The 61657-nt window shown below is 39.2% G+C and overlaps 1 protein-coding gene across 1 annotated transcript; it reads left to right on the top strand.

Annotated features, from left to right (window-relative positions):
• The first annotated feature begins 5141 nt into the window (after positions 1 to 5141).
• On the top strand, positions 5142 to 55826 carry col5a3a (collagen, type V, alpha 3a). Its single transcript, XM_026260955.1, has 67 exons — positions 5142 to 5472; positions 15801 to 15968; positions 16094 to 16307; positions 16781 to 16943; positions 23168 to 23290; positions 25998 to 26441; positions 27597 to 27716; positions 27805 to 27927; positions 28594 to 28644; positions 28771 to 28812; positions 28934 to 28996; positions 29895 to 29969; positions 30242 to 30325; positions 31336 to 31392; positions 31541 to 31594; positions 31686 to 31739; positions 31961 to 32014; positions 33939 to 33992; positions 34171 to 34224; positions 34602 to 34646; positions 35273 to 35326; positions 35441 to 35485; positions 36594 to 36647; positions 36756 to 36800; positions 37147 to 37200; positions 37527 to 37571; positions 37966 to 38019; positions 38570 to 38614; positions 38810 to 38863; positions 39165 to 39272; positions 39358 to 39411; positions 39713 to 39766; positions 39862 to 39906; positions 40065 to 40118; positions 40207 to 40251; positions 40378 to 40431; positions 40510 to 40563; positions 40973 to 41026; positions 41162 to 41269; positions 41492 to 41581; positions 41754 to 41807; positions 41898 to 42005; positions 42098 to 42205; positions 42290 to 42343; positions 42427 to 42480; positions 42571 to 42678; positions 43024 to 43077; positions 44973 to 45026; positions 45924 to 45977; positions 46160 to 46213; positions 46300 to 46407; positions 46479 to 46532; positions 46629 to 46682; positions 46764 to 46817; positions 46898 to 46951; positions 47044 to 47151; positions 47280 to 47333; positions 47482 to 47535; positions 47811 to 47918; positions 48374 to 48427; positions 49246 to 49281; positions 49546 to 49599; positions 49680 to 49995; positions 50666 to 50778; positions 50897 to 50965; positions 51618 to 51851; positions 53403 to 55826. Exons 1-67 carry the CDS (start codon positions 5394 to 5396, stop codon positions 53547 to 53549), a joined length of 5664 nt encoding a protein of 1887 aa, XP_026116740.1. The 5' UTR covers positions 5142 to 5393; the 3' UTR covers positions 53550 to 55826.
• The last annotated feature ends 5831 nt before the right edge of the window (positions 55827 to 61657 follow it).

Raw genomic sequence — 61657 nt, 5'->3', positions numbered from 1 at the left:
AGATTGAGAGTGCAAATTACAGTGTATGCAATGTGTGTTGAAAAAAGAAGCACACTTTCAAAGTGTGAAGAGAAATGTACATATGTGTGAAATTAATGTAATATTTTAAGATACCGAATTGCATGCTTAATGCAATTAAACTGAATTTTGGTTTAAATGTATATTGCATGTAAATACCTGAGTGTTTTTTGACCGACTTTAAGTAAGACTTAAATACATCTTTATATGTAATTTCATAGTTACTTTTATTGTTTTTGAAATATGGTTAAAGTGTACTGCTGAATGTACTGACAAGCATGATAAACTAAAATATACTTTGATACCACTTCTATTGAAACTTGTATTCAAATATATGTGCAATCACACATTTGCAATGATAAAGATTCAATTTATTGCATTTCAAATATATTGACTTTATTTGTAAGATAAGTTTATTGGGAATATACATGTATGAAATATGCATATACATTAAAGTATCCACACATTCCTAATTATCTATCATAACAATTAACAAAAATATACATAAATGACCCCCTCCCCCAAACACAGTATGTTTGTAACAGCAGAAAAATTGTTAAACAAAGGTAAAAATCTATTCACTTTTGCTTAAAATTTTATATTATATTAAAATTAGCTTTAGTATGATAGTCAACAAATAAGTGAACATCTTTAAAGTACATGAAAAACAATTAATAAAATGAAATATACTTTTAGGATTTGATGTACACTACAAGTGTAGTTATAGAATTAAACACTCTTTTTCACAAAAGTTTAAATGTCATCTTTATTTTGATGCATTGGTGTTTCAGGATGTTTTAGACTTTGTGAAGTTGACTATTTACTTCCTTCATTTATTAACCAAAATAAACAAGTGAATTATATAACATGATTTAGTTCTCAACTGGTGAAAAGATTAATTTCAAAGACATCTTTTCTCTTCGAAATCCCTCAAATTATGTTTTGGCAGCAGTGGAGACTCTCGCTTTATTAATTTGAAACATCAGATGCATATTTTCCTCTTTTGGACAGATTGCTGACCTGTCCCAGCACGTTCCACCTTTGTGAAGCATTAAAGAAAACAGTTGTTATTCCAATATGTTCGGATCACCTTCGCTTTCTCTTTCTGTGATTGATGATTATATTAGCCTCTATATTGTCATCCCCGGCTCACATAGCAGCAGTATGTCACCTGTGTCATTCCACAAGTTCTTCTCTTATCTGAGGTTCCCTGAAATGAAATGTCTCCAATCTTTAGCATCACTAACTCATGAAGACTCTGCAGGAAGAGACGGGTGTAGATGAAAGCAGCAGACACGCAAAAGCACCATACTCATGTGCCACACGTGACCTCAAGATGTAGAAAGTCGGAGCAGTGCAGTCAACATGGAGACCTCTGAGATTCTTTGTCACACTCTATGGGTGGCTGGTCTGTTGTTCCTCTTCAAGGAAATCTCGGATGGTTTCATTCCCTGCCAGCTCTTATAATGTATGTTTGTGAACTGCTACATGAGACTGATTTGTGTCAAATCACAGATGTGCTTTCATGTAACTGTGTGGTGTGCCATATGTTCCATGAACCCGGGTAGACAACAGAGGCGGTCACATTTCAATGATTTATGCAAACAGAGAAAGTGCCAAATGCAACATGAAGCCTATAAACACAATATAAATGCAAAGCTCTCTATTTTTGAAATGAGAGCACTTACAGGCCTTTAGTGTATGAATTATGTGTGGATCAACGCTCTTACGCTCGGCAAGGTCTTTTCACAACTTAATTCCTAACATATGACTTAAAGATACATTGCTTTTGATGACTTTCAGCTTCCAGACAATAACTCAGATTTGAGTCATGCATTCATATAAACAGCTTGTTCACTGAGTTGAAATTTGGAATAAAAGAAAACTGGTAGAAGAAGATCAAGTAAGCAGTAAGTAGCATTCAAAAATTCACTTGGTGCAAAATCTGAGGGGGCATGTGGATCAATTAGAAAATGCATGAAACTTTGTTATAGAAGGAGAATAAGGGAAGGAGTGGAGATGGATACTCTGAACGTCTGAATCAGTCTGTCTGAAACTCGCTGATAGAATTTGGAATTTCTCACTCTCTGCTAAAATGTCCAACTTCATTCTTAGTAACTATCTGCTAAAACCACCAGGAATGCAGGTCTAACTTAAATGAGAGTCTTGACTAAATTGAGGTGAAAGTGTGTGTGAGAGTGCAGCGATTATCTGAATATCTCAGAGGCTCTTATGTCTTTTGTTCCCTTTGTGCACTTCCCAAATCCGTCACATGTTTATCTTCACACCCACAGGGCGGATTATTCACTGCGACTAGATTGTTTTTATGAATCGGAGAAAGGCTCTTTTTCATTAAACATTAATCTCTTTGTACTGCATGAAGGTTGTAATTTTGTTAGGTTTAGAAGCCACGCACTGTTGATGGACGTTTATAATATTCAACACGAAAAACATGTATTAATGAAAATGATACACATACAAAGTGACCTGAGAGCAAAACGCATTTCCTGTGAAAAGACAAATATGTACAAGGTCATGCTGTTTGATACAACTGAGAGAGAAAATGAAGAAAAGAGAGATTGTTACGTTTCATAGTGTGTCCCACACTTCCCCAGCCTTGTTTTCTGTGTTTTCCCCCCAAGGAGGATCGAGAGCATCACTTTTCCTACTTTCTTCTATTTCTCTTCAAACTTTATGAGCGCTGGCTTGTCCACAGAGCTCTGTCATAGCCTGGGTTATGGTGATGTCAGCTCCATTAATTATTGTCAATTAGAGGAATCTATCTCGTAAAGGCTTGTCAGTCTGCGAGTCCAAACCGAAGCCGCAGCAGAATTTTTGGCCAAAGTGCTTCAGAGGCCATGCAAACTTTAATATAAAAAGGATATGTGTCGAAGAAATGTAAAGGGCCTGGTGGGTTTGCCCTTTTTTATATGCAAAGCATCTCCCTTCGCATGCAAAAAAGCACAATGTCATGCTAAGACATGATCTGCCATGTGGAATTTTTTTTATGTGTTAAATAACATAGTGAATATGTTGGTGCATTGTTAGTCTGAGAGGAGCGAGATCAGCAGATAACCCACTGTTTCCAATACACTTCATTAACTGACCAAAGTTGTTCAAGTACTCATTGTTTGATTAGTTAAAGGCTTGATCCCTGATGTGTTATTTATTCATTCATTCATTGTTTGTTTTTCTTTATTTCATTTTCTTCCTTCCTTCCTTCCTTCCTTCCTTCCATCCATCTGTCCATCCTTTCTTCCATCGATCCATCCTTCCTTCCTTTCTACCCTCCTTCTTTCATTCCTTCCTTCCTTCCTTCCTTCCATCCATCCATCCATCTGTCCATCCTTCCTTCCATCCATCATCCTTCCCTCATTCCATCCATCCATCCTTCTTTCCTACCTTCCTTCTTTCATTCCTTCCTTCCTTCCATCCATCCATCTGTCCATCCTTCCTTCCATCCATCATCCTTCCCTCATTCCATCCATCCATCCTTCTTTCATTCCTTCCTTCCTTTCATTCATCATCCATCCATCCATCCATCCTTCCTTCCTTCCTTGCATCTTTCAATCCATCCTTCCTTCTTTCATTCCTTCCTTCCTTCCATCCATCCATCTGTCCATCCTTCCTTCCATCCATCATCCTTCCCTCATTCCATCCATCCATCCTTCTTTCCTACCTTCCTTCTTTCATTCCTTCCTTCCTTCCTTCCTTTCATTCATCATCCATCCATCCATCCTTCCTTGCATCTTTCAATCCATCCTTCCTTTTTACCTTCCTTCCTTCCTTCCTTCCTTCCTTCCATCCATCCATCCATCTGTCCATCCTTCCTTCCATCCATCATCCTTCCCTCATCCCATCCATCCTTCTTTCCTTCCTTCCATCCATCATCCATCCATCCATCCATCCATCCATCCTTCCTTCCTTCCATCTTTCAATCCATCCTTCCTTCCATCCATCCATCAATCCATTCTTCCATCCTTCCATCCATCCTTTCATCCTTTCTTCCTTCCATCCACCCATCAGTCCATCCATTAATCATTCCTTCCTTCTATCCATCCTACCTTCCTTCCATCCATCCATCATTCCATCCATCCATCCTCCTTTCCTTCCTTCTATCCGTCATCCATCCAGCCATCTTTCCTTCCTTACTTGCTTCCATCCATCAATCCATCCATCCAACCATCTATCCTTGAATTTTGTTAGTTAATTTCGTTAAATCCTTGAATTTGTAAATTAGTTAAATAGATGTTTATGCCCTGCTGAGAAAAAAACTATGATTTTCAAGACTTGGACACCTGTGGGTGAGTAAGTGAGTAATGACAGAAATGTGTCATATACACATAGTTACAGTGGTGGCCAAAATGATTACAACACTAGTATTTTCAGCAGCTAAAAATTATATTGCTGTAGTGTGTCAATATGAAATATCTGTTTTGCCGTTAATGGTAATAATCCAGTAAGATTTTTGTTTCCACAAGGAGTCTGACAACAGCCAGTGCTCCACACAGAGATCTGATCTCACCATCATCAATCTGTCTGGAATGACATGAAGAAACAGAAAAAACTGAGACAGACTCAATCCAGAAAAACTCTGGCAACGTCTCCAAGATGCTTCAAGAAACCTACCTGCAGAGCTACAGTACTCTTAAAAGTGTAAAAATGCTGTAAAATGAGGATGCTTTGAAAAATTAACAAACAGTGGCACAAATCTGTATTAATGCTTGCAACAGAAACTCATATTTCCTACAGCAAAAAGATATAAATAGTTGACTTAAAACCATTTTTTAGCTACTAGAAATACTTGCGCTCTAATAATTTTGGCCACCACTCTATACATACATTTTGAGTAGTACAAATTGATTTTAGCTTGTTTAGGCTGGTTTTAAGAAGGTCTCTAATTCTGACTACCTGAAAAGTGCCCAAAACTAATCCTCAGGCCAGTCTTAGACCAGTAAATTAGCTTAAGCTAGTTCATAATGTGCTCTCTCTATGCATTTTAACGGCTACAATATATAGGCCTATACATTACAGCAACGTCACACTCACAACACATCCAATTTCTGACACGTGTCCTCTGGAGGCACCGTTTAGCACCGGGAGTCTGGAGATAAACGCAAAGGAGGGGACGGGGAGAAAGTTTGGAAAGGAGTGAGAAGAGGAGGCAGAAACTGAATGAGAGGGACAGAACTTAGCGGTCTTGGAGGAGAGGAGGATACTCAGAGAAAAAAAAGCCTCTGCATCTTGAGCAACTACAGACTGGGACCGCAGCAGCACTTGCCTCTCTCTCTTACGCTTATGGCTTCTGGGTTTCCTCAGTCGTAATCTGCTGGTTGTGTGATAAAGCGCTCGAGCGGAGGTAACGCGTGCTGAACATGACGCGGCTGAAGGAGACCGCGGTCTGCGCGATAGTGCCGCTTCTTCTCTCTCTGTGCACCACAACGACACATGCTGGTAAAGTAGCCTACATTTAAACGTGAAACAATTGTTTTTTTTAACACTGCTTTTTTGTTCTCAATCAAAAATCCTTTCATCCTTTGAAACCACGTATTTATTTCCTATGCACTTGTTACAGATGCGGTTTCTAGCTGCCCTAGTAAATAACCTTTGGTTTAGTTTAAGTTGCTCAGAATGTTTCGTGACGATCTGCGGGCATGTCGCATTTCACTTGCAGTTTTTACCTTAATCATTTTATAACGAGCTTTTATCGATGTGGGGAAGCTTGAGATAAATGTTAAAAAAGGCTAAGTTCAACCGGTTTGAACTTGTTCATTGTGTTTGAGGATGATTGACAGCCACTAAGTTTCCAAATCACTCTCCCTAAGTTTAGACTGTATGTTTATATTTCCCTGATTTATTCGGTACTTTGCATCTGTCTTTAGTATTTAATCATTAGGCTACAGCTTATTTGTAACTATTTCTATAGTTTTCGAATAGTATTTCAAGTTTCTTGCTTCAAATCAAAATTTCTTTTTTTAAACAGAGTTTGGTAGTTTTTGGTAATCGATTTTTTTTTTTGTGATTATCAAAAATATACGTTTAAAAATGTTTGCCATCCCCATCACGACCTGACTTAACCCCACCCTCTTTTCATATGAACAGTTTGTTTGTTGCTCAGTCTCTTCATTTAGCCTATCTGCTCAAACTTTCCAGTAGAAATACATTGCCCCCCCCCACCCCCCGCAACAACCCATTTTGGTTATATTGTAAAGTAAATAACACAAACTTGCTAATTCAAATGATATAGTTCTGTCATTTAACATCCAATTCCTTAAAGTAATTCATTAGTATTCACCTCAGGAGGGTGGTGGTTATGTGTGACAGTGATTTCACCCCCTCGAATAGCTTAAACTGAACACTTCCCATGGTCCTCTGTTTTTCTATTTTACCCATCTTAATGGCTTTCACAACTCTATTGTCTTTAGTATGCTCCATTAGGTTAAAATCATCGATCAGGTTTAGTTACCTGGCTCCCATAGTTGGAGCAGTCAAGGAAGGAAATTCTCCAGTAGACTGTCATGTCATGTTTGAGTGTGCGTGTGACTGCTGTCGGTTTGCTGTGAAACAGTTTAACGTTGGCTTGAGACATAGGTGAATGAGTGCTTACTGACCTACTCCAGTAGATTAAAATTCCTCATGGGCAGTTGGCCAAATCTGCTATTGTACAAATGTAGTATATATGTCAACACCATAAGATGACTGCAAATGTGGGCAGTTTCAATTGAAAACTTGTTTTGATGTCAGCAGTATTAGTGTACCCCACACAGTTCATTTATTATACAACTATAATGTTGGAATTTACTGAATATGAAAAGTATTAAACAAATGCATTACTCATGCTGCTGTTATGGTGTGAAAAGGTCAGTGGCATATTTATAGAGATTATATATAAAGTGCATATAATCACTGCCTTTTTTCTGAGCATTGGGGAAGTGCGAGGTTATTATATTAAACTGAAACTAAAATTAAAATGTATTTTTTTAAAAAAAGTTATAAAACGTGTTATTTGGCAATGCAGCATATCTTTTGTTAATGTATTTTAACGTATTGTACTAAAATAATAACAATTAATAAAAGCTAAAATAAAAATGTATAAAAACTGACATATACTGTAAAAAGAAAAACTAAAATGAACAAAAAACAACAAAATTAATAAAAAATAGCTAAAATGATGATAATTAAAAATATAAATGTAAATTCTGGTTCAAAATATCAATAAGAACTATAATATAATCACAATGATAAATGAAAGCGTGTCTACTGTAAGCAGCCTGTAAACCTCCAAATTATGTTTTAGAATTTTCAAAATGTAATCAAAGAAACATTATTATGTAAGATACATTTATTATTTTTATATCACTAAGCAAAGTGACATTTGATCTTATGACTCCTGGCTCAGACAGTCAGATGCTTTTGATTTCACTGAAGCTCAAGATGCTGGAAAACAAGATCATTAAGTTTCATAAAAGCTTATGCAGTTCATGTAACTTGAGTGCTGGTGCCATTAAGGACAGATAAATTAGTAGATTTTATAATTGCAATGAATTCCTTGTATGTGTTGATCAGGTCAGAGACGTCAGACTTCATTTCAGTATGAAGGGCATCTGCAGAGATGCAGTGGCAGTGCTATTACTCCTGTCTGATGCAGCAGTGGATTCTGATATGACAGAGCAGGATGTGGTTAGTTGAGTCAGCTGTCGGATATTTGCATGATTGCCCTAGAAAGTCTGGCATTAGTTTCATGTGTTTAAACTGCAGGACCTTGTAGCCACAGTGTGTTGTCATGTCTGACATGGAGAACAAAGGCATTTTTTCTTATTGGGATTCTTCTGTCCTGCTTGTTCTCCATATTTATATCCAGTCTATCTGGCCTGTCCACTTCAAAGGCCTTGAGCTCTAAGGCTGTGGGAGGACTATTTCTAATGTTGCATCTTCTCTTCGTGTTTATCATGTGTGTCTGGTCCATGCCTTCCGCTCTGCTGCCCCAGATCCTCACCTTTCACACGGCCTGTTTGGAAAGTCCTGCAGTGGAGCAGCCATGCTTGTTCTCTTTGATCCCACTGAACAAACAAATACATGAAACTGTATGGATGAGAATATTTAAACACAAGACGCCAACGAGGATGGGACATTCTACTCAAAAGAGCCTTTTCTTTCTCTAAACAGTCATGCCTCCCTGCTGCTGAGGAACTTGGGCCATCAGTGCTGCTGTACAAAATTTGTCCTCCATCCAGAAACAATACAAACATCTGGCTCACAGAAGCAGAGCTCCATCCTCATTTCTATGTGGCTATATACTTTTTTTTTTAAGAGGAGTGAAATCCTCATTTACAATATGTTACCCAAGTAAACAACTTTCCATAGTCCCAAAGTCAGTGGGGGTAAAATGGTAAAATTAGTATTTACAGGCTAGCCAACTTAATGCTCATTCTAGAGCAGGGATAGGCAACTCCGGTCCTGGAGGGCCACTATCCTGCAGAGTTTAGCTTCAGCCCTCATAAAAACTCACCTGCCTGTATCTATCTAGCAATCCAGAAAACACTGATTGCCTTGTTCAGGTGTGTTTAATTAGGGTGGGAGCTAAACTCTGCAGGACAGTGGCTCAGTGGTTCATGTAGGTTGTCTACAAACCGGAAGGTTGGTTGTTCAATCCCCGGCTCCACCTGACCAAGTGTCGAGGTGTCCTTGAGCAAGACACCTAACCCCAGCTGCTCCCGATGAGCTGGATGGTGCCTTGAATGGCAGACACTGCAGTCGGTGTGTGAATGTGTGTGTGAATGGGTGAATGTGAGGCAAATTGTAAAGCGCTTCGGATGGCCATGTGGTCTGTTGAAAGCGCTATATAAATGCAGTCCATTTAACATTTTAGTGGCCCTCCAGGACCGAAGTTGCCTATCCCTGTTCTTGAGCGAGGTTGTCCAAACCTGTTCCTGGAGGGCCACTGTCCTGCAAGGTTTAGATCCAATGCCATATAAACACATCTGAATCAGCTAATCAAGGTCTTCAGACTCACTAGAAACTTCCTGGAAAGTGTTGGTGCTAGTTGGAGCTTAACTTTGCAGGACACTGGTCCGACAAGAGCAAGATTGGACACACTTGTTCTAGAGTAAAGTAACCTGCAATTCTTTCTTTGGACAAAGAATAAAACATTTCCACTCATTTAAGTGTCAGTAGCTGTACCCTGTTTGATAAGATTCTGAAATTGTGAAATTTTTTCACCTTTCCATTAGATGAGCAAAGATTGCAATCAAAGCGATTGCCATTGGCCTATCATAGATCAAGTAGATAATCAAAGATTTCTGCACAATTAGTGACTCCAAGGGGAGCGGCAAAAACACTCCAGTCTCCTGTCTTACATGTTTGATGTCTGGTCAAAGATATTACCCCGACCTGAAATCACACCAAAAAGCAATACTGAAAACATCACACAACCAAAGTTTATTAATTTTTTTTACATATGAATTACTTAAAGGGATTGTTCACCCAAAAATGAAAATACTGTCATTAATTACTCACCCTCATGTCATTCCAAACCCAAAGACCTCCATTAATCTTAGGAACAGAAATTAAGCTATTTTTAATGAAATCCGAGAGCTTTCTGTCCCAGCATAGATTGCCCAGAAAGTTAGTAATGAGTGGTTCAACCCTGATTTAAAAAAAGCTACAAGAATACTTTTTGTGTGCAAACAAAAAATAATGACTTTATTCTACAATTTCTTCTCATTCAGTCATTTTCCAACATCATTCACAAGAGTACTACAACGTCACTTTCAAACCACTCCGAATTATGTGTTTGGAAACTTTTCACATTTACAAGGAATTTCAGTTTAGATTTTGCCTATGAAAAGTTGCAAAACAACAACAAATGTCACCTTTTTACAGTTGCTGTACATTATATTAAAGCTCATTGGATGCATAATGTAAAGTTCTGCTAATTTGTATATTGGGGTGGGGGACAGCAGTGTTCAGAGAGATGCAGGTGTTACCTTTGTGAACCCACTTACAGTGAGCCTTGCTGGATGTCTCACAGTGAGCAAATATCATAAAACAAATTTTACAGGGAGAGGAATGTTAGACTGATGTGTAATGATGCTCAGCTCCCTGGCACAATAATGCCGTCCACTCAGCTGTTCCCAGACTCTAAGTACACTGGATAAAGTATCCCACAGTGCTCCACAGGACCCACATACTGCTCCCACTGCCATCAAATTCTCACCACACTAGAGAAATGAACGATTCTGCAACTGAGAAGTAGTTTCTTTATTTTCAGCTGGGAATCTGGTTGCATGTTGAGCGAGATGGGAATGGTATTAAACAATCTTGTTCCGTCCAAACTGTGGGTTTAGTGGAGCATGACTCCTAGAGGGAAAGAGTTCGCTGCTGCGGTGGGGCAGATTCCAGGCTTTTCTAACGGCATCCAGCCACCATTCTGACCGGCTTCCAAACATTATTGATAACATGAAACAGATCCAGATTCAAATCTCAATCACGTTTGTGCTCCAAGCTCTCAACATTTTTGTAGAGCAGTTCGTCCATCTGTTTCATTTAGCGTTAGTCCATTGGGGAGATCTTAGTTGATTACTTCCACGCATATAACCAACATCCTACGCTTTCTTGGAAAAGAATGAACAAATGAAAGAGTTTGTTGAAAGACAAACGAGTTAAAATAGCATCCAACAACACACAAAAGGAACTTTGAGATTTGAACTGCATTTTTTGCTTGTCTAATGTGGAACAAGTTTTAAAGTGTGAGTAACTAGAGATTGGTCATTGCTGAGGGGGCGTAAGCTGGGATAGCGTTTCTGGAGTGTCTTTGGGCGTTTCTGAGCTGCATTGTCCCATCTTTCCTCGCTTCATTGCTTCGGCTGTATATAGGGGTTGGCTGCAGGCCCCTTGAGGTCAGGGGTCACGACCAGTAATTCAATTATATCCAGCCTCAGAAGGGCCTTAAATATTGTATTTTCACAGATTTAGTACTTATATCTATGTGACTCCAGTAGTATGTAAAATTACAGTAGTGTTTCATAGTAAGTTTCATAATAAGTAAATATATCTATTTGTGGTATTATGTTTTAAAAATCCGTGGAGAGAAACTCCAGACCGCTGGAGTCTTTCTCAATGGTGTGGTAAATATTCCTGTGGTCTTGAGTTAGTGTGGGAGGATATACACTGACTGATATACACTAAAGGGAGTTCCCTCAAATTATAGTAAGTTTACAGCTAATCATTTAGCCAAGACTCCTATCCCAAGTGCTCTGCTTTCAGTAAATAAAGAGGCGGGACAATGAGAACTGCAGAGATGGCAGGAACACAAGGTTAATGCTCAAAGGATGTTCATGGCGAGTGCAGACAGCCAGTAAAAACCACAATGAATCATGTTGCAGAATTTAGTACATATTGTGCAAACATGAGATCAGTAACATAATGTTTTAATAGACTTCACCAAAGCACTTCACTGGTTCATTCAGAGTTTAATTGAATGGATTGGAAAAGTAATCATATAATATACTAAAAACAGTATTTGTAGTGTTTGAGTTGGTTCGTGGATTTGTTTTTCTGACCTCTTATGGAAGCCCCCTGTAAAGGGGAAGACAAAGAGGGATGCAATGTAACAAACATGATACCCTTGTGAAAAAGAAGAACACTTTAGTATAAAATAATATTATTAAGTGTGAACTGAATGTAAAGTTTTAGACACATAACTGCATGTTAACTACAGTTTTAAATTTACATTTTGGACTAAATTAAGTGTGATAGTTCACAGAAAAAATACAAATTCTGTCATCATTTACTAACCCTAGTGTTGTTCCAATCCTCTATAAAACTCTTTCTTCTGCTGGACACAAAATAAGATTTTTGAAGGTCCCTATTGACTTAATAATTTCCCCCATTCAATGGAAGTCACTGGGACCAGAATCTGTTTGGTTACTGACATTCTTTAAAGTGCCAAATTATGGACTTTTGAAAATTAGCTTTCATGCAGTGTGTAATACAGCTCTAAGTGAATGAAAACATCCTGCAATGTTTTAAATCTGAAAGTGCAACAAGTATAAAGTTAATGCCTCTCAAAAGAAAGAGTCGACTCTGAATCATTGAGTCACTTTTTAAACGAATCCCAAACGGTCTAATGTTGACGTCAACATGAAACATTAGCATATTGCCCGAATGCCCGCCCATTTGTTGGTCTTTTCGCATTGGTCTGAATGAAAATGCTCATTCATTCTTTGCTGCTTTTGGAGTGGTAAAAATAGCTGTTTCCCGGTAACGCTGTTCACAAAACAGCACTTCGCTCACAAACGCTGCTTTATCAGGCGTTACAGGCATGATGCAATTAAAATTAGACCAATCAGACCAATCACTGCAGATTAACGTCGAGTAAAGGAGGGGTTTGGAAAAATTAATCATTAAACAAATTGTTTGGGAGTCATTGAGCAAGTAAGGTAAAAATAAATGCATATTATAAGACAATGAAAGTGTTTTTTGACCTTGCATGCATGTCAACCTGTTGTTGGGGATTCCCAAAACCAAAATATGAACCTTTTATTACCTATAATATAGGGCACTTTAAAATATCTAATTTTGTGTTCAGCAGAAGAAACTGTTCTTTTAGTCTAAAGTGCTAGATACACACACAGATGTGTTTATGGGGTGAGAAGGTTCACTCATCAAGCATTATAAGTACAGTAATTTGCAACTCACATAAATCTTGAGTTCATTTGAGAGGATGCTGGAAAGCCGCCTCCATTGGATAAGCCCCCCAGATGAAGCATAGGTGACATAGCTACAGGTAAATCTGTGAGTGCAGCACTTGGCGAAGCGTACAGGTGAATAAAACAGACAGGTAGCACAGCCTTGAGTTTCACCGCCTCTGATGAATGTGATTTGTAGACTTGGCTCAGGTTTGGCTCTTGGCGGATATACAGAGCATCAGCATATTGCATCTGGACTAGCTCCGGATATCCAACATGGCGTCCAGCCACCTGCCCCAGGCCCCTTCATGATACTGGGGGAGAAACATTCCAAGGATTTGTTAAAAAGGGTTTATTTTGGGCAGGTTTTTTTTCAGTTCCTAGCCTACTACCTATTCTCTTGTAAACACATTGACTTTGTGACCATTTAAGGTTACTTGTAGGCATAATAGCCTAATTTCCCTGGCAATATTTCAAACATTGGTATTCCTACGTACTGTACTTCACTGAATATTTCAGTTAGTTTGAAATATTATTGGTTTAATGTCATAAATGTTGATGCATCTTTAATTTGCGTTTCCTTAAGTAGAAAAATGACGGTCTGTGTCTGGGATGCTTTGTTTTGAGAGCATTCAAGAACATGTTCACTATGAGCTGGGTATCTTGGGAATGTGCTGAAAGAATTCTCACTCAGAGGAGGCATTTCTCCTCCTGTCCTCAGATCATTAGGCCTCTGTTATAACTGTCCTGTGAATTTCTTTGAGGTCAGAGGGCAGATATTTAACAGCGCACTGATTTACCCATTCCATCTAATCCAATTTCATTCTAAGTATTTGGTAAACAAGTTTCACAGTCACTTTGAGCACAAGGTATTATCTTAACAATTAGTGTGTTGATATGATGTTTCAAATGTGATACTATACATCATCTAAAAGTATTGTAAGCAACATTTTTATAATTGTATTATTTTTATGTGTTCAGTTCTTACTGTATTAAATGAGAAACTACACAGAATCTTAAATTTTGAAGTCCATATGGCACATTGCAGGATTTTAAAATAATACACAAGTACAAAAAGCTAAAATGTGATTATTTTCTTAAACTGATAAAGAAGAAAACGGTGTAGACTTTGTAATGCTTTAAAAAAAGAGTCTATTTTGCTCACCAAGTTTGCATTTGTTTGATAATAAATACAGTAAAAACTGTAATATTGTGAAATATTATTAAAATTTAAAATAACTGTTTTCTATTTTAATATATTTTAAAATGTAATTTATTCCTTTGATGCAAGGCCCAATTTTCAGTATCATTACTCCAGTCTTCAGTGTCACATGATCCTTCAGAAATCAGTCTAATAGGCTGCTTTTCTGCTCAAGAAACATTATTATTATTATCAGTGTTGAAAAAAATGCCTAATATGTTTTTTTGTTGTTGTTGCATTGGTTTCTTTGAGAAAAGAAATCTTACTGACCTCAACCTTTTGAACAGTTGTTTACAGATAGTATTTCAAAGGCATTTTCAGGGGCAGTTCCTTGTTTTGTGGGACTTCACAATCGGCTGGTTTTGGATTAGACAGCAGTCAAAATTATGGTTTTGGTTGAGATGTCGAGTCGAGATGTCTGACATTTGCAAAGCTGAACCCTACTAGAATCCTGTGATAAATGGGCCTTTTCTGAAGCAGATAACATGGCTGCTCAGACATATAAACATCGCTGACTTACTGACCTGGTTCTTCATACACTTATATGTATGTGTACATGTATATTTAAATGAGAGCATAACAATAGTGTACAGGCACCAGCTTTCTCAAGTCGCTGCATTTTTCCAATCATCCATATCCCACTTAGTTACAGCGACATATTTACAGAACTGTCAAATACATTTCACCTTAGACTGATGGACTTAAACCAGTGAACATTAACAGATGTGGAGAGTTGAGTGGTGTGAGACAATGGGCAGTGAGCCGAAAACTTCATTTATTTACAAGGTCTGTGTGATTAAATATATGGCAAAACATATTAACACAACCCTGTCTGAAGTACCGTTAAATGAGTACCCGATGTTTCCATTGTGTTTGAGTCTCGCCCGGATTTTAGCACCCCCCTTTTTACTAGTCTGTCACCATGCTTTGAGTCAGCTCAATATAAAGGCATCTGCTAAACAAATAAATAGACCATAAAATGGAATACTTTTTTTTCAGGCAGGCAGTTGGTTGGCATGGACAATCCTTCCCACATGTTTAAATAACAGAGGAGAGAAAGGAGGGCCATTGAAACAGGAGGGCAATTTAAATTTAGGACCCTTGTTTCAGCTGACACACATGCCAAAGCTTGTAGTTAGTCAAAAAACAACAACATTAGATTAACCTGTGCAGTTATAGATTCATTAAAACATCCACAGCAGTTATTTCTAAATGCTATAAAGTGTTTTCTTACAACTTTCCTGTAAATACGTCTCAAGTGATTGTAAACATTAGATAGTGGAAGTCTTGGAGATGTATATATATATATATATTTAAGAGGCGCTGCCAGTGTCACCTGTCAGGTGTGCGTTTAACTATCTCAGGCTAGACTGTCTGTCATAGCTCTATCCCATAATGACACCCCCCCACCCTCCATAACCAGCTGTGGCCTTGATTTGAACGTGACTGCATCTCGAAGCTTCCAAGTAGATCGACACACTTTGAGTTGACTGCAAATCAGCAAACTAACGGCAGCCAAACTCTCAGCTTGTTGTTCGATCATGCCGTGACCCAAAGGGGATTGGCTTAGTGAATAATACAGCTGCAGGGCCATCAGGCTCTAGCCCTGTGCTTTACATTCCTTGTAGTGTTCCTAACTCCTATCATTTTGATACATGCAACATCGAATAGAATTTCTTTTTGCCAGGCACTATAGTTCTTTAGCCCAATCATACTCTTTTCAATACTTAGTCGTATTGAATGTGCACTTGTATTGTACTTCGGAAAGAAAAAATATACTTGCAGAGAATCGAATATAAATGAAATAAAAGACATTTGAGTGTACTTACAGAGAATATACTTCCATGACTGTGTATGTAAGACAACTGCACTTTGCAATACTGTTATTACAGCTAATCTGGTCGATGTATTACGGGTACTGGAGCTGTCTGAAGACATGGAGGGAGTGTCAGTGGAGGCCGGCCTGTGCACCGAAAGAAAGGACTCATCAGTAACAGACATGGCTTACAGGATAGACAAAAAGATTCAACTCAGTGCTCCAACTAAACAGTTCTTTCCAGGTATGTACTCTTTGAGGTGTACTTTCACAGCCCTGCAAGCATTTGAGGCAACTGGATTTTTCTGAAGCGCATATTCTACAGGTATCATGTTGAATGTGAACAACACTTTTCTGTTTTCTTTATAGATTCTGCTTTCCCTGAGAACTTCTCTCTGATGACCACGGTCAAGGCTAAGAAGAACTCTCAGCTCTTCCTGGTGTCGTTGTATGATGAGCAGGGAGTCCAGCAGCTGGGGCTGGAGCTTGGCCGATCGCCTGTATTCCTCTATGAAGACCACCAAGGCCAGCCAGCTCCAGATCTCTACCCCATTTTTAAGAAAATCAATCTGGCCGATGGGAAGTGAGTTTGTGTCCGAGTTTTGTTATAGATAATATTTGACATTGAAAACCCATTTCACTTCTATAATCTGATGTATTTCATAGCGAAACAGGATTTTTATATTTAGATCAAATGCGATATTGTCTGATAAAGGCCTGAATAGCTTATATAGCGAACAATATATTGGTTATCGGTAAACATTAAGACAATGTGGCCTTGGTGATGTCAGCAGAAGAGGAAAATCGTTCTAAAAAAAGAGAACGCCATAACATTTCAACGCCATTGAATTTTTCACAGTAAGACCAGGAACACACATACTGTATGGTACCACAGCATCACAGTGTCCGTTTATAGAATGCTCTTTCACATTTAAGCCACCCATAATCCACTTCTAATAGCCATGCTCCTAAATCTCACTTTTACCCCTGGGTTAGTGCTGTGATAAAGCTCTGCTGTTGTTGACACTGATAAGCCTTGCTGTGATCCCTTCTTAGATGGCATCGGATAGCCTACAGCGTGGAGGGCAAGTCTGTTACGCTGTACCTGGACTGTAAGAAGGAGCAGACGCTGGAATTGATGCGTGGAGACAGCCCTGTGGTCAGCACGGACGGGGTCGTTGTTTTTGGGACCCGGTTGCTAGATGAGGAGGTATTTGAGGTATGATATGGAATACAAGGAAATGTATCACATGAATAGTTCCAATATATATATATACGTTTACTATAGTTGTGAGGATAGCAAAATTAAGTAAACTGTGACATATTGTACCCAAACATTCTTCATACAGTGTACTACCAGTAAAATTGGTACAAATTTGAGAGGACCAACTTTGACCTGACCATGTTTTGCTTAAGAGTTTTTTCTTTCATTCCTAATGCAAACTTTTTACACCACGGACTGAACAAAATTAAGCATTGCTTGGTAATACATAATATAATGATGTAAACTATTTTGCAAGGTAAGTCATTTGTATTTATACTACGGTGCCATTTAATTCTTGAATCTGATTGGTTGACGAACGTTCTGAGGTGTGCAATTATTTTCTGGGAAACGCATGGTGAACATAGTTCCAGGCAGCTCTTCTGACTGCTTTACAGTTCCATATCACTTTGCATAGTTAAACACTTGCATAGGTCACGAAGTTTGCACAAAAAGGTGTTGTCAGTGCTGCCCTGACGATTTTATCAGTTAGCCTATATAATGTAGCAACTTAAAGGCTACACATGACATATCTATAGGAGACAGCGCTGTTTAGAGAAGCACAGAGGTACGTTAGCCCTTATTCACACAAGCTCTCTCTCTCTCTCTCTCTCTCTTTCTCTGTGTGTCACTCTCTTTCTAATAACTTCATTAATAACTGCATTAGAATGCTTTCATGGCTCAAGTCTCCATTACCAGCTTTAAAATGACGTTTTGGAACCCGCTTCACGTCGTGGGCATATCACCACCTTGGGTGTGCATTATTTTTCTAATAATACAACGGCCCGTCGTCTATTATTCTTTACTTAATTATTTGCATTTTTTTTTTTTTTGGTATTATGAATATCGTTGTGTTGTGGTGATGTGACCCAGACATGTTCTGTAAAGGATTTTTGAGCCCAATAGGCTTTCTTGTGCTTATTAATGCACTCTCTGTGCTGTAGTTTCATATTCCCCAAACCCTTTTCTCTTCAACTTCTTTATATATGCTACAGTATTTGCTCATCGTACTCCCCTGTGACTCGCAAACAAGATATTTCTCTAGAGAGGTGACAGGGAATCTCTGATCAGCTTAATTTGCGTTCATACAGAATTCATATATATTTATGCCTCTGCTTTGCTTTAATGGAATAAGCAGTGGCAGTCTGTTTATTTGATGTTTAATTGAATAGTTTGAAAGAGTGGATCAGAGGCAGTTATCTGGGCTGCTAAAGTTGGGGTCTTGTCTCCACAAAGAGGGAAAAACAGGTGCTGTTCAGGCTTGTTTCCACTTCTAGAGAATGCCACCCTGCTCACCTGGAAATTAGTGCTGTCCGAATGAGCACCCCCCCACACACTTTTTAAGATGACCCTTCACTCTTTATACTTTGTGTCTGTTTTTCTCAGGTATTTAATTAAAAAAAAGAAAAGCTGGTGTTGAAGAGTGTGTATTTCCAAAGCCTTTTAATGAGAATGTTCATTGTGTTTTGATTTGATGTTTTACTCACCCTCATTTCAAACTTGTATGACTTTATTTTTTTTCATACACCATTGTTTTTCATTTTAATGAAAGTGACAAAAGGACTAAAAATGTCTTAAGTCTTGAAGTCGTGCTACAATAGATAAATTGGAGTTGTCATTTAATGAGAAAGAGCTAACAATGTCAGATTTCTTCCAAAACGAAATTTGGTCAATCCTGTTCCCAAATCTTGAATGATTAATTCATGAATCAGATCTCATTCAATCATTGATTCAATCCAGTTGAAGTGGTTAAAAGCTAGTGGTTAACAGTGGAAAAACAGGGTGCATGGATTTAAATTTTACACCAAAAGCTGTCGATTTGGAACTGCTTTTACACAATTTTTATTTGTATATTTTTATGGTGCTTTCGTGTCATAATTCAATGAAAGAATGTCTAGCATGTTATTCAAGTTGAATCTTTCTGCGTACAAGGTTTGGTAAGGCATAAGGGTAAGAAATTGATGACAAAATTGTCATTTTTGGAAGAACTATTCCACTACACTGGCTTCTTGTAAGATCTCTATTATCAGCACTGAAAAGAGCCAAAGGGCATCTTTCCAAAATTGCGGAGTTTTCTGGAGCTCCAATGCTTGATACATTTTGAGTTATTTGGTTTCATTGTGCAGTGTGTTTGGGTTCATATCTGCCTATATGACTATTTTGGGGTTTATACTGTATATCATTCAGATGAAAAAGCTGATAAGTTTGAAAATGCTCTGAAACACCATGACTAATCTCTTGTTTCTTGTTTCTGATGGTTCTGGCTAGATGTAGATTAGAGTGGAAGTCCCATCACTGCTCTTGGCTGTGTCCTCATGCTGAAGTGTGCTGGACTTCTGGCACGAGGAGGGGTCACACTGCAAAGCACCCTCAGGACGTCAACTAACATTCTGGCCAGTGTGGTTTATATATTTTAAACCACTTAAAATACTCAGGGGGAATGCTATTGTCTAATGTGCTTCCACCACAACCCCCCCCCACTGCCGCCCACTGCAATAACTTTACCTCCCCAACTCCACCCATCCAATACCACTGTTTTCCTTTAGCTCTTGTGGCCAAAATCCCACCCAGAGACACACAGTTCCATCCCATTCCATATGTCCCAAAATCCAGCCCAAAACAATGTACCTGTTAACAAATCCTGTTAAGAGCAAGAAACTATCTCGGGTGCTTCCTTCAATATGATTGTGTGGAAAACCTTCAAGATTCTGTCTTTTAAGGCAAAGAGTCATTAGGGTGCTTCCAAATCCCAACGTTTACGTGACATCCTATTCTATAATTTTTTTTATGGCAGCATAGATGTTTTATTCACTGTTTGTAATATCTCTATTTTATCTCTATTCTCTGTTTATGTCTATGAAGAATCACAAAGGTACTGGGTTACTCCGCCGCGGTACCGGTTTGTGTTGAACACAAACAAAGTTACGGACCACAGCTCTGATTGGTTGTTTTCTTACCAGGAGCGGTCTGTAACTGCAAATGGCAATAGGACCACTGGGAGGAGCCAGAGGAACTTGATTTTTTCACAGATTATGTGTCTCCTATTCTACTGTCAGGACATAATGACAGGTTTAACAAATATGTAAAAAAATATATTTTTACAAAAGTTACCTACTGCAGCTTTAATATGTTAACAGATTTGGACTATACTTAGTAAGAAATACATTTATTTTAAATATGTTACCCTGGAGCACAAAAACAGTTATAAGTAGCTCAGTATATACCATATTTTTCGGACTATAAGTCGCACCTAAGTATAAGTCGAATCAGTCCAAAAATACGTCATGACAAGGAAAAAAACATAATATAAGTCGCACTGGACTATAAGTCGCATTGATTTGAACCAAGAACCAAGAGAAAACATTACCGTCTACAGCCGCGAGAGGGCGCTATATGTTTTCAGTGTATACTACAGGAGCACTGAGCAACATAGAGCGCCATCTCGTGGCTGTATGGTAATGTTTTAACCTGGTTCATTTTCTGGACTATAAGTCGCACTTTTTTTCATAGTTTGTCTGGTCCTGCGACTTATAGTCAGGTGCGACTTATTTTTCAAAATTTATTTGACATGAACAGAGAGAAATGAACCAAGAGAAATGAACCAATAGAAAACATTACCATCTACAGCCACGAGAGGGCGCTCTATGCTGCTCAGTGCTCCTGTAGTCTACACCTGAAAACATATAGCGCCCTCTCGCGGCTGTAGACGGTAATGTTTTCTCTTGGTTCTTGGTTCAAATCAATGCGACTTATAGTCCAGTGTGACTTATATATGTTTTTTTTTCCTCATCATGATGTATTTTTGGACTGGTGCGACTTAGACTGGTATAGTCCAAAAAATACGGTAATATGCATTGCTAAAAACTTTGGAAAATTTAAAGACATTTTCTTTTTCAATATCTTGATTTTTTGCACCCTTTTGCACCCTTTTTACCACGTCTTATGTTTCAAAAGAAAAGAAAATAATCCCATCCTTCTTCGTTCTGCTTTTCAGAACAACCGTGATGATGAATGATGACTAATTTCCCTCATTTTTCTTTCTCTCGGGGTCCACTCCTCTGCATCTGTGTCATGGGGTCAGTGTGATCTGGGTGAGGCTGGTACTGGGGGATGTGTAAATGGACCCTAATCTGAGGCCAGTTCCCAGGCCCTGGATTGAGGGGGAATCCAGAGGGTTTATATTCCGGTCCAAATCTCTCAGCGTGGGAGAGCTGCTCGGGAGCCTGGGGACCATGGTCAGGGCTAATGTGCCGTCTATTGCTTCCAGATTCTTACAAATTACTAAAGAGCTGAGGAGTCTTTCTGAACTGGAGAACTGAACTAGAGCACACACACAAAACAAACAGCAGATTATCCACATCTTTAGTTATTTCTAGTGTTTGTTTTTTTTTGTCTGTTGTTTCTTTCTGCTTAGAAGATGCAGATACGATCCATAATATCCAGTTCACGTCTGGTCCCCTGATGCCAAATGGTTGGTCAAAAGCATGCAGAAACAAAACTGTGTTAACGGCTTGTTGAGTCCTTGAGTTGTCGAGCATGAGGCTCTAATTTCATCCAACAGAAAGAGAGAAGAGAACACTTGTGGGATCAGTGCAGTGTAATTAGTTGGCTAGGTATATACTGATATTTATTTTCTTTTTAATATCCAGCATATGTCAGAGTAGTGTGAGAAATGTTGTGGTTTGACTGTAGTCTCCTGCCGAATGTGTTTGTGTGGTATCTTGGGTATTGCCAGTTTTTGACCTCATGTTCTTCATCCCACTCATGTACTGGCAAGACCCCAGCTATGAGTCAAAGATTCTCCATTGGCCTTATGATGAAAGATCTCTTTATTGTGAATATATATAAATGTGCGCTGTGTTAACATCTGAAAATTAGGTTTTTCAAAAAGTCTAAGTAATTTAATGGAATTATGGCTGCCTTTCAGTAGGGGGCGGTCTCTCCTATGGTATTGAATCTTGATTTCAAATAAAGATTCAGTATGGGTTTGAGTGTTTCTTAACACTTATAATGTATTTGTCACATTGCAACAACATGCTTACGGATGTTTGTGTGCTCGTGTGTACAGTAAATCAGCTATTTTACATACATTTTGTTATTTACATATATCTGTTCAGATTTTAGAGATCCATTTTATACCAAGCATCCTATAATATACAATCTTTAATATAATAATTATAAAAATTTTTTTAATCTATCAGAATAAATTTTTGAAGCTACTTTTGCAGCCAGATTGTTATTTTTATTTAAAGGAATTTGTGGATTAAGATTTCATATTTTTATTTGCTTTATAGAGAACAAAGAGAATAAAGAAAAAATAAATAGAGATAGAACTTGATTTTTTTTATATATATTGCATTTACTTCTACTTGCAAAAAATATTTTTATTTTAAAACATGCACGTAATCACTTACTTAATCATGTATTTAATATGTTTAAAAATGACTCCATAGTCACATTCAATTATGAATTACATGAATCACATGAATTATGTAGGCTATTTTCCATTCAAAAAAGCAAAATTTGACAAAAACATTACTGGATATATTCTGTCTTACCTTGCACTCTTTCACCATTCAAACATAAGCATTGTGAATTGAGGAATTGAGGTGAATAGTGAATTGTTGTGGTACTAAACCCTTGTTTAGGGCCTGATTTCAATCTTGGGTGCAACGTACTCAGAGATGTGTAGTTATTTTAAAAACATGCATCCTATGTGCTAGGACTAGCACTACGTAAATTGCTGCCCATTACAATTCCTTAATTTCTTAAGGGGACTGTGGTCATTTACATCTTTTGACTGAAATGGCAGCTCTTTAATAGCAAGAGGATAGCACAGTTAATTTATAAACAACTTATTGAAAATTGTTTAGATGTCTAACAAGTTTGAAAATATTTTTTAAAAATGAAGATTGTTTTTCCTGTAGCATAAACTCTTATTTGCAGTGCGCTTCCAAAATGCTTAATGCGAAATGCAAATAAAATACATTCCACAAGTTTTCCCCCCATTTCATCAGTGTTACACAAGTTGTTTTTCGTCTTAAATGACTTTTCTGCTTCATATCAGCATGTTCTCCTGTTATACGGTGCTAAACCGGGGTTTTATTTCTCTTTGATCACAGGGATTTCACCAGTACAGTGAATATTACCCAATCAATGCGAGAGTTATATGTGTGTTACAGGGCGAGATCCAGCAGCTCTTGCTCGTGGATGATCCTCAGGCTGCCGCTGACTACTGCCAAGATTACATTCCTGATTGTGACAGTCCTTTGCCCTACAGTACCCAGAGTCTGGCTCCTGAAAAGGTTAGTGATTTCTCTGTGAGTTTGGATCCCCATGTACTCAAAAAAGCTTGTTATTTCTGTCTGATTTATTTTACGTCTACAGTATATGACATCTTATTTTTCCACCCAGATTCATTTGTCCATTCAGTTCATCTTGTATTATCCTCATGTTTTAGCTTTTAAGTGTCATGTGCGAACAGAGAAAGAAACGCTTGTTTTCCAAATGAACTTTGAGCAACCAGCCTCGCCATTTTCCAGAAAATTGCAGAACTTTATAAAGACATAGTTTGTTCCAGCTCGGCCAAAAATGTCTTCCATTATTTGGAAGAGCCCTGTCAAAACTTTCTTTGAGTAGCTGAGCTGCCTTGGCTTCTCAATTCCACATTTACATTTATCTGTTTGCACTTTTTACTGTTCTGGCTTCTGGGCTCGGCTCCCAGAGCACTCATCTGAGCCAGCCAATAAACAACACAGGCATGCATAGGAATAAAACTGTTTTTTGCTTAGTTCAGAAGCACCAACACAATGTTAGTTATAGGATTTGAACTATATGTGTGTGTATATATATATATATATATATATATATATATATATATATATATATATATATATATATATATATATATATATATATATATATATATATATATATATATATATATATATATGACAAACATTTTAGTTGTTTAAACTGCAGATGTGCATAAACTATTTCAGTCGTTTTCTTTTTTCTGCTTTTTGACACAATAATAGCTAAATCATTAGACTGCAACAATACAATAAAATATGAATATTTAAATAATAATAAATAATAATAATAATAATATAGGGCTGTTTAGCTCAGTGATAACATAAAAATGTCATTTTCCACTGATGGACTTGTACGAATTAAAGAAAATACACTGGATTTTTTCTGATTAAATAATACAGGATAATATATGTTATATTACATCAAATAAATTATCAAAATTTTGGGGCCAGTAAGATTTTATTTTATAAAGAAATGAATACATTTATTCTGCATGGACACAATAAATAACAGTAAATATATTTATAATGCTGCAAAAGATTTCTATTTCAAATAAGTGTTGTTCTTTTGAATTCTCTGTTCATTTAGGCATCCTGAAAAAAAGCACGCACCATGATTTCCATAGAAAATATTAAGTTTTTTGGACCCACTTTATATTAAGTGGCCTTAACTACTATGTACTTACATTTTAGTTAATAATTTAGTACAATGTACTTATTGTGTACATACATGTTTTTACATTGTACTTATATTTAAAAAAAACTACATGTAATTACATATGTATTTAATTTCTGTAATTACATTTATAATCACACTGTTGACCCATACTTTACACCTTAACCCACCATTAAACTTACCCATACCTCCAACCCTCTCCCTAACCTTACCCCTATCCCACCTCAATAGCAGCAAAGGTGTTTTACAATACAATATGAACACAATAAGTACATTGCACTTATTTTATTATGTAAGTAAATAGTAGTTAAGGCCACCTAATATAAAGTGGGACCAGTTTTTCAACACTGATAACAATAAGAAATATTTCTTGAGCAGTGTATCAGCATATTAGAATGATTTCTAAAGGATCATGAGACACTGAAGATATATTTTGGTAATTGGTAATAATATTTCACATTATTACTGTTTTCATTTTATTTTTAAATAAAAAATTGCAGCCTTGGTTAGTGTAAGAGACTTCTTTAAAAATTATACGTTCCCCAAACCTTTGATTAATAGTGCAACTATACATATTATGAAATGTACGCCTCAGATGATTGGCACAAAAGCACTATGTATTCATTTTAACAAAGATAGCATTTTTCTAATCACATAATTAATTTTCTAATCACACCCCCAAGGAACAAGAACACTTCTTTGCCTTTCAAATAAACAGTTTGGCCCACATTTGTCTTCATACTCTGCAATTTTTTATGTGAGCATGTTTTTTCGATTGTGATGATTTGTGTTTGTTGTGAACATGCACGTGCGGGTGAGTCAGCCCAGTGAGTAATCATGTCAGTGGGTTAGCATTTCTCTGCGGCCTTCTGGGAGGAACGCTTAAGGTCATCGCACATTCATTTCTCCTCACGGCTCCCACGCCCAGCTCTGTGCAAGTGTGCTGAATGTAAATGTCTGCGTATGTCTCTCTCCAAGCTGGCTCAGGGAAAAGTGTCTATCGGCAGCCATTCAGAGGTAGAGCCAGCTGGCTTTCAGTTCTCTCAACAGCTGAGAGAAGAGGGACTAATGGCGAGATTCATCAGCATTGCTCACATTACTGACCTATTACCAGAGCTCACACTGATCCCATTCTATCCTGCCCGACTTGGCATCTCAACACCTCACTTTGGTTCTCACATTATTCATATAATCTCCCCCCGACAGGCCTCATCAAGCCTATTCAGTCAGGGCCTCTCATAATAGCCTGTAAGCAGCTCAACTCCAACCCCTGGAATTGTGGGCTGATAATGTAGTGCATATCTGAATTGAGAACAAGTTAAACTATGACCTAATTTGCAAAGAGAATAATACATTGTCTAGCAGAATCAGTCAGCCACCTTCAATTTCAGATTTAGTTATGGAGAGATGTAGACATGTCGGTATGATTTACAAGTTGTGTTCTCCTACTGTTTTTACCACTGTAACAATTTTAATTCTGTTCATCTGTGCCCGACCTCTGACCCCTTGCCCCATCAATAAAAGGCCAAAGCCATCCATAACCTCAATGACATCATGCAGGGAGACGAGCCTGTGGAACCAAAGAAACGCTCCAAGAAAGACCGCAAAGGCAAAAAGAACAAGAAAAAGAGAGATAAGAAAGGCAAAAAAGATTCTCGGAAGAAGAAAAAGGAGGCCGAAGCTCTTGAAGAAGGTTTCCTTGAGGTGTCCTCTAAGCTGCCGGAGTATTTGGCTCAGGAGTCTCATCGAGGAACTTCACCAGCTGCGACGGAGCAGCCCAAGTCACCAGTACAATCATCTCCGACAACAACGGTCGATCTGATGGACTCCGTACCCGACATGCCCACTCATGAACCTGACACCTATCAGGACGAGCTCGCCAAAGCCACTACAAACCCTGTGGCAGATCTAGAAGACCGGACTGTATTGACAACGGCTGTTTCTGAAACCTCAAAGATGGAGGTGGAGGTAGAGCTTAAAGTTCCCGTGTGGTTGCCCATACTTCCTCATTCCTGACCAATCACTGACTCCCCTCACACTTTTTAACCACCAGTCGTCCATTGTACTAACCAGCCTCTGCCATTCTAATCTCCCCAATAACCGCACCAAAACTCTTCTTCCCAGGCTTTAAAAAAACTCCAATGTCGTCATAGCTTGTAGCTTCAGTGAGATGTGTTGACTCAAAATGCATATGGATTATGGCTCATTGTGACACTTTGATGTGTGACGCAAGTTGAACATGAGACATGATGCATATTTCATTCAGGCTTTGGCATAGAGTTACACTTTTATTCGTTGACTTTGCACGCTTTACAGATTGAAACTGAAAGATGTGCACCAAGACAGAATGAAAAACAGGACACAAATCCATGTTCATGCATCTTTTTGATACATTTACCTCTGACAGCTCTGATAGATGTAGTTTTTGCTGAACGAATCAAGCTTCTGCTGAGGTACAACTCAGATGCCAGTATCACTGTGCCAACCTTCCTTTCATGCTGTTATGGCTGCCACCAGAACATACGGCTTTTTGTGCTGACATCTCCTGTTGTTAATAAAACCACCTACCACACACTCACCAGCTCAGCAGTATTTATGCCTCCAAGCCGGCTTTGTAACCAGAACGTTTCTAACCTGCACCTGTTAATTACGCTAACATTTTAATTCGTCACTGGTGACCTGGAGATCTGAAGCACAGTGAGGCCAGAAACATATTCTATGCAGGTACACAGATGCTGTCGCAAATGCTTTGGCCAGCATACTGCAAGCGCAAGAGTCATGTTTTACATTCGCAAAGAAATTAAGTTTTTGAGGAAAACATTACAGGATTTTTCTCCATGTAGTTGACTTCAATGGCGGCCAACAAGACAAGAAGGGAAGAACAAGACTGGTTTATGCTAATACTCACTATATAGCACCCCCTTGTGGCGACGCTGAGAAGCAGCATATTCTGATACATTTCGCAATTTGCAATCCTGTACTTGTGTAGACTATATTTCAGGCCTTAATGTGTCTAATACTTAGATGGCCAGTGAACCCAAACCAATGTGACTGTGCTCAGTATCTCCATGGTTGCGATTGTCATAGCTGTGCTGCTTCTGACTCTGCTGTGTTGGTGTGCAGGAAGAGAGGCCGATTAAAACACCGGAGGTTGAGGAGTTTAGTGATGAGCTTTTTGGCTCTGAACACAATGAGGTCTTGGTCTCCACAGTGACGGTTGGCCCTAATATCACAGACTATGAGGTATGTGGTTTCTGATTCCAGGCTTTTCCGAACATTGCGAGCATGTTTGAGGTGATCATTTCTGTTGGGTTGTTTTCTGCATTCATAGATCTTGGAGTACGAGTTGAAAAACGACTCAAACAGCTTTGAACAGGAATATGAGGAATATGAGGTTTATGAGGACCGATTTGACCCCGCGCAGAGGGAGAAGCCAGGCACATGGGATGGAGAAGTACAGTTTGTATCTCTTTAATAAATTAACTAAAAAAACAGAGGCAAATATGGATTTTCTCTTTATCCCAGTTAGGGATGCCCAAAGTACTGGTTCTTTGGGACCGAGTTGATACTAAAATAAGACAGAAATGCAGCAATAGGAGTTTTTATACAGTGTCAGATTTATGTCAAAATATGCATACATATGCAAAAGCAGTGTTTACTTAACTGAGAAATAATGGAAGCTAAATGTCATTATTTTAATTAAGTTAGTTAATATTTCTATAAATATTCACCTGTGTGAATACATTTCCACTTTCCACTAGGTGGGTAGGTTGATTATTTAATTATTTGCATTTACTCAAATAATTACTTGAAGATTTGCAAAAAGTAATATATTAAACTGAATAATACTTAAAGATAATAATAAAATAATAATAATTTTGAGAATACCTGTATTCATATTTAACTTTTATTCATTTATTGTTTCTTTTTTCTTTAAATGTTTCACTTTTTAAATAAATGTTCACGTTCCATTAGCGCATCTGTTTTTGGTTTTGATATGGAAATTGGTATCAATAATCACGGAATTACACAGAAATGTTTGAAACTACTTACTGTAACAACTCCAATCTCGACTAGTTGTGACCAAGATCTCATCTGTCAGCTGTTCTTTCTCTTACAGGGCAGGCGATTTGAGAAAGGACAGAAGGGAGAGCCAGCTGTTGTTGAACCAGTGAGTGCTGGAGTGTGAAGTTATACACACACACACACACACACATACACACACACTGTATACACACTGCTTTATGTAGGCTAATGCAATTTAATTCTAATCTTTTTTGTGTTTTATACTAACTAGGGCACATATTTTCAAGGACCTCCTGGCCCACCAGGACCACAAGTAAGTCATAATTATAAGATTGAATGTTTCTGAGAATAAAATTGTATTTCAGATGGTCTTGAAGTGGTGTCTTGCATTTTGTCATTTAAAAACTATTTGTGTGTCTGTTTATTTTGTCCAGGGTCTTCCAGGAATTCCTGGCATCACAGGCCCCCCGGGACCCGGCGGAGATCCAGGTGACATGGTGAGTGTCCTCTTAATCACCTGACCCACATTACCCGACATGATCCTCGAGTCTAGGACACACAGGACACATCCCAGGGATCAGGGGGATGATTAGACTCGTGTGCAGATGGAACAAACGTCACCAATGACTCAGAGCCCCTCGAAGGGACCACTAACCTCAACAGAGACCATAGACATCAGGGGAGCCATGACTCATCTGATAGTTTGACCTAATTTGCGCTGGACAGTGTGTCTGTTCTTGAAGCATGACTCACTCTTTAAACACGATCCCTTAGCAGCATAAGATAGGCTGCAGACTCCCAACTGCAGTAAAGAGCCTGAATTCATCATGTACCTCTGACAGTAGGGATGGAGATAGATTATTCTTTTGTCTGCGCTCAGTTTAGGGCCTCTGGCCGGTTGTGAATCAACTTCGCTGGGGTGTCAGCTTCACAAAAGAGTTGAGTTTTAGTAAAAACATCAGACTAGGCTGAGAAAGCACGTTCACTTGAGATGTAAGCTCTTTTTGGCCTCATATATCTAGAGGTCTTATAACATTGAGTGGAAGGCAAAGGAAAATGTTCTAGCCGCAGGTTTTATCTTTTCTTTTGAAGGTTGAAGTTCTGTGTTGTTGGGAGAGGACTGTTGACTGACAGCTTTGATTGGATGAGCTCTTAAATGTTTTACACTAGGCAAATGAGCACACCAGGCTTTGATACAGGCAACACACACACACACAAAATCATTAGGTGTTAGACTGCATTCAGGAAACAAGCAAATGGATAGGGAATAAATGAAGAACGCTGTTGCTCATGCAATTGTTTTATCAAGTAAGTACTGCTGACACAATTGTGCACACATGCATGTACAGAAATGCTCCATCAGTGAATTGATCTGATTGTCTCTCCTCCCACAAGGGTCCTGAGGGACGTCCAGGGCTGCCTGGCGCTGATGGGATACCGGGTCCTCCAGGCACTTTGCTTATGTTACCCGTAAGATCAAGTCCTTCCTTCAGTAACACATTTAAACCACTTGCATCTCAATAGCTGGAGTTATTTGCTAGAGAATAAAGGATAAAAATGTAACCTCACGCAACACTCAGTAGCATGTGTTGGCCACATGGTGGAGCTGTGATATAATCAGACTTCATAGCATCCAGTATATTTCCATTTATTTTTGTACTTAACATGTTTAAAGTATATATTTAATAGTGAGTACTTAACGTACATAAATGATTTAGTTTGTAATTATGTTTTGCACTCAGTTCCAGTATGGAGGAGACTCTCAGAAGGGACCTGCGATATCGGCTCAAGAGGCGCAGGCTCAAGCCATCTTACAGCAGGCCAAAGTAAGACACCGAAGGATGTGAACGAACCACTAACATCAAAAACATTACAGTTTGGGACGCACTGTAATGCATCCTGTATTGTATGTCTGCTACAGACATGAATGATACCTGCAAATTTGTGAGGAGAGGTGTCAGATTAGTGATATTTGGCTATGCAGAAGATAAAATAAGGGGAAGAATCCAATACATTTGCACTGAAGGACCCAAGCCTTATCATTTTGTTTAACTTAAAAATGTGCTTCATATAGTTTCATGTTGTTCATGTTTCTTAATTCACCAGAACTGCAATAATTTAAACAAATAGACAGTAAAATAAAGTTAAAAGTACATATTTTTAATAATATTATATTATTGTAAAATATTAATAGAATGTAAAATAATTATTTTCTATTATATATTTTATAACTATTCATGTAATTTATTCCTGTGATGAAGCAGCCATGACTTCAGTCTAATATGCCGATTACATATTTTTTAATGAAAACTGTGACAGCTTTTGCTAAATAGAAAATTAAAAATATAAGTGTCTTTACTGTCACGTTTGATAAATCAATGTCTTTGTCGAATAAAAGTTTTTATTTCACCAAAAACTGGTGAAATTGTAGCGTAGTTGTTCTATATTGAAGTAAAATTTAGTATGACTGAATTTACCTTACTTCATTCAATTGAATTTGTTTTTTAAGAAATAGCTTACTAAGGAAAACAACTCTTTGGTTTTATTAATATTATTTGTATTATAAAAACTGCTCAGATCTCTTGGCAGCAACCTACAACACCCTAGCATTTCACATGGTGTCTTCAGAAATTGTAGAAACCTAGATGTTGTGTAATGTGTTGCAGTTATATTATACAAATAAGCAGCTGTTTATAATCTATGCTCATCTTAAAGCCCAATTTGAGAATAGGAGATTTCGGACAACATACTAATGTTGCAAAAGTACAAATGCAGGTTAAGGATGAGGAGAAATGTGAAACTTGTTCTGTCTGTTTTTATATTTCTTTGCTTCTAGCTATCATTGAATGGCCCTCCAGGTCCATTAGGTCTCACCGGGAGGCCGGGCCCAATGGTGAGAAATCAGTCATTTCTTTTCCAGTTTATTTCAGACTTTTTATTTTTAATTTTTTTTTAGCACAGCCCATGCAATCTACTTCAAATTCAGATTGTTTTTGGTTGAATGGATACTTTCGGGTTTTGAAAATGTGTGTTTGTTCCAGGGTCTACCAGGTTCCAGTGGACTAAAAGGGGACAGTGGAGAGCCTGGGCCTGCGGTGAGGACATTTCCTTTCGATATTCCCTCTTTACATTCAATAGCTTTTAAAATCACCTCTCTCTCTCTGTTTCTTATTCCTCTCTTTTAAGGGCCCACGTGGGTTGCCAGGTCCTGCCGGTCTTAATGGGAAACCAGGGAAAAGGGTAAGACTGAACATCTCACATGCGGTGTAAGAAAATCAATGGATGAGTGATCAGAGTTCAAGTCTGATCCATTTAATTAACCTCATCATGAATATGAATTGGGCGATAACAGTTTCTGTATTGATGTGCTGTGTTTTTTGCCTCATGAATATTGCATTATGCAGTGCACAGTGGTGCACAGAATATGATGACGAAGTGGTCTTCTGTGTTTCACCTTGCAGGGTCGATCAGGGACAGATGGAGGTCGAGGGGCTCCCGGAGAGACAGGAGCAAAGGTGATTAACCCGTATAGTCCCAATAGGACAGGCCATGCACTATAATAAGGGCTGTGGCTGTATTCCACCATTTATATCCGCCGTCTCTGTGATTAGAGTTTCTTCCCTATGTTTACACATCTGGCTTCAACCTATGAGAATCAGGCAGTCATTACTGCTATTGCTCATACTTAGGTTAGGGGTTTGAACAACCACCCTAAATATTAATTCTCAGTACATATCTCATTTTAAATTGGAAGCGGCAAGAAACTAGCAACCAACCACAAAATGGTTCTGCAGGGATGACATGTTTTTGTAGGCCAATCCAAAAGTTAGCATCACACTGTTCCATCAACAAAAAGCCAGAAAGATTGTTCCATTGGCTTTTGGATTATTGCAAAACAAACTCTGTGATCAACAAAAGTTAATGATTCCTACACGTTTTGTTCATCGAGATAATCTTTCATAAACCTATATAAACCTAACATATGGAAAGTTTGAGTTCATGGTTATAAACGCAGTGAAAATGGACTAGTAGATGAGTAGGTAAGTCTTGCTTAATGTTTTCGAAACTTCTGTACTAGTGTTCATTTTGTCAGCCATTTTTAATTTAGATTTAATCTTAGTCTTTTCAATTAGTCTTAGTCCTGTGCCAAATGTGCTTTTTTAGTTATTATCCTATTTAGCCAACCTTGTCCTTTTTTTATTTAGTCAAGTTTTAGTCGACTAAATGTCTGGGAATCTTAGTCTAGTTTTAGTCAATAAAAATTTGTATTTTCTAATAATAATAATAAAAAAAAATAATAATAATAATAATAAAAAATACAAAATGCACATACATATACATACATCAATACTGCAATATTGTTGATGAATTTGTTTCTACATTTCAGGCATTGCACAGGTGGAACCATGTGGAATGGTTTATTTTACCTCATCTAGTGTACAGATTTATTGTAGACTATTTAATATATAAAGTAATATCTGTCTACATTATTAAAACTGATAAAAACAAACAAAAAAGAACAAGTGCGTGCACATGGTTGCCCAATTACAAAATTAAGCCAAACAAGTAAAACAAGTAACATTTTTCGTCACAGTGAAAAATACTACAAAATTTTGTACTCCCATTTAGCCACCTATTAGCGACCGCCATGTTCAAGATCATGATCAAAAATCACGAGTGAGGTATTATTGAAGTATTTTATGTTGGAGAATAAACATGAACATTTTTTAGGCTTGCATGAACCACAGATCATATTTTAGGCATTTAACCAAAAACCCACTGACTTCGGCCAATATTACCAGAAATGCAAAAATAATCTCTGTGTTTTAGGACCCATTCCCCCAGCTCTCTATATGTTGGCGAGTTTTGCATGGGCAATCACCACAAATATCCAGCTTTTGTGTGTGATTAGCTTGTGTGTGTATATGCACTCAGATTGTAGATTCAGCTGCCAGAGCTAAATGGGAACACCGGAAACTTTTTAATTTGGCCCTAATAGTTCTGGTCATTGACGGAAGCGTTTGCTATTGAGAGCTGTGTTTTATTGTGTGCGCTGACAATAGCAAGCATTCAGCCCTGCCCAGCTGCAGGACCCGTCAGTAAATAAATCACGCAGAGCTATTTAGCACAACAGCAGCGTGTTTGATTGGGGAAGTGTGAGGTACTCCCGCAGCTCTCCGAGTCCCAGCACCGGATGCCGGCTGAGAATCGCAGCAGATGGGAAGGTTCCTCTGAGGCGGCCTGTCAAACCCTGCCACATGCCACACACACCTCTGCCCCGTAGTCACTGCTCGCGTCTGCCCGTTTGTGTGTTTGAGGCAAAGCATACGACATTGTGAAAGAACACGGGTTCTGTTTAGCTAATGAAGTGTGCTGTTGGAGTGTGTTTGAAAAGACAGCTTTGTCGATCTTGCTCATGGATCTTTGTCTTTTTTGCAGGGTGACAGAGGCTTTGATGGACTACCTGGTCTTCCAGGGAACAAAGGACATAGAGTGCGTAGAGAACACCAAATTGCTTAATCAAATCACACAGTCTGTTTACTGCTCGCTCCAGAGTGGCCCTTAGACGTGTGTCTAAAAGCTCCGCTTCACTTTTAATAGATCTACAGTCATTTAGAATTCATATTGTGTGCCGTATCTTAAATGTGACTCTCATGTGAACACTCTGCAGGGAGACAGAGGAAAACCTGGACCCCATGGTCCACCTGGAGAGCCCGGTCATAAGGTAACACAGATTTGCCTTTCCTTCTATCCTGTGTTTCGGAGCTTTGTGCAACCCCCTAAATGAGTCTTTTATCAGATTAGTAATAATCCGTTTAAAGATCCCCTGCACTGCCTCAGGTGTGTACTCACAAATCGCATGAAAGAGACAAGCCGTGCACTGTGTGGGATGTGCTCATTATGCAAAGTTGCAAAATGTATGCAGCAGCGATTCCCATTGATCACAGCTTTCAAGAATGGGAATAATTTTGCATACATAACCCTTCTGACATCTCTCCTCAAAGACAAGGCCGGATCTCAACTTACTTTTTTTCTTATGCAGTTGAGATGATTATATTGGCAAACGAACAACGAATTGTTGATTGACATTTCCTATTACAGGGTTCGGATGGACCTGTTGGACCAAGAGGGCAACCGGGAGAACCTGTGAGTGACACAACCCAACCCACAGACAGATACACATGCACAAGGGCGCATAAACACATACACGTCTCTGACATCCCATGGGCAGGCTCGTGTTCCTGCTCGGCACAGCCTGATTAACGGTGGCTCAAGCGCCATTTAAGTCTCGGCAGGTGAGCTGTGATCCAGTGGGGCTCTGGCTGTTTAAATGGATCGCCTAGAGTAGTAAGGGACTTGAGCACCATTACGGCGCCGTGCCTGCCGAGAGAGAGAGATGCTGTGGAGATAAATGCGGGGATGGAGATAGATGAGCTGGGAGATTGGTGAAGGGAAGAGATGAAATCCTGGCCTGCAAGATTATATTTCCATATCAATCACCTCCCTGGAGATCACAGATGTGGCTCTGGAACAGGTGGCTTGGCCGGTGTACAAAGACCAAGACTGACAAAAACAAAACACACATGTCAGCCATAGACACACAGACACATACACTAGAGAAAAGAGAAGGTTACACACGTTTGCATACACATTAACACAGATGTGCAAAAACTGCTGTAGTCTGTAGTGATATACTGTCGTTCATTAACACACTTGACCTTCATAACGTTAATGGGAGTTTCTGATGAGTTTTTGATTGTTTTTCTTTACAGGGGCTAAGAGGACTTGTGGGGGCAAGAGGGCCACCTGGTCCACCTGGGCAGCAGGTAGGACAATCGCCCATCCATCATATTTACATAATGGCTAGTTGGTGCTGTGGTGTCATTAGGATGTTTAACTGCTGCATTACTGTGAAACAAAACCTTTGTGCTTGCTTTTAGGGAATTCAAGGCGTCGATGGTGTTCAAGGGGCAAAGGGCAACTTGGTGGGTCTATTATGAAGTTTCCCATGCATGTATTACACAATGTGTGCAGACCAATAAATCCAATAGAGGATTGAGAGGTCAAGTATGGTTGTTCAAAACAACATGCCAGATATAACCATTGAGAAATAACCGGTAGAGGGTCTGTTTCACTGGCAGACAGGGTAACAGATCCCTTGAGAACTACAGAGCAAAGTTACTTCAAGCCTGCATCCTTTCAACTGACATATGCTGCAGTTAAGTCATGTTGTAATGATAGTATTTACAAGATGACTGCAAATGAACGACACCACAATGGTTTAATTACTAGTGGGAACTAGATTTTCTTTGAGCCCCAATTTTCAGAGTTGGGGGTGTGTCAATTAAAGAATCACAAGCAAATTGATATTGGTTATAATTAAAGGAGTGATCCTTTGTTAAAAAAAAAAAACCTTAAGCTTCATCGACAACATCTGTGGCCTACCACAGAAAATCTGTACTCATTCCACAGTTTTTAAAAAAGAAATGTGTTGACAGAAATGCACTTCCAATGAAGGTATATGGATATGTTGGCCATTACCCATATGGGCAAGTCTCTCACTCTCAGTATGTAACTCTCAGCACATTATTTGTTGTTTTTACAAACTATTGGTTGATTTTTTTTTCTTCTGTGGGTTGAATTTGACTGTACATTTGAGTTTGTATGCACTTTGTGTACTGTTGATTAAAATCAGCTATAAAGCTTGACAGAAAATACTACTCATTTAGCCAGTTTATGAGGCAACAGACTTGCGCAACCAAAATATATTTCCCATCGTTCTCAGTGACAGCTGCAGAGAGCTAAAACACATACTTAAAACACCAGTAATGCAGATCATTTGCCCTTGATTTTGTGGTACTACAGCAACAAATCTTTTTGTTAAAAAAAAGTGAAATAAAGAAATAAAAATGAAATAGCCTACCATGTCCATTAATTTTTATTTATTTATTTTTATTATTATTTTTATAATTAGACTTGCAAACCAAGTAGAAACTTCTCAGGATGACTTGAGGAAATCTTAAATGAATGCCTTTACAAAATGATGATTATTATCACAAAAAAAAATATTATTTTTTTTTTTCCATTTTACAGGGACCACCTGGTGAGCCTGGACCTCCAGGTCAACAGGGGAACCCAGGCGTACAGGTATACACCTATCTACACTCCAGCACCACTTATTAAAGCCATGCCAGCAAGGCAAATGTGCGAAAAAAACACTTTTGCTTTTGAATGAAGAATTATGTTGTTTTTCAGGGCTTCCCTGGTTCACAGGGGCCTATAGGCCTTCCAGGAGACAAGGTAAACTCTACAAGTCTTGCTTTATTTGGGTTTTAAAGCACTGACCTTTGACCCCTTATTAGATGAGCATTTGAAAAGAAGCAGTGAGTGTGGGCGAGTGAGCATCTTAGTGTGTGTGCTTTTATTCAGATTTCCATATGAATCTAGACATATAATCAATAGTGAAACCTCACATACACAGGCACACACATCTTCTCTCAAATGTGCCTAAGCACATTATGGATATTGATTGCAGTTAACAAGCTGGGCATGCTGGGTATAAAGAAGGTTTTGGTTTGTGGTTTGGATCAGAGGATTTAATATTGAGTGTGTGTGTGTTTATCTGCGCTTTTTATTTTTCAAAAAGGGCCCTGAGGGCAAACCTGGAATGCAGGGCCTTCCTGGGATTGATGGTCCTCCAGTAAGTACTGTTCTCCAAAACTATCACAGGACTGAATTTGAATTTGTTTTTATTTATCAAGTTTCTCTACCAGCCAGCAGGGGACACTATGGCGCATACGGACACATGCGCATTGGCGAATTTCATCTGCTATCACAAACGTTCCCAATAAATCTTCGAAGCATAATTCTCATGCACAGAATGCTATATAAAAAAAAGCGATGATGCAGAGTCCTTAGTCCAGGCCTGGCCTTTTGTGTTGGCTCATTAGCTCTCTCACAGAAACAGGATGTCGCCTAATCAGCCTGCTGTCATGCTAACACCTGGTTATCCTGTTCAAATCACAGGGTCATCCTGGAAGAGAGGGACCCCCTGGGGAGAAAGGACACCAGGTGGGTTACAATCACACACACTGCTGCTCCACTGACCTGAATAAGCGGTGAAAATTTGAGGAGGAAACGGGGAGAGCCAAGAGTAAATGCGGCACCATGCAGAAAAGCGCTGCCCTGTTCACGGTCCCCTCTGTCTGAAGCCTTTTGTTACAGGCGCTCCAGCTGCAGTTGCTAAATTATCACCATTCACAAAGCATAACGGCGTGCTTTTATGTGTGCGCTATCGCAGTAATTGCACACTTGAATCAAGCCATCGCCATTGTGCGGCCATTGTTTCGTTTTCACCAATGTACACCAATTGGCCGCAATAGTTTAATCGTAGATAAATGACAGGGTATTGTTAGTGCAGTGCTTTCCCCTTCACTAACCTAACATTGTCTCTTTTTCTATTCAGGGTTTATCAGGAGCACAAGGGCCGGTTGGATATCCTGGGCCCCGTGGAGTCAAGGTGAGCAGCTTGTACGGTTAGCTTCAAAGACACTCAAAGACATCCAGTCTAGGATGGCGGACTTTTGATTGACAGTCCGACTGTGGGTGAATGGCAGACAATTGGCTCAGGTAGACCAGTTTAATTCTCCCTGGAAAAACCTTGACAGTGCGCAGCACTCGTGATGGACAGTCGAAAACTCAACAAGGAGGAAAACGAAACCTGTCTGGGCTTGTTTGTGTGGAAGTGTGTGATGCCTTCAGCATGTGGTCAAGGAATAAAAAACGGATTTATCCTGATAGCACATAAATCTACTCTGAAGGTGTCATCCAGATTATTATCGTCTGTGTCTATATTCTGTCACAATGGTGTTTTTATTTGTTGGTGAATGTCTTACCTCCAGCATTCTGTAAGCCGTGACTTTTATTACTTTAAACAGTCAGTGCTGGTATTCATGTCAAGACATCCTATCTGAGATTCTGCCTTTCAGGTGAACGTTTCCTATCCGGGGTTTGGAGATGTGCATAGGTCCCTGCGGCACAAACTGATATATTTTGTTCTTTTCTTACAGGGCGCAGATGGGGTGAGGGGACTGAAGGGTAGCAAGGGGGAGAAGGTAAGAGAAAAAACTTAATCCACTGGTTTTCTCGTAACAAAGCCAAGGAAACAGAAGACACAGTTATCAGTGTAGTGGTAAAGCACAGTGATTTATCACAGGATGTATCATTTTCTAGGCTTCTATGTTTTTTCATGCTGCACATGTGTATTTCAAGGTATTTCTGGCTAATTGAATAATTTTGGTCTGTTACAGGGTGAGGATGGTTTCCCGGGGGCCAAGGGTGACATGGGCATCAAAGGAGACAGAGTGAGTCTTTCCATTCAGCCCAAATATTGTGCTTGTTAAAACTAAAATCCTTATTATTGCTCAAAAGTGTACTTAATTGCATTAAGTGTTCAACTACAATGTTTGAATGGTCCCATACTGTTTGTGCTATTGATGCAAATTACACTTCATATCATGCAGCTTTTTGGAAAAGGTATTTTTCCCATAACATACTGTACAAAAAAAAAAAGAAAAAAAGCGGTGGTAACCACTCTCAGTTTCTTTAGAAAGTGTAAAAATTGATATTTTTTTGATGGCATAACTTGTTTGTGTGCATGTTCAGGGTGATAATGGGGCTCCAGGAAGTCGTGGTGAAGATGGACCGGAAGGGCCGAAGGGTCAGTCAGGACCCCTGGGAGAGTCTGGACCTGCGGGCATTGCTGGAGAAAAGGTAATTGCTGCTTCTATTGGGCATTGTTTATATCCCAATTATTTTTGTTTACCTTCATTATCCTGTCTTCTCATTCCATGCGTAGGGCAAACTTGGTGTTCCAGGATTGCCTGGATATCCCGGCAGGCAAGGCTCCAAGGTAAAGCATTATCATTGAAATAACAATAACCTTATATTTATTTTTTTACGGAAATCTGAAAGCAGCATGTCTCAGTCATGGTATATTAAATTTATAAATTTATAAAAATTTATAAATTTTTACTGAAGATGATTAATGGCCATTTAGAGGTGGGTTTATTAATAGCTTATCTGAAACTACAATTATTATTTAGCTTATTTATGGTAATGGGACTTCAGAGGTTAATTTGTGGTTAATTAAATGTAGAGGTTGATTAATGAATGGAATGTGGTAATTGATTAACCTTCGCGTCGGTCCACAGGGATCAGTGGGCTTCCCTGGAACAGCTGGGGTGGAAGGAGAGAAAGGAAAGAGGGTAAGAGGCCGGTGCAATTCTACACTGTCCGAGGGACTACTCATACCCTGCTGCCTCAAAGTGTGTCTGCTCATTTTTTTTTTTTTTCTTTACAGGGTTCTGCTGGACAGTCTGGTCCCGATGGTGAAAGAGGTCCAAATGTGAGTCTTAAGCATGCTCAGGAAATGTAAAACCTCTGTGGTTTTACTAATACATACATAACACATACAGGCATTAATAAAGGGGGCAGTCGATAATAATTGATTGAACTATTGTTTTAATCATGCATATTTATGTGCTTGCTTCCTGTTGTTTGTAGGGTGCACGTGGGGGAAGAGGAGCAAGAGGACCGACAGGAAAGCCTGGAGCCAAGGTATGAAATCCATCCTATAGATGGATTAAAAGGTGGTCCTGAATGTGTTTAAATTCATGTGACGTTTCTTTCTTTATCTTATGCACAGGGCTCTGCTGGTCATGACGGCTCACAAGGTGCCGCAGGAGAGAGAGTATGTGTTATCTATTACAATTCTCCTTATATTACACGGTCAATCTACCAGACTAATGTGAGATTTCACATTTCTTTTCATTGCTGGAGATAAATGAATAACAGTGTTTCTTCCGCTCTGCTTCAGGGCCCTCAAGGTCCACAAGGACGCGATGGAGAAGCCGGGCCAAAAGGACCAAACGTAAGTGACCAACAAAGAAAGAAAACTCTTTGAGAGAATGAAAGGATATCTCTAACGTTTTTCGGCCTTTCTTTCAAGGGCCCTCCAGGAAAGGACGGGTTGCCAGGTCATACAGGCCAACGGGGAGAGCCGGTGAGTCAGTTCATATTTTAAAAATAATCATTTAAGAGAAAGGTCATCAAGGTCATGTCCCAAATGGTGCAATTGATGTGGACTGGTGACATATTTGATGTGACTTGTGAGCAGCCTTCGGAATCGTTAAATGACAAATAAGACAACTGTATATCCCACTTGTCATTTAATGACTTGCAAGTGCTTTTATGAGGCACTATTTGCCCTTAGTGCTGAGCTAGTGCAGACTTCACAGCAAACTACTACCTGACATTTTATACAGCATCACATCATGAGGACAGCATTTGGGACAGGGCCCATCTTGGGCTTTAAATTAATTTCCATAACTAGATGCACTGAATAGTAATTAGTTGTTTTTTAAGCAGTGGGGAAAAAAAAAACATTTTCACATTCAAGTTTTTTCATACAGGGATTTCAAGGAAAGACTGGACCCCCCGGGCCTGCTGGAGTGGTTGGCCCACAGGTAAGTCGATCACACAGGCTTGGATGAACAGTGCCTTCCTGCTTCATGGTCTTTGCTCAGTTCCAGGAAGCTATGCAACATTTATGAATGTTTGATATGATATAATAAAGCTGACTCACTTATCTTCTATTCCAGGGAAAGAATGGGGAGACTGGCCCAACCGGTGACAGGGGACATCCGGGTGCCCCGGGACCCCCTGGAGATCAAGGTCTGCCAGGAGTCACAGGCAAAGAAGGAGCCAAGGTTAGATATCAGTGTTAAAATGATCATCATCATGTAACACACCAAACAAATCCATCTAGTTATAACTTACATTGCTCATTACGCTCCATATGTTTCTGCTCATTCAATATGAATAGAGCTCCCAGCATGGCTTAGTGCCTATAAAGAGTGATGGATGACTCCAATTGAGTGAGAGAGTGGTGGGAACAGACATCCATCTTTTTGTGTTCTCTTGTCCCCCAGGGAGACCCAGGGCCTGCAGGGCTGCCCGGGAAGAGTGGTCCTGGTGGGCGTCGTGGATTCAGAGGAGAAAGAGGCTTACCTGGCACTCCGGTAACATACCTCAGAACATCTGAGAGAATATCTTCTCATAATTGCCTATTTTGATAGCTGTTGTCTTAATATATGTGACAATCGTTCCAATATGAAAGCAGGCTTTTTACAAATGTAGGAGTTTTTGACATATATATCTCATCTTTACTCTCTTGCATTTATGGTTTATTAGGGTACTGCAGGTCTGAAGGGTGGGGAGGGCCCCCCTGGTGTTGCAGGACTAATAGTAAGTGTTTTTTTCCATTGTCCTTTTTTCCTCCTTTGTGTTTTGCTTTATATACTTCTCCTGACTAAAATGTTGCATTCCTTTGTCCAGGGTGCCACTGGTGAAAGAGGACCTGCTGGACCTGCAGGTGCCATTGGTCAGCCTGGTCGCACGGGAGGTGTCGGTCCCCCTGGGCCAATGGGAGAGAAGGGCGAGCCGGTGAGTGTCGACAGGATATTTTACTCGGTGAAATGAGATGATTTACTGCTGTGCTGGAGTAGTAATGACCAATTACCTCTGTACCTCTTCAGGGTGAGAAAGGTTCAATTGGTCCTGCTGGGCGAGATGGAGAACAAGGGCCTGTGGGATTACCAGGTCCTGCAGGGTCGCCCGGTCCACCTGGAGAGGACGGAGATAAGGTACAGCTTTGAATCATTTTTCAGCAGTTGCTCATGCTTGTGTGTTCATACTGCTCACTGCTTATTTATGGGCATTTTTTTCAGGGGGAGACAGGTGGACCAGGACAGAAAGGCAGCAAAGGAGACAAGGGAGAGTGGGTTAGTATCTCTATCTTGTCAGAAGTGCTGAATATTGCATGAACTTTTTTTGTATCACCATATCTCTGTAATTTATCTCACAGGGTCCCCCAGGGCCACCTGGGAGCCAAGGACCTCCTGGACAGCCAGGATCAACGGTATGAATGAGTGTGGTGTGTGTGTGACCCAATGTGAGGGTGACTGGAATTCTTTGTGTGTACACAGTTCAGCACTGATGTTTGTTTCAGGGTCTGGATGGAGAGCCAGGGCCCCGGGGACAGCAAGGAATGTACGGACCTAAAGGAGATGAAGGTCCTCGTGGTTTTAAAGGGGCAACTGGACCACCAGGGTTGCAGGTACAGCATATGGCACATACATATGACTTTTAAGACCGTCTTTCCGCAGTGTGACTCTAGAGTTAAACCAAACAAATCCTATGAAATCAAAGTTTTGGCTATAAAAATGCAACCAAAAACAGAAGTTTGTGGGTTTTGTGGGCAAATTTAAGCCTGCATCCCTGAGTTGTTCTAAATTGAGCATTCTGTCACTTCCAGATGTCCTCATTTATTGACTGCATGCATGAATGCACTGTTTGCAAAATCTAAATTCATCTAAATCCAGATTAGACATAGTTCATTGAGGGGGTTAATCCACCTTAATTTAGAAACTGTATGACTCTAAAATTAAATGTGTTTATTTAGGGAATGCCAGGACCCCCTGGAGAGAAGGGAGAGAGTGGCCATGTTGGAGCTATGGTAAGATGTGCATTTCATAAACTCCTTGAATGAATATTTTGGCTCTCGTATAAGTTTTTAGCCTATGTAATACCCCTGAATGCTACACATATGCATGCAGCAAGTTTGGGAAAAAATCTGTATATATATATATATATATATATATATATATATATATATATATATATATATATAAATCTTGAGTTGGATTTGATTTGGATTTGAACTTGAGTTGAGTTGAAGTTTTCTTCCACCCTGTTCTGTTAAATGGTCAGATATGTATATGAAAAGTTCAGATGCAAAAGCCTCAAAGTGCGATTTTAAAATTTTCTTCTAAAATTAGCATTTTTATTAGGCTCCTTTTAGAAGGCTGAGTAATTTCACTTTAATGGCAATGAATAGGTTCTCTTCATTGCCATTACAATGAAATGACTGAACATAAACATATTAGCCTGAGAAAAATGCTCAAGTGGCACTTTTTGCTTCTGAACTCTTATATAAATTTAAAAAAGTACACATTTCTATATATTCAAACAGCCAGCTCTACAATTGTGGCATTTGAGGAAGTTCAACCATGCTTACTGATATAGAGATTTCTTTTCTATTTTAATATTAAATTAAAGCATCTTCTGCATCTAATGTGCTGCCTCAGTTCAAATTCAAAGACTGCAAATATAGAAATGGAAATGTTTAATTCTCCAAAAGAAAGGAAAATTCAGAAGTACTTCTACACGCAAGTGGTCCAAAACCTGAATGATTAGTGAATTTATGTCACCTGTCAAAGAGCTGTTAGTTTGCTAGGCCAGTGGTTCCCCAACTTGTACCTTGAGCCTCAAGCACAACTCACATTTACACATTTATTACATGAACATAAAATAGTAGTTTGTGCTAAAAACTTGTTCATGAAAAACAATCATTCACTCGAGTATCACAATAAGTCAGTCCAACATTTCAACCTGCACAGAATTTCTCTTAACAGCACTGTGTGTATAGGATGAGAGTCAGTAGAGAACTATAACACAGTGAAAGATGAGGAGAGAAGCCGTGTGGACTAGGGCATCATTCATGTGTGTGAGTGTATAAGTGTCAAACCCGTGTGAGTCGAGAGTGACAGAAGAGAGAGAGTGATGCTGGTTCTGAAGTGGAAGGCAGCGTGACAGCTGTTAATCAGATTACCGTGAGCCTGGGCTGTCTAATGAGCGCACTCCTTTGTGACAGTCTTCTCCCGGCTCCGTCAGCCATGAAGGAATGCAAAACAAGATTCTCAACGGTTCCACACACTTGCACGATTAGATGAAGTGCATCAAACCCGGTCAAAAACAAAGCCACAAGACCTCACTGGGAACATCTCATCCATGAGTGAATGGGATTTCCAGGCCCTAATGCATAGCCACTGAATTTCCCATTTTCACTGTACCGGTTTGTGTTAAGCCTCTGTGATGGATTCTGGAGAGTGAGGTATTGTATATTTTTGAGAATACACACTCAGCCGTGGTGTTGATCCTCGCTGTTGTATATCCAGCTGGATGCTTCTTGCTGCACTAATATCTCTCGGTGGAGACCGCGTGCGGCGTGCTCGCAACAGTTTTGGTCAGTTTGATTAATGGCTCATGTTCCGCCCTACGCAGCAATAAGAGGTATGCCCCAGGAGTTGAGAATTCATGAGTGTGTAACCAGACAACAGAGAAGTGTGATGGTCCACATTAAAAAGCAGACACAGCACACAGAGAGGAAATCAGCCCGTCCGTAATAGCCTGTCACCACTATGTCAGAGATGTACAAAAAAAAAAAACACCTCTCTGACACGGAGAAAGGTGCTGATTCTACAAAAAAATAGCAGGAGAGAGAGAGAGAAAAAGAGAGAGTACATGTCTAATGAGATGTGGGAAATGCTTAATCTTTGTGCTTCTCATCAGGGCCCTCCAGGACAACCTGGCCCACATGGCCCCCAGGGACCCAGTGGGGGAGAGGTAAGTGTCTCTGTGTTTTCCTTCCTGTCAATCAGACCGCTGTGCAGAAGGGTTCAAGTGCAGGACAGTAGATTAGCACTGATTAGGGACTGTCGTCTAAGTACTACTGGGACATAATGAGGAGTCCTTGTTTCACCACTCCAAAGATCCCGTCCTGTGTATTAACACTCCGCTGTGCCACAGATTAACCCCCCCCGGCTGTTATGAAGTCACATACGATGCCTCATTTCCCTTTCCTCAGACTTTCATCCTCCCCATATCTCTTTCTGCCCACCCTCTGCTGATTTTGAGCGTTAAATTATTAACAAGAAGTGGGATATGATCCTTCTGCAAGAGTTATATTTACTTCTCTATGAATGATTAAGGAATATTAGACTATCATCCCTGAGAGGGAGTTATATTTACCTCTATTAATGGCCACCTTTGAACATCTCCAATGTGTTAATAATTGAAAAGTAAGAGAACTGAGACAGACGCGGCAATGACCCGTATGCCAGCACTCTCACAGAGCGGGAGAGAAGAGTTGTGCACCAGGACTCATTGTGACCTTTCGTATAAAAAGCGTCCAGTATGCTTGTGCTGGTCTTCTATTTGGCTTCATGTGTGCACCTCACTTAAAGGCACTCAACAGAGAGACTCCAGAGACCAGGGCAGCCACTTCAGTTTAGACTCATTCGAGATATTCATACTCAGCCACTGCAGCCATAAACGCCTCAGCCAGGAGAAGGCTGAACAATATGGCGTTTTACCTTAATAAAATATGATGGCATATACACAGAGACCATGCTCGGTAGTCTGTAATCTCATCACTGTAATGTCAACAGTCTGCAAGTAGAGGAGACAGCCTTGCATGCATTATGTATGAAACTGACTTAGTTTTTTGTTCTGTGTGGCAAGGGTCCTCAGGGCATGCCGGGCGGAGTGGGCCAGCCAGGAATGGTGGGAGAAAAGGTAGACCTCTCTCTAACTGTGTATATGTACAAGTGTTTTTGTGATTTATGGCAGAGGTTGTGTTTATTTGTTGGAGGGAGCTGCCTCTATAACTACGTAAACATATAAGCCAAAGTATGATGGATAGTCACTTTCTTTCTTTCTTTTTTCTTCTCTGTCTGTCTCATTTGCAATCTATCTAGGGAGAGGATGGAGAAGCAGGGAATCCAGGAAATGTGGGTGAAACTGGCCCCCTTGTAAGTAATTTCTTCCTGTTACCTCTTTTCTCATTAGTCTTTGATCCCCCATGTATCACTAAGCACCCTGTTGCTTTAATGTCAAGGGAGAGAAAGGTGAAGTGGGTGAGAAGGGTGATACTGGCCCCCCTGGGGCTGCAGGACCCCCAGGAATCAGAGGCACACCTGGATCAGATGGACCCAAAGGACACCCAGTGAGTAAATGTTCCCACAGTTAAAACTGTCTGGATATTTTTACTCTGACACCATCCGTTTTCCTCAATAGGGTCCCCTTGGATTTCCTGGAGACGCGGGACCCCCTGGAGAGCCAGGTGCTAATGTAAGTGCAGCAACACCTGCATCAATTCAAGGTTCAAGATTGATACATTTTGATGGTAATTTCACATGTTGATTTGAATATAATTTGTGGTTGTAGGGTATTGATGGTGGGCCGGGAGCTAAAGGGGATAATGGTGAACCTGGCAAAGCTGTAAGTAGAGTATTCAAGCACTTAGAGATGTGGATATAATGATACTGAAACTAATTAAAGTAAATATTCTGTTTTAAACAGGGACCCCCAGGAGCTTCAGGAGAGCCTGGCCCTCCCGGGCCACCTGGACGGAGGGTGGGATTTGCTAGTTTACTGAATGATTCCCATACTATAAAAAAACTCTGTAATCTAATCACTAGTCTCCTTCTACACAGGGTCATGTAGGTCCTGAGGGAAATGAAGGGAAACAGGGAAAAAAGGGGGCAAAGGTGAGTCTTTTATAATACATTTTCATGTAAACTCTCATATATAGCATGACATAGTTTTATACGAGGACAACTGTCATGTTTATCTTCTTTAGGGCTCTGCTGGTGCCGAGGGTCCAGTGGGAAAAACAGGGCCTGTTGGACCACAGGGACACCCTGGAAACCCTGGTCCAGAGGGTTTGCGTGGGATTCCAGGCTCTGCTGTGAGTCTAAGCACATCTATGTTACAGTAACACTCTGCTATTGATGGCAGATATCGAACAATGTAACTTAACCCGCTCTTATTACTGATCTCTCTCTTGAATCTACTACTCTGCTTGGTCCTTTTAAGGGGGAGCAAGGGTTGAATGGGCCCCCAGGGCAAACTGGACCCCCAGGACCTATGGTAGAGTTTTCACCACTTTTTTCTCTCCCATATCGATCTACAGCTGTATCAAATGCTGATCTAAGAAAAGAAGACAAATGATTTGGACTGGTTGCAAATTCTGCCTCAAAATGAAATTGAACTTTGTGACTGGCTTTGCTTTATGTAGGGTCCAGCTGGATTACCAGGACTGAAAGGAGATCAGGGCATTAAAGGGGATAAGGTAGGACTTGACATTGTGAGGTGTGATACCTGACTGCATCATAGATGTGCTCGTTTCACATAAGCTCATTTCACATAACCCAAACAATACAGCTTGAGAGAGCTGAAACCAGCTTGAAACCAAACTCTCACTAAAGCCAAGCATAAAACTCTCAAAGCATAACTTCTCTGCACTGTGCGCATTGTGAAATATTGTGAACTCTTTGTGTTTGCGAAATATGGCATGTGGTAACTGTAATGATTGGAGCACTACTTTAGCTCTGCTTCTCTTTGCAGGGTCATGTTGGGCTGATTGGACTGATTGGACCTCCAGGAGAGATGGGAGAGAAAGGAGATCGAGGCCTGCCAGGAAATCAGGGAGTACAAGGCGCTAAAGGAGATGGTGTATGTATACATCCCTGCCATTATACATTTTTTTTTACTCGATAGTATATTTAAGGTTTTAAGTATATTTAGATTTAAGGTCTCTATTAGATTTAAGAGTTTTATTATAATGTATCTAGAAATAGACTAAGCAACTGCAATGAACATTATCACAAATTCGCTGAGAACATGCTAAGAAAATTTAAAATGTAGGAATGGTTCAAGAGAAATGTTTATAAAAGTGGATTTTGAGCTATAATTTTCTTCTATGACCAATATCTTAAAAGTTATGATGCATTTTAATTTAATATCTTTTTTGTCTATTGATGGGCAAATGTTAGCATGAATGACCGGTAGCCACAATAGAGATTACAATGTAAATATATTAGAATGATGTTACACATACAGTACCCCCCTTAACTACCTTTAATAATGATGGCCTTAAAGAAAATGTTATTTTGATCTCTTGATAATAGGGTGTTGGTGGTCCCCCAGGCCCGACTGGTCCACCTGGACTCCCTGGGTTGTCTGTGAGTTACCCTTTTTTATGCAATCCTTTTTCTCACTCAATTTATCGATTACTCAACTCAACTCAACTCAACTTTATTTATAAAGCCCTTTCAACACCACAAGTGGAACCAAAGTGCTGTACAGAAAGTATAAAAGAGAAAAAAAAAAAAAGACATATGACATACAAACTTACAAAGCATTGTCAAAAGCTAAAGAAAACAAATAAAGATTAGTCGACTTATGGCTGAAGGTCTGGAATCCATGGCAGCTTTCATTGGCCAAGGCCCGCCCATGAGGCCTTTGACCGACATTTCAAACAACCAACAGTTCGTTTCATTTCAGCATCACATTTCGGGGCATGGACATTTTGCCATAATAACAGACCGGTGTGTAAAACTCTTAGACGTATTTTAAAGATTCTATGCTAAAAACTTTAAATATTTCACATACTTTTGAGAATCCAGTGTTTAGTTGATCCTGATAAGTGCTTGTTGTCACAGTTGTAAACATGGTGGCTTTCCTCTTTGGTGAGGGGGTTTGGCGCAACAGCATCATTGTTTCAATGAATAATGTTAAAGAACGCGACACACACATCTCCCGAAAATCCTATAAAATATAACCAATCTGATGTTGACTTCGAAACTCCTGAAGTGTTTCCACTTTTGTGTGCCATATGCATCAGATGTGGTTAGCCAATGGTCCGGAGACTATTTATTGATTATCTCTTAGTTTCATAGTGGAACAGCAACTACTTTTAAAGTTACCTGTTAGGTTTAAATGTATTTGCGAATCATATTGCCTGTTTTTTATTACTGTTCATTCTCTTTCTCACTGGTAGGGTGCAATAGGTGAGAAAGGATCTAAAGGAGACCAGGTCTGTATACATTTTTGAATGCAATCTTGTGTTTAAGCCTCGCTCTGTTATTTGGTATTTGTTTGTTTTGATCTGAGCTTTTGCCTCTGTTTTGAAACCTGAGTGAAAGATATTGTCAGTGCATGAGTTGCATCCTGCTGCTGTAACTTGGATAATCCCTCTGAATGAATCACCAAATGAAGCACTGAGTTGGCAGGAGCCTTTGAGGGTAGTGCCAGTTTTAGGGATGCCTGACTAAACTGTTTCTATTTCTCTCCCCCAAAGGGAGCCATCGGTGCAAGAGGAGATCCAGGACCTGCTGGCCCACCTGGGCCACCTGTGAGTCATCTTAATGTCCCCTTAATTTTCTGTCTGTTTCTGATTTCCTGTCTCCTCATGTCTTAACTCTGTTTCTCTAGGGCCCACCAGCCACTATGATCGAGCCGCTGCCATTCAGAGAGGGACGTAAAAAGCGAAGGAGACACTCAAACCGACAAGTAGCCGGAGCCACGGCAGAGAGCGAGGACGAGGACGAGGAAGCAGTCAAGCTCAGCATGGAGGATTTCCTACAGGCAGACGAGTCTCTGGATGAACCAGAAGGCATGGAGGAGGTGTTCGCTTCACTTAACTCAATGAAAACAGAGGTGGAGCTCATGAGAAAACCACTCGGGACCTTCGAGAGTCCTGCCCGCACATGCAAGGAGCTGATGTTGTGTCATCCAGAATACAAAGATGGTGAGGAATTTTACACTCATTTCCAAGTAGTTAATTAATTTCTGTCCCCATCTTGGTTTATTTGCACATGCTGTCTGTTTACTGAATGGATTATGCAAATGAGCAACAGCGCACTATTCTAAGCTGAATAGAATTTGCACAGTGTAATTCTCTATCAAGCAGGTCAGTTCAGAGTCTTTGGTTGTAAAAGAGGCTGCAGACTACCACAATCTGACAAACTTCAATGGAACTATATAGAATCACTACTTTCCACCAGATACCAGAATAAGCTTTTAAAAATGCAGAATGCAGTAATTGGAAATGGCACTTATTGGACTTTCTTTGAACTTTAAGTTGTTGGAATTTATGCATTTGGCATTAGCAACATACAGTTTGTCAATTCATGCTTGTTTGGGAATTGAGCCCATGACCTTGGTGTTGCGAGTGCCATACGCTGCTGTTTGAGCTAAAGGAATGTCTTCATTTTCATGCAATACATTTGATTCTACATTTTGAATGCCACTCACATGACCCTGGCAAATAGCGATAGCAGGATCTTTAATGATTTTAATTTACACAGAAAATAACTGTATGTTTAATACTGAAAGTTAATATTTAGGGAATTTGCCCCATGTGATTCTCCCCAGCTAAATTAGTATTTAAAGAGATCTTGCAATCCACCCCTTCTTAGGTGAATATTGGATTGACCCAAATCAAGGCTGCCATCGAGACTCCATTAAGGTTTTCTGCAACTTCACTGCGGAGGGGGAGACCTGTCTGCACCCTGATAAACGATTTGAAATGGTGACTCTCAAACCATACTCACGTACACTACACACGTCTCCCTGCAGTCTCAGTTCAACAGGCCTTCTGAAATCTGAAGAAAAACACGTCTGATCTGTCTTCTCATCTCTCAATACAGGTGAAGCTGGCCGCCTGGAACAAAGAAAAACCGGGCAGTTGGTACAGCCAGTACAGAAAGGGCAAACAGGTGCTTTTCCCTTCAAATGTTTTTCTGTCATCTTTTAACTCTCTGACTGTCAACATGTATGCAGCTCCAAGTTTGAATCTAGACACCTTTATTTTTTAAAGAACATTTTGCCTCAGAATTATTTTTGTCACTCCACAGTTTGTTAGAAACATACTGCCATATGCGATAAATAGACCAGTTGTCATATAGAATTTTTACTCTCAAATTAACAGCAAAACATGGTGGAAGAGGTTTTCTAAACTGTCAAACAATCATCCAAGATGCATCACTCAATGGGTGTGTGTCTTTGATAAAAATAAAAAAAAATTCTGGTCTGGAAAAGGGATATGATGGAATTTATATGCGGCTCTATCTGAAACGCCTCGGGCCAAACTCTCTAGAGTGCACGCTAGCGACCTCCATCCGTCTTGACTCATTAATGATGCTTGAGACTAACAGCTAAAGCCTTTCACTCTGAGCTCATTCGTAAGGTGTGACATCTGACCTTGTTATGGAAATTTAGGCAGACAGATGTCACTCTTTCCTGCCTTCATTAGAAATACATTCAAGGAGGGGTGAGCAAGTTTGTATGGATGTCTTGCAATAAATATGTCTAAAGAACTGTCTTTGATTAAGCTGAGTGCTCCTTACCCATGATTCCCTATTGCTGCAGTTCTCCTATGTTGACACTGATGGAAATCCAGTTCCTGTGGTCCAGCTGACCTTCCTGAAGCTTCTCAGTGCCACAGCTACGCAGACCTTCACCTATAGCTGCCAGAACTCTGTTGGCTGGTACGACGTGGCGAGCCACAGCCATCAATTTGCCGTACGGTTCCGTGGCAGCAACGACGAGGAGATGACACAAGCCAAATCGCCCTTTATCACAGCACTGTATGATGGCTGTCAGGTGAGGAGATTTCTGTTCATGAAATTAACATAAGCAGCTTTGGGTTTTGATATTGAGCTGATGCTGAAAATGTACCATCACAGGAATAAATAATATTTAAAAATGTTACAACAGAAAACATTAAAAAAAAAAAAAAAAAAAAAAACTATAACCTTATAAAGCATAGGATATTTATTTCTAAAAAATCTTATAGACCCAAAACTTTTGAATATAAATAGTATTTAAATAGTACAAACATTGTATTCACTTTCTTAGTTTGTCAGACAACCAGTTTCCTCACAGGTTTGTGAATAGACACTCTCAAACATGTAGTGCAATTTTTAAATAGAAATCAGCCATGTAAAAGTAAAAACTACAAATATTTGGCTACCCAGGAAATGAGCTATACTGTATGCATCTTTTGTTTCTCAAGTATACATTTGGCCACATTGGACAAATTCTTAAGTAAGCCCATAGTAATACCAGTAAATTACCATAAAATTACAAGAATGACTACCGGTAATTTCAAAAATGCGCTGTTCTCACAGGCAAACGCATTCCATCGTTTTTCAGAAAAAAACACCATTCACACATCGGTTTCAAATTACAGGTAAATTATGTGACATCATTAAATGGAAATGGCCTCTAAACAACTATGCCTCCTGGCATTGGGTTTGTAAACATGGATGGGTAAATGCAATCAGTGTTTTTGTTGATAATTTTAATTAATTGGATACGTTTTTGGGTCAAAATGTTCACATTCATGCAGGGCTTTTAGCACAGAGACATCACGTCTTCAAACCGAAAAACGCTGTAAATGCGTCATCTGCGTCAGAATGTTATGATTGGCTAAGAGCTGTTGAATTTTGAATTTCTGCGGCTTTGGATTGGCCCAGAGTGGACATCTTACGTCAGCGCATTCTGAACTCATACTTTCTCATGCTGGTAATCTTCATTCTGCGTTTACACACAGCATCATTCCGGCAGTGCACTGGCAATGTTACAACTCCTCATACCCGTTTACGAATTTAAAATAAATGAATAATTTTATTTGCAGGGTTTAAATCTGCATCTTTCATGAAAAGCATCTGTGCATGAATCCCGAGTTAAATCAACAGTCCTAATTCATTGATCATGACGCAAATCAAAAGCAGACCAAACCTCTACGAATGTTCTCGCTACTTTAAATGAAGTGCTAATCTAAAGCAGCTCTTTTCTGTGGTGCCTAAAGAACCTGGTTATTCTGTCACCATGTGTTTATTTGTAAACAGTAATTTTGTCTGTATGGGAAGTGTTAGTGCAACACTTCCTTAGAAAAAAAAAACACCCACACTTAGTGTCTCGGAGTTTAATGAATCACCAAATTAGCCTTCCGTCAGCGGAGAATGGGGAGCTGAAAACAATCAGAACACGCTAATTCTAAAATAGCAACCAAATAAGCCTATTTCAGCAGGAGTTTAATGCTTTATTCAGCAGAAGAACCTCACAGGGATACACTCAGCAATTCACCCCAGAACAAAAATACACTATAAAAGCCTTCTTTTCAGCTCACGTTTTATTTTCTTCCCACAGACACACAAGGGGCAGGAGAGGACCGTGCTGCAGATTGACTCTCCGCGATCAGAGCTTCTTCCGCTCATAGATGTGGCAGTATCAGACTTTGGGCATAACAACCAGAAGTTTGGCTTCCATGTTGGACCTGTGTGTTTTAATGGCTAACACCGAGCGCCTCATCACAGGACTCGCCAGCTAAAGAAACGAGGCCACGAATGCTATTTATTACGCAATATGTAGACAGTGGGCTTGGTGGCATTTTTCCAAATGACTTTTGAACATCTGATGGGTTGCAAAAGCCCAAAAATCCATGGTGGCTACGCAAGGATGCCAACCATGACAAACTAAGCACATTTATCAAAGGGAAGTCTTTTTTTATCTCGTTTTCTGTCTGTCTTTATACTGTACTTACCTGTGGATTAAATTATGAGGCGTGACCCACTAGAGTTCCCAGAAATGCTCCGGCTGAAAAACAAATACATCATTTGTCTGTCATCTGCGCCACAGACCGTTTTAGCCCGTAGCATATATGCTGAATTTACAGCCTGTGACTGGGATCTCATATTTGTTTGTCTCATTTGATAGCAATGAGTTGAAATTAATTTGCCACTTGAGGGATCAGCTTCAACATTGAAGAGTAAATATTTCTCAGACCCATTTTCCTGCTTTGACTGCAATGTGATGCCGGCTGAGGCAAAGTTATACCTCTTTACTACTGTAGTTTGACAAGAAAATACCACCCCGATCTGTTTGTAATTCCTCGCTTGGATATTCCGTCGCATCAAACTTGCAGTGTTACTCATCTTTAATCAGTGCACGCTCATACATAAACAATGTTAAGTAAGGCCCAAGCTTTTCAAAACGCAAAGCAGTTTATGTGCATGACTTAAATGGAGCCCAGCTGCTTATTAATATGTAAAGTAGTCCGCTCACTTAAACTGCTTGTCTTGTTAGTGGGCAGCCCAGTGTCTTTGCCTGTCAGTGATCCATGTTTCCATGGTGCTAGACCATCAACCTTTGCTTCACACAGCTGAATTGCTTCATATATGTATGTGGTAATGAATGAAAAATACTGTGTCGGATTGAGATAGGGGTGTCATTCGAGCATTACACTGAAGACTGACTAAATTATGCTTCTCTTTTTATGTAACCACATTCATATTTGAATTTGTGATTACCAAGTTTCTTATCATCAACCTCAAGAGTATTGTGTGCTGTGTATGTGTGTTGATATGTCTTGTTTGTTGTGTGTTCCCACTGTGGTGCTAAAGAGATTTGTTTTTTTTTGCTATGTGTAATGATAATTTGTTGTCTCAGGGGCAGAGGTAGGGAAAGGGAAGACATCTGTGGTGCTTAATACTAATGGAGGGAGATAAACACTCAAAAGAAAAAAAGTGATGTAATATACAGCCAATATGGCACAAAATACATTTGTAAAGAGCAGGCATGCCAATGATGTAATGCTGATATGTATATAATATATTGGCAATTTATATAGTACACAAAAATGCTGAGAATAAATGCATTTTAAACATTAGAGATTGAAAAAGAGAGAGAAAAGGTGTACTATCGGTTGAAAATGAAAAAAGGAAACCTCCAAAACTGTTTATTGAGCAATGATGATCAATTTTACACTATATTTTCTCAGTTTAAAAAATAAAATCACCTAATCTGAAAACAGAAACTGATTATTTTTAATATTAAAAATACACTGCAGAAATATTTTTACTCAGTATTTTCGTCTACTTTTCCAGTACATGACATACCATATTTTGTTCAACCATTTTTTTTTTCCCAACTAAGCAAGTTTTGGTTGCAAGTGGTGTAAGAAAAAATAATCTTGTTTTGAGTTTTTATTTTTCTGACCCCATTGGCAGAAATTTAGATTTTAAATAATTGATTTAGTTTTCCTCCTAAAACAAGATTCTTGTGTCATTTTGCAAGTAAATTTATCTCCATTTAAGAACTTTATTGGTACTGGTAAGCAAGACAAAAATACAGACTTAAGACAAGGATGTTGTTAGATATGGAACTGACATAAAGCAAACTATTAAATCTGTTAACTGGCACATTAAATGAAACACAATACAGCATTTTACAATTTATTTACAAACATAAAAACTCAAAATATTTATTATCTGTTGACAGGGGTTGCAAGATTTGAAACTACATAATGTGGAACAACCAAATTTTTTAACTGGACAATCCAAGAATGACTAAGTATTAATTGGCCTGGTTGCTGTGGCTAGTATCCTTATTCCTAAACTAAGTTCAGTCCTGCCCACCCTGACCTCTGAACCCTCCTTTGTATATTGTCTGTGCTACTAATTTGACGGTGTACAGTTATTCTTAGGCATGAATGATAATACTAATCTGTTGCCTGACAGTTGTATTTGTGAAAAAGGGATGAGCAAATTAAAAAATGCTTTTCTTTTAAATAGACCTTTTCATTGTCTTCGGAGTGCAAGCAATTTTTGGGGTTCTGAGGCGAGTGTCTTCTTGGAGGGGATCAGAGGCACTGTGATGTCTTCTGTAAAGGCAACAGACAAGCATGTCTCTTCATTAGCCGCAGCTACATTCTCTCGCTCTCTCTGCACTTGTAATCAACATCACTTCCTACCTCGCAGATGTAATCAACTCTGATTCACTCCCCAGTTCATTTATTTCAATTAACTTTTGTTTCCTTCCCCAGGAGAGGAACCACGAGGAGAAGGGGAAGCAGACAGCCGTGTGTGCGTAAATAATGAAATGGCTTTGGATTAAAAAGTGAGCCAAGGAGAATTAACCATATCTGCGGAGGGACACAATGAAATAGGGGTGGGAATTGGCAACCCACCCTGCTCACCTCCCCTTCATTTGTCCCTCTCTGCTGCGTGTTTTGCTAATGCGCTGTTCTTTTCTCCTCTCAACCTCTGCAATTATTTATAAGCACACAAACGAAGCATTCTGCAACCAGTAAGAGATACCCGCTCACCTCTTGAAAGTGAATAAATTGCCTTCATGTTGTTGGCACAACAAGCGCATCTTCCTAGAAGCACCTTATAATCGCTACAACCGTTATTTAGAAGCGAAATGCAATCTCTCATCTCTGATTGCAAATAACAAATGTGAGATGCTCTCTCTCCTAGAAATACTGGATTTGATGTCTCTGTCAGTTTTGAGGCTTGATACGCTCTATGCAAGTACATGAGCGCAAGTGCTGCTAGCGGCACAAGCTTTGTTTTGTGTGCTGCTTTGTTCCAAACACAATTCACAACACAATGCAAATGGGTGCTATGGCAGATGTTAGAGTAAGCCCTTCTTCTATAGCCAGTCATGGTGAAGCCACAGTTTGAAATTAGCAAGGCTGCATATGCATTTAGTACTTCCCAACTATAAAATATATTTAAAAAAGTTTTGTTTTGTTGTTGTTTAAAAGCAAAGGCATTTAAAATCCAGTTTTGGTTCTCCGAACCTTTCGGTGAGTAGTCCTTAAAAGAACCAGTTTTTTCTTAGCATAAAGAACTATTTAATATTCTGAAGAACCCTTTCCAGTTATAAAGAACATTTTATGCAATAAAAAACAGGTTCCATCTCAGCAGTCCCCTTGATATCAATTTAATGTCAAATATTAGTCAAGACGACCAAGATACTGCAACATCAAATTCAGTTTGGATGGAAAATTCTTCAAGTGGTAAATTGGGGGAAAATAGGCAGATAATTCTACACTGAAATTGGTTTAATGTATATCTAGGCCAATATGATGTTCAGTTTAAATCAATGTCATGTCAGGTTTTTTGAATAGCATATTTGACGTCAATGTTTGATGTGAATTTGATGGCTTTTTAACATCAATTGCCCACTGGGATGGATTTTCAAGGTTCTTTATGAAAACATAGATGCCAATAAACCTTTATTTTTAAGAGTGTAAAGTGTAGCGAAAAATTTGAAAAGTAGGCGATATCTATAAATAAACTATATCTTTACTGGCAAGATTCTGAAATCTACATTCAGTGAACACATGCAACAAGCCTAGGGTTCAATACATACCTCGGTTTTTAACCACAGTTTTTGGTTTGGTTCGATTCCAATGGCTTGGCACGTCAGAGCAGTTTTTGCAACAAATTAACAACAAAAAATCCCTGTAAACTTCTGTTTAATGGAAAAAGCATATATGCCTACTTAAAATGTGTTTTGCAAAAAATCCACATATTCATCACAGAAGTAATAGAACTGATGGCATTCCAGGAAATCCCTAATATGGACAAAGAAGTGGCTGTAAAAAGTAGTGTTTTGAATGAGGAGAAGTTAGGACAATTAACACTATATATAGTTTAGCTGTGTTCTCAAAGCCATTTTGGGTATTTTCATAATGATTAAATATATTTGTAAGCCATTGCTAATCGACATTTATTACAGTATATAATATATTTTCTACCTCATTCTGTGACAAGAAGCCACATCAATCACAAAAGAAAGTTATTTCAAACACTCAACTAATGTTCTGAAGTAAAAGCAATTTATAATCCTCTCTTATTTTGAACAACAGGTTTAGAAACATTTCTCATTACAAGAGAAGATGCTTGGTGTGTGTTGCTTTTTCAAATGCACATTATAAGTGGGGAGGCGTTTCCTCATCTCAGCACATGAACTCACAGGCACACACAGCCAATTCCAAAAGAAATAAAATCCATGGAATTTTAAATGCAAAACCGCAATTCACAAACGCGCATTGAACCGTGGATATCATATCGAATGGTTCGATATTACATTGAGAACAGTGTCATCCCTAGTAAGTACTTATTCAGAAGAAGTACCTACTCAGAAATTATGTGATTTGAGAGAGTCCGACATTTTTGGATCCATTGACCAAGCATCTTTTTCATTTTGAGTATGTGTAAACATATTTATAGCTTCTTTTTACATTTAATTTGAAAGTGAAGTGACATGAAAGTGAAGTGACATTCAGCCAAGTATGGTGACCCATACTCAGAATTTGTGCTCTGCATTTAACCCATCCGAAATGCACACACACAGAGCAGTGAACACACACACACACACTGTGAGCACACACCCGGAGCAGTGGGCAGCCATTTATGCTGCGGCGCCCGGGGAGCAGTTGGGGGTTCGATGCCTTGCTCAAGGGCACCTAAGTCGTGGTATTGAAGGTGGAGAGAGAACTGTACATGCACTCCCCCACCCACAATTCCGTCCGGCCCGAGACTAGAACCCACAACCCTTTGATTGGGAGTCCAACCCTCTAACCATTAGGCCACGACTTCACGAATACTTATTACATTCAACTTCATTCATTTAGTTGTTTATTCATTACGACAAAACAATGATTTAATAATTGTAGTATTTATACATAATTTACACTGTACATTATGAAATGTATCTTGAGCTGTCTTTATGCTAATTTTAGTTTACAAAATCAGTGTAGCACTTTAATAAGAAAATAATAAGAACTAAAGAAAAGCACAAAAGTAAAAGCCCTGATACACTACAATAATGAGAATTTGATATGGGGAAAATTTACTTAATTTCCTAAAAAATAAAAAAATAAAATCACAGTGTGAAACATATTAATGGTCCCTTCATTTATGCGAACTATAATATCATATATAATTTTTTAGGGGTCAGTTGGAAATGTTTTATGTTGTTTTTTTCAATCTAATAGGCACACATTTATTTTCCATGATTTTAAATATCTCTTTCAAATGCAGCACAGCGACTTCTATCTAGTCTCCTTCTCTTTGTCTCTTATGGAGAAATTCCAGTCATCCTCACTGGGACTCTCCTCAAGGTTAGCATCAATGAAAGAAAAAGGCTCTATTTTCTCTTCTTTTAGCTTCCCTCAATCCAATCAAATTTTAACTATCTTAAGCTCTCTGCCGGCAAAGGTCACTCCCCGCGGCTGCTGGAGAATAGCGATGAAGTGGAGGTGGCACTCCGCATGCGCATGCAGCTCGTTCCAGACGCACATTTTCTCTCCTGTATACGAGCAGCAAGACTTTTCGGCGCAGGCTGATAGCTGGCCAGTCCCTACACTGATCCTTTATCAGTGGCTGGCGGGAGATTTCTACATTGCTGATGTTCTGAGACCTCTGGCTCAGAGGCATCAGGATATTCAGGCAAGTCTCTTACCTATATCTCTACATCTGAGCCGTTCTTTTATCCCCTGGCCTCTCTGTGATGTGCTGAGATCTGATAGATGCAGAGGGAGGGTGAATGGAGCTTCCCCTTATACGAGTTCAGCTAATGTGCTTCAGCCTCCACAACTCTTCTGGAGCAGTAATGAGCCTCTCCTCATCCTTTCCTTTGCCGACAGCCTATCCTGCATGCATTCTACATCTTCTCTTGCTTTATTTTCACTCAATTTCTCAGTCCCCTGCTTCTACCTTTCAGTGTGACATTGATTCTAATAAGGCAGAACGTTTCGTCATTGCACAGAGAAAATGAATGAATTAAACAGATATTCAGATAAAGAGATGGAGTGAGGGAAGACTTCTGTGTTAACAGGGTTCAACAGTGAGGATGCTCAGCGATTCGAGTTATTGGGCAAGAAGACCATGCAATAAATGTTAAAAAAAATATATATATATATACACATGTAAAAAAAAAAAAAAAATGCATGATTTTGTTTTTAATCAATTTTTAACAATAGGCCCATGTGCAAGACCATGTTCGGTTTGTTGGTGGAACGTCCAGGACTCCCCCAGAAACATAAGGTTCAATGAAAATTATACAGAAATTAAATGTTTTTTTTTTTTAAATACATTTTCTTTCCTTTTTAAAAATTATTTTTCATACATTTAAAAAATATATTTTTTTCAAGAATGGGATGAAGCCTGTATGAGAGAGTATGTTGGCAGGATGCTCTCAAAGTTGTCAAGATGATGATGGTGTGCAGGACGTCCCCGAAAATGTAACATTTAATATTAGATATGCACATGTCACTAAATATATATTGCACACAATAATGGCCATCCTAGTTTCAGGTTAGTTGGCAGAATGCCACTGGAATTCAGCATGCTCCCGAAAAAAATTCAACATTTTATATGAGATTACACATACATGACACTAAAAGCAATTCTTTTTTTCATGATTGTATTTTCTTTCTTTTTTAAATCTTAAAATCTTATTTTTTCTGATATCAATAAAAAATAAAATAATAAAATAAACAAATTCTTTATTGTTGAGCCCTGAATTATGTGAGATCTCAGACACAACATAGAACTTTTTGTCAATCATCAGAACCCAGAACCACAAACACCTGAGCCACCATCGAAAATAGAAGAGCTATAACTGCTGTTCACATAAATGTGTGAGGCCTATATACAATATATTCCTGACACTGAAGAGCAATGCATATTTATATTCAGAGCTACTGTTGCTGCTGTGGAAGGCCTCGACCCATCTGTCAAAATGATGTAAATGTGCTATTCCACAAGTCATTTCCATACTTGATTCTCAGTAGTCAAACTGAGAACCAAAACACGTATGTTCACTCATTTGTGTGCGCAGACTGGTGTTCAACCCAATGGTCTTCTTTATTGTCTATTCCCTTGTCTATGGAGGAGAAAAATGATTTCTCTGACTCCGGGCCATCTAAAGTGATTATCAATAAAGCAAACATTGACTGAGCTGAACAGAGGAAGAAGATGGAGCTGGAATTAGCAGCGCCGCAGTAAACTCAGTGGACGGGACCGCTGACAGGGACAGTGTCAGATTATTATCTTTGAGACAGAAAGGCCTGGCTGCCTGTCTGACTAACCCTCTTCTGTTTCATTTTTTTGCATGGAGTGGCATTGCTTTGTCATTTTCATTTAATGTAGTCTTCAGCTGGAAGGGCACACTACCTTTTCTGAGTGGCAGCATCAAACCACCCAATCTGAGTGTGTTATGCAATTTCACTCAGACCAATTTAAAACATGCCATATTAGAAAGTTAATTATGACTCTGACAAAACAGTCTAGCGTAGTAGCCATAGTCTTTGTTGAGTTACTATTGGTATTAAAGGGGTAGTCATCATTTACTCATCATGTCGTTCCAAACCCATAAGACTTCAGGTTATCTTTGAAACATAAATCAAGATGTTAAACCTACGTAACAGAGCTTTTTGTCCCTCCGTTAAAACTTCAGGTAAGCAAAAACTTAAAAGATCCAAAAATTATAGAGGCGTCATAAATCGAAACCATATGAATTGAGCTGTTCCTTCCAAAGATAACTGTTTTATGATGAACAGATTTGATTTAGGCTTTTATTTACATCTAAACAACAGCATTTGTTTG

Source organism: Carassius auratus, unplaced genomic scaffold, assembly GCF_003368295.1.
Source record: "Carassius auratus strain Wakin unplaced genomic scaffold, ASM336829v1 scaf_tig00215723, whole genome shotgun sequence".
In the NCBI taxonomy this organism is placed as follows: domain Eukaryota; kingdom Metazoa; phylum Chordata; class Actinopteri; order Cypriniformes; family Cyprinidae; genus Carassius; species Carassius auratus.
This window is presented reverse-complemented; position numbering and strand designations above follow the sequence as displayed.

Coding starts and splice junctions, on each gene's coding strand:
- col5a3a (XM_026260955.1), top strand. CDS start 5,394: ATGACGCGGCTGAAGGAGACCGCGGTCTGCGCGATAGTGCCGCTTCTT. Junction 31,393..31,540: donor CCGGGAGGCCGGGCCCAATG/GTGAGAAATCAG, acceptor TGTTTGTTCCAG/GGTCTACCAGGTTCCAGTGG. Junction 46,683..46,763: donor ATGGTGAACCTGGCAAAGCT/GTAAGTAGAGTA, acceptor TGTTTTAAACAG/GGACCCCCAGGAGCTTCAGG.